This window comes from Hibiscus syriacus, unplaced genomic scaffold, assembly GCF_006381635.1.
Source record: "Hibiscus syriacus cultivar Baekdansim isolate YM2019G1 unplaced genomic scaffold, ASM638163v2 tig00116958_pilon, whole genome shotgun sequence".
Taxonomy (NCBI): domain Eukaryota; kingdom Viridiplantae; phylum Streptophyta; class Magnoliopsida; order Malvales; family Malvaceae; genus Hibiscus; species Hibiscus syriacus.
In genome coordinates, this window is record NW_024063484.1 from 848 (window position 1) to 72,936 (window position 72,089).

Genomic DNA, 72,089 nt, shown 5'->3' on the forward strand with positions numbered 1-72,089 from the left:
TAGAGATTAATCTCTTATCCGACAATTGCATAAAAAGAAAGAACACGGTAGACTAGTTTAAGAAGAAAAGAAAAGATTGATCCCTTATCCTAAAATAATTTCATAAAAAGGAAAATTCACGATGCCTTGTCTATCATTCAGTTTAATTAATGGATCACACATCGAACCAAGCAACATTTGTTCAACACAAACGTAAGCACAGATTGCAGGAACCCCATCTTTTGCTACATAGAATCAAATTCATGGAACCGGCGATGCAACCGAAGCAGTTTAGGCATAGGTTTGGTTGAAGCTAGCTTAGAATTTTTCACACAAATTGGCTTTCTCCTAGATGTCAATCCTCTAATTTACTTGAACAGTTGCATCAGAAACCAGTCCTTCTAACAAGCTCCTAATTCCCCACAAAAATACTAAGTTAACAAATTTGAACATATAAGATGAAAATCAAACATTTAATAAAAATACTCTTATAGTTTCATTGAAAATACCTTCACAGATGAAAAGATTCAATGCAATGAGATAACACATTCACACATATCTACCACAAAAGGAAAAAAAAGGCTATCTACAACATAAATAAACAGCACCACAGAAGGCAGTAATAGTGTTTAGTTTCAATTCATAAAGCTCATGCAAAGGCATCCCATGGGCAAAAGATTAATAAAATGGGAAAAAGATATAAAGTAGGGGGAAAATACATATTTCAGAATAGGCAAGAAAGAAGCAAAGTAAGTGCAAAACCATGTGAAATTGAGGGGAAAATATAAAATATACCCGAGGGAGAAAAAAGCCTGATCTATGGAGACCCACATACCTCTTGCACTCTAAATCCATGGAAAATATAGCTAATCCCTTTTGTAACTTTTTTTAGAATTATTATTAAAAACCCAGAAAAGGAAAGTAACTATTTTTTTGAGTTTTGTTCTGCTGTGAGAGAAAAGAGATGTTTTATCTTAGTTTGCAACTGCATGCCAATGACACTAATCACACAGATTATCTCTTTTCATTCCTAAACCAACGTCAACTGCCTTCCATATTCAAAGAGGTTAAACAAACTTGCCTTATTTCACTTGCCATTAACTTTTGGAGAGTTAAACCAACTCACTTTTGCCGCTACTCATAAAAAAGAAAGAAAGAGGGGTATTCGGGATAAATTTACAGGGAATGTTACATACTGATATATTATTAAGTCTTAATATAAAAATATTTATTTAAATTAAATATTTTTCTTAAATTATTGTCTATTTTTTTTTTGTCAATCTAATTACATCACTTTATAACTATTGTCATTTTAGGTATCCGTCCTTAAAAATTATATTAATTGACAAATATCACATTTTGGTAATTTAAAAAATTTATTTAAAATAAAAACTATAATTATAATTTTAAAAAAAAACTCAATATTTTTCAAATTTTAAAAATATCACAACTTAAAAGAACTCTAAATACAGTCCCTATACCCACGCCGACCATCGTCCTTTGTTGTCGTCGTTACGGTCAACGAAACTTACTCTCGACCACACCTCAAGCCGATGACCAACCACCGACGAATCCCAATCACGATTTAAATATACAAACCCTAAATCCAATGACATTCATTCTAGAATTTTACGTGATTTTTCTAATCGAAAGTTGATTTAACCATTTTCTTTAATTATATGGAATGATTACATGATAGTATGTGTTCAAAATCTTTCTAAGTCATTGACAATGCATACACATCTTACAAATATAATTACTCGAACCCAATACCTCTAAAGGGAACAATACTCTCTTCTACTACCGAATTAACTTCAAGACTTCAATCCCTATTTTTGATTCAGCCATTGTTGAATTAATTATTTTAAACGAGAATTGAGAATTTAGATCATCAACTATTTTTGATTCAGCCCTTTTACAATTACATCGTGGATTTAGTTATCAACAGCTTAAAGTTTATAGAAAATGAATTAATAAAATTCAACGGTTTAATTATTTATATATAAAATATTAAAAAATTATCAACTCAAGTATGTGTATAGAAAGGACTACTCTAACTTCTTATTTTAAGTCTGTTTTGGAAAATAAAAAGAAAGGAAAATATGATAAAATTTTATTGAATTGTTCAAATAAGTGAATTGGAGTGTCTTGACTGAAATATTACAGCAAATCAGGGACGTTTATATATGAACATAACTTACAGAAATTTACACTTAATAACAACCCAAAAAACAAGTCTTTGCAGCTTTAAGACACAAAATAAACATTCTTAGTGAAATCACGAGAAAACGAGGAATAAGCCATTCCCCTTAAATTAGAAAACTCACCAGAAACTCAAGTTAGGAAATTAATGTCCGAGTCAGTGTGGCCATTTGCCTTGGGTGGAATTGACTCACTCATCTCTTGTGCTTTCAAGGATTCATCTTTGAATTTCAATGGACCATTGCCATTCTGGACGTTGTTTTGATTCTTTTGTTTGCTGAACCAAAAGTGGCGGCGATAATGTCTTCTCTTAGACTACCCAAACTGTGACGATTTTTGTGATAAGCACCTTTTACCTTTCACCCTGACTTGAAGTGACTGGACCACTACAACTCTTCCTCCGACCTAGCTTCGGAGACTTGCACGAGTTGGTGGCATCTGGCGTGCACACAAAACACATATCAAAATTTAAGCAAAAATGCTGAGTATGTATTTCATTGACAATGAATTATACACTTATTGTTGCTGATATCTACTTAAATAGTGAATTAACTGTTTGGCCAGGTTAATTATGGATAAAGATCAATGAAAATCGTACTATACCTTTTTCAGCTCAATTTGGTGGTGGTCCCTCATGGTAGAAGCTTGGCATTGGACTTGCCTTGAATGCCAAACTCTTCCTGAATTGCTTGATGGCTGCCTCCATCTCTTCCTTGAAAGTTTTCAAAAAAATTTCAAGTAAGACGCAAGGGGGAAATAATAATTTAGGAACTTAATCATCTGCCTCGGACAGTAAACTAAAAAGTAGACATGAGAGATAGAGACAGAGAGAGATGTAGGTAGCATGGTGAGCTGTTGCACCTTAGTCCGGGCTTCACTTTGGGTTTTTTCGGCCTCCAGAGCTTGGTGTTTCTCCTCCAGTTTCGAATAGAACTACAAGAAACAACAAAGTGAGACAAGGATTTGTGTTTCGATTTTGCAGATGCTAATTTGAAGGCAGATGCAATATCATGTCCAAGTCACAGCAATACCCCTTCCTCTTCTCCGCACGCTCAGAACATCGAAATGTAGAGCTGATGCAACAGTTGACTTCGGCTTAGCAGTCCGGGAAGACTCCAAAGTGCTTTGTATAGTCAAGGGATAACATCTGTGATTTCTGGACATAGATGAATCCATGTTTGCCATGGGCTTGCAGTGCCATCAAATCTAATGCATTTTTTACAAATTTTTGACAATAACGTTTCCATTTAACCATGTTTAGTGTTCATAATTTGACAACTTTTTTGCTAATTGAGCAATTTTTTTCTCAATTACAACAGCAGAACGTGTGGACATTTTGGAAGATAATATCAACATTCCCGATACCAAATTTTCAAACAGAAGTACCCTACATATAGAACATATGAATTTGAACAGAAAGACAGCATGTCAAAGATAACAACAAACAAGTGTAGAAAAAGCATAAGTGAGCTTAAAATACAAGTAAAAGAGGATATGGAATTAACAGAATAAGATTCATCATCATCAGGATGCTTCTTGTTATTAGGTTGCAGAGGTTTCCTCAAGACCGATTGTGGCTGCTGGCAAACATAGACACTTCATGAGCAACTATGAGGGAGAGAAAACAAAGGAAAGTATTTCTATGCTCGTAGTTGATCAATCAATGATTCACTGCTGAGTTTATTATTCCCTTTTGTAAACATCTCCATTTCTGAATTTATACTTTAAAAAAGTGCAGGCTATTAATTGCGGCACGATGCTTCCTTCAGGTTTTCATTAAGAGCATGCACAAATGTTAAATGAATTAAAGATCCAGAGGAAGAAAATTTTGCAGATTACCAATCAATATAGTTTTCATCAATTTATACAGATTCTAACACATAACTTGACCAAGGCCTGTGCCTCAAGTATATTACTTGCACTCCCATGGATCGGGGACTTTAAAGAAAGCGATATCTTTAATGAGGAAGGTTACCTGATTCTGTTTTCTTGGGTCTGGATGAAGTGCACCAGTTGTGTTAGAAGATTTGTTCAAACCAGTCCCAGTGCAAGCTTCAGCTGATGCCAGACGAGTTCCAGATGAAGCACGCTTTTCAGTTGCAAGGGCAAAGGATGCGGAACAGTGTGCTTTGTTCGGATATTTGCAGCATGTTTTTGATTCATGCTTGGAAACTCTTGATTTTTTATACTTTGCTTTGCCAGTGTCAAGATTGGAGCTTAACATGCTTTGCTCTTCCTTAGTGTTCTCAATGTGACTTAGTTCAGATTTCAGCACTGAATTTTCAGTAGTGCATTCCTTCACCTCATATTCTTTTGCTTCAGAGCCTTCTTCTGTACCTTGGAGATCAGGATCCCCGTTCACATATGACTGCATGGCATCGTGATGACTATGAATGCTTCATCATTTGAATCAAGTGAAATCCATTTGACTGCACTATTATAGAATCTGATTGCTTGTCCATGCAGATATCAGTAACTTCTACTCCCATTGAACTGCACATTTCAATTGCAACATCCAAAATGCCATCAAACCTCATATTGATGCTTATTTACAGAAAACCATAAACAAGTTTAATCACCATTAGATTGATGGAAATCATGCTATTTCAGAGCAATCATCATCTTTAGATGCAATGGCATAATAAAGTTTTATCTCAATCACCCCAATGAAGATAGAACAGAAGGAATAATATAGATTCTATAGACCCCAAATATAGAAGTTATAGAGTAATTTCTTCATTGCAATTCAAATGGTACATAAAGAGAATATCAGATATGATCAAGTGAAAAGTCAACGCTTGCAGTTAGAGAAAGACTTCAAGAAAGTATCTCTCTTCCTCAGCACTAATAAAGCCCTGCACTTTGACAGGATTGCTCTTTAATAGGCTTATTAATTGATTCTTAGGTATGCTCCATACCTACATTATCCACGCTAATAGTTAGTGTTAGATAAGGGTATGTGTCTAATATGCACAATCATTTATATGATATTTTTCTATATACTTGAAGGATTATACTCCCATAACAATGTTGGATATGCATTGGACACAGTATAGAGAAAATGAAATATCCATGTAACATAGCTCCATACAAGACCAAGGCTTTTCCTCTCCCGTAAACTAACCTCAATTATCATCAGGAATGAAACTAATCACTAAAAGGGAATCAAAGAACTGATACTGTGAAAGATGAATAGTTCTTTCGAGGCGAAAGAGGAGCAAATACCAAAGACATTCACACTAAACCAAAAAATAAACCTTGACAATTGACATGAAAATACTTTTGCATAAAAAGAAATTGGCTTCACCGACCAGGAAAGACATCTTGATTTCTTTATGGAAAAAATCAACTGACATTGTTCATGCAGCGACCCTTCACAGGCTACACCGTACAGACTTTGTAAAAATTATAGGAAAAAGGAATCATTTGCATCTATTAAAAGGGATTGCTTTGTCCATAATTCTCATAAAAGTCCAATAAGTCAATTCAATCATAATCACAACAGAGCATAAAGCAACAATCATAAGTCAAAAGCCACACCAAAGCAAAGGAAAAAGAATGGAGAACTTTGTTTTGATAGAACAAAAGATATTCCTATCATTTGAATTTAGAATCAAAGGAAATTGATAAAACCTGGACTGATTCCAAAATCAATTCTATTCACACCAAGATTGTAACATGTAATCATAGATGTCCCTAATGAAAACCGGTAATGCTATCTACTTAAAAACACAGATATGCACTTTCGAGGCTTAGGAATCTCATTCAACCCTCCAAAAAGGACAGAAAAAATGATAATTGTACCAGCAATGGTTACTAACTCTCCATTTGGTTCCTGGAAAATCAAAAGCAAAAGAGAACCTAAAATGCTATACATAAACAAACCTGAGTTTCTTAAAACAATCCAATACTTCAACTCAACTAAACTGGCATTAAATTTTCATTATTTTCACATCACAGCAATATCCCTCGAAACCACTCAAAAAAGGAAAAGTGTCATCCGATTTGTGTGAATATTGTAAAACAAAAAACAAAATCTATAACCCCAAACAAAACCAAAGCAAAAAACACCCTTTTTCTGAATGCAGGAAAATAATGAATCTAAGTTCAGATCAAACAATGAAAAAAAACATTCAAACACAGATTTGGAAATTTTTTTTTTTTAAACGGAAATTTTTAACGTGTATTTAATCCAAGAAGAAGAAGGGATCACAAGTTTTGAAATGGGAGAGGGGGATGAGTGGTAAATTACTCACGCTTTTGGTCCGGTTTGATGAACAACAAAAATCTCTTTGATTCGCCTTATTGAGCTGTTCCCGCTGTGTCTGTGCTCCTTTTGGTCATGTGTTTGAGAATGTTTCTGTTTATTATATATGTACCTGCTTCGTCGGTGTTAACGTTGTCACTTAACGTTGTTTATCTGATTCTTTTAGGGTAAACTACGAGTTTAGTAGCTAAACTATACATTTTGGTCTATTTCAGCACCTAAACCTTCAAGTTTTTCAAAATCATACCTTACGTTTATTTTATTTCATTTTAGGTTCCGCGTTAAAAACTTAATGCGTTTAGTTCCTAAACTATCAGTTTTGGTATTTTTTAATAACTATACTTTTAGTTTTTTTTTCAAAACTTAATGTTAAGTTTTTTATGGGAGTACTAAAATGAAACAAAAACTAAACGTTATGCATGATTTTGAAAATATTAAAATTTTAGTATTAAAACAAATCAAAACTGATAGTTTAAATACTAAATGTATAATTTACCCTATTTTTAATGGCGGAAATTATAATAATAATAAGAAAGGTGAGTTGATGCTGGAATCATATAATCTTTTTTAAAAAATATTTCCCTAAATTTTGGCTTTCCTTTTGGCTTTCTCTTAATTTTGCTAATATTTTTTATTAATTACATTTGACATTATCTCATACTTTAATCCCTATATTTCAAATAATTGACTGGGTCAAAATATTAATATCATATTTAAAGATGGACACGTAATTTGAATCTGAGGATTCGATCTAATTCAACTTGATAGGATTGAGATTTTAAATATATATATATATATTTAAGTTCGATTCAAGTTCAAGTTTAGGGTGAAAATTAACTGACTATACTTGATATGATAATAATAGTATAATTGACTTTTTATATATTTAGGGATAATTAATAATATCTCTCTTTTATATTTTTTAATTAGATCTCTATTTTATTTAATAAAAACTAAATTATATATGTATGGGTAGGGAGATGATTTTTATCCTACAAAAATCGAATCGGATTTTGAGTAGATAAAACTTTCTTAAACTCAAATCGAACCAGATGATGAGTAAAATCATAGTATACTCGAATCAAATTCAGATGGATGAAAAGTATATTTAAAAGAAAACTTTACAGATCAAATATTTTAATTATATATAATTTAAGTAGTACATGATATTTTATATTTTAACATTAAACATATTGAAAGGAATAATATAACATTTTGTACCTATATTTTAATATATATCTAATTTATTAAATGTACTTTTAAAATGTAATTTGGAATTTTTTTGACATACTATAATAAATATAATTTAATAAATATCTAATATGGTAATTATATATGTTTTGAAATATTTAATACAATATGTACATTATCATATCGTATTATTATAGTTTGGGTTAACATTATTTGTAAGTGCCATAAACGAACAATCATTTAGTGTATTATTACGGTATATAGATTAATATATTGGTAAGTATCAAATCAATCAATTAAAATTTTCAAATATTTTAATAATACATAATGATAATTGATATATTTTATAAAATACATATCATATTAGCCACTTTCAAAATATATACCATATTGATATTTTATCAAAGTGTATTTACCAATGTGGCATTATTCTTATTTAAAATAAATGGATCGGATTTTAGAGTATATGTAGTTATCATATTGGCAACTTAGATAACTAGATTAGGTTGTACGGTGGCGACATAGGCGATGTATACATACGACAAAACTTACTATGAAGTTCTACATTCTTTGTATTACCAACATTATACGTATGTAAATCTACATTAAAAAAGGGAGAAAATATCTTTAATTTATGTAATTCGAAGACTTGGCAGTTGACAAGAAGTGTAAAGATGAATCTAAGGTTGATAGAATTTTAAAAATATATATATATATATATATATATATAATATATATATATATATATTAATATAACTTAATTTAAATTAGATGGAGACTATTGGGCAATTAGTTTTAAGATTCAGTTTAATTAAATGTATAGGAATGAAGCTTGGAATACCATTGATTATCATTGATATAACAACTTGAAGAATTGTTCTTTATATTTATCTGCACTTTAACATCAAATTGACATTTGTTCCATTAAAAGACCCAATCATAAAAAGATAATTTAGCATGACGAGTGCCCTTAATCCAATTTTATGTTATATATTATTATCCCCTCTTACTAAATTTGTCATAAAAATATTTTAAAAAATTAAATTTATAAAATATATATTTCAAAACGACTTGATTAAAGGTTTTTAAAAAATATTTTTTCATATTTTTATCGATAAATTTTAAATAATAATAAGACAAAATTTAAAAAAATTGATTAAAACAAATCAATAATAAACCGTTTAAGTGGGACAGAGGAAGTATTATTATTTCCACAATACCATGAGGTCTTTTAAAATATTGTCTAACTTTAAAATTTTTAGAGTGAACTATATGTTTTATCACTTTTGTTTCATTTTGATCACCTAACTATTATCTTCTAAAATCATATATATCGTTACGTTTTGGTTTTATTTTGGTCATACATCGTTAACAAATCAACAGAGTTGCTGACATGATATTAAAAAAAACAATGATGATGTAGCATTATCTTATGATGACACATCAATATCACCATTAATTTTTTAACGGTGAGTAACCAAAATGAAACCAAAACATAACATTAGGTATGATGTTGAAACAAAAAATAGTTGGATGATCAAAATGGAACAAAAGTAATAATAGGGGTACTAAACGTTTAGTTTACCCAAAATTTTATTCTCATCTTTTAAAAATAAAACCTAAACAAAAACTTTGGGAACATTTAGTGTGATAATTGAGCAAGTGAAATGGAGGTTTGATAGTTGTAGTTAACCATGCACCAAAAAGGGAAATCATGTAGAATTTGGTGCGAGTATTATTAAGCTTCCGTCGACTAAAGATTGATGACAAAATGATACAAATTTGAGACAATATATTTCCTAGAGAGTGACCTCTCACTAACACACCATCCCAAGGGGTTATAATATTGGGGGATTAGTTGGTGAGTTTAGTTGCTACATAAACACAATGGAGTTGTCATATCTGTCCAAAAGATGTTCGTATCTTAACCAAAAAGTTAAGAAAGAGAAGAAGGTTTATAATAATTGATGAGCCCACCCATCCCATCTTTGATTATTCCTTTTGAACCCCTTTTGATAAAGCCCTAACACCTTCTCTATTAAACTTGATTTGATACCTACCCCTTTATTTGCTTTGAATTTTCCAATTTCACCCCCATACGCCATACCCTACTAGTTTGAATTTCCCAATTTTGTATGAATGAACACAAAAGAAATTTTAGGGGATACAATAAGTAAAATAAATAATTACCTGAAGAAAATTCGAATTTCATTATGCGCATTAACCCACCATGGGATCTTAGTGGATTCACCACTGCTCTCGACTCTTGTTAATCTTAATCGAGGGCGGATCCAGGCTATGGATAGGATGGATAAATATTTATCCTGAGATATAATTTTTAATGATAATTATATGTTATATTAATTGTACTCATTCTAAGATTATATATATATATCCATACTAAAAAAATTGTTTGAATATGTAACTTAATAATGGTTTTTAAATTTTGGGAGTTTCACATTAAAGTTTTGGTGAACAAACTTTGGGTGTGGAGCATAGTTCCGCACAGATGCATTTGGTAGACTAAATGGTTGTTTTGTTTGTTGCACACAGCCAGTGGCTGATGTACTCCATGTTCAAGACTAGCATGTGCTGATCTTAAAATTTAATATTTTTTTTAAATATTTATTTATTTTAAAATTTTATTTATACTAATTCTATACAAAAATTTTAAGTTATTAATATATATATATATATATATATGCACACCCTAAAAATATCCACACTACATGCAACATTTGTTTTCCTGAGATTCTAGGTATGTTGTGGTCGGTTAACACTAGTGCGGAGGATTAGGAATCTTTTTAGGAAAGAGGATTGGGATTTGCAATTTTCTTTTATGATTAACTATATAACAGCCATGCTCCATTAGCTTAGCCTTTCTAGGCGTTCTTTCGATTAAAAAAATTTATTTGCATCACATGTCCTCAAAATATGATCCTCATTTTAAATTGGACTCTAAACTTTTAAGTGTTTCAATTTCATACCTAAACTATGATTACAGTTCTAAATTAGTCCTCAAATTTTTTAACATTTTGACTCCATCCTCAAACTATGACCTTCATCATAAATTAGTCCTCAAACTTTCTAAACATTCCAATTTCATCCCAAATTATACACATATAATAATTACATCTCTTGTTAATAAAATCGTTGGGCCTTCGACCTCAATTTTGGTTTTCGAAGACCTGAACAATTTTTGGTGGTCCAATCAGCCTAAACTGATTGGTGGCGACTCCCATCAATTGTTAGAAGTCTTAGTATTTTTATTTTGTTATAAGAAATGGTGTCGACATTTATATATTTTGTTATGATTATATTGTCAATAATTTAAAAGAAATAAAATTTTAGTGAAAATTAGACAAGAAATATTTTTAAAATGTTTCATGTGGCATTCATGACTCGTATTCGATAACAAATACGGGAATAAGGTGTTACACCCCAACCACCGTCTCCACAACAATCCCTCTTTTTCTCTCTTTTGAGCACTGGGAAAACCCCCCATAGGGGCAAAAAACCACCTCCAAAATTGGAGGGTCACGCATGTTTCTGTTTATTTTGTATTGTCCTACTGCATCGTTTTCAAACAAGGGTTCCATTAAAAGAACGAAAGCAAAATTTTATCTAAATGTCAACTTTAACTATTCTCAACTAAGTTGGGAAAAGTTTTTTTGCCATAGAAAAGATAAACTAAAATACACATTTTTGTTACTTTTAGCCTAGGCAAGGCTCGTAAACAAAATAAATTAAATGGTTTACAACAATTGTATATTTCAACAACACAAAAATCAAGTCTCACATAAATGACTAATCACCTCTTTTTGACAATGAAGCAGTTTTTAGCAAAAACTGAGGGCATTGTATGCCTCCAAGTTATTTATTCCCTTTTTTGTGCATTGATATTTAGGTGGTGTTTGTTTTTACAGAGGTAAAAGGTCTGCAGTCAACGGACCACATTTGCAGGCATCTGTAACAGAAGATGTGGACCAAAAGTCTGCAGTCTGCAAGAAGAAGACTGTTTGTTTTTTAATATCTGCAGACTGCTAAAATAAACTGAAATATAAATAAACTGATTTTTTTAAACTATACTCAAATAACCATTTTTGCTATTAATTTTTAAAAAAATATAAAATGTCATTAAATTTAATGAATTATTACAAAATAATCACTATAATGTTGTAATAAATTATAAAAGTTCGATAATATAATAATTATTTTAGAGTATTTAGATAAATTTATTAATAATTTTATAATCTTTTAATAAATTTAATAATTATTTAATAATTTTTTAAACTTTATTGACGAAAATGATCATTGGTATACAACTCAACAATATCTAATATATTTTATTATTTAAAAAAATATATTAAAAAAATATTATATGAATTTTATTATTATAAATTATTACATCTACGGACTATTAGATTTTGGTTTTAATAATATATATCATTTTAAAAATTATTATTAAATCAATCGATAATGAAATCAATTTGATTTTAATTCAATATGTTTGTTTCGGCTTAAGTAATTGTTAAAAAAATTATATTTTAATTCTCAATTATTATCGATTCAAAAATATATCAATACTCGATTTTATAATATCATTTAAATCATCTTAATTTATTCGAGTGGTACAATCCGATTCTAGTAACATCAAAAAAAATATATATAATATACTCCATATAATATACATCAATTAGTATTTTTCTATTTATAAAAAATATATTATTTGTTTTTTATTTATTTATTTTGTATAAAGGGACTTTCGTACTTTACCAGAATTAAATGATAAGAATCAGATTTTTCAATAGTGTGAATATTTTTTTATTAAAATATTTATTTTGTTTTTTAATGCTAATAATTGTATGTCCCCGTGATTTTCTAAGTTTTCATATAAAAAAAAGTTTACTAAGTTTAATTGCATAATATTTTTTACTAAGTTTAAAATATTTTTTCAAATAAAGTATATTAGATATCGTTGAGTTATGTACAAATTATCATTTTCGTCAATAAAGTTTAAAAAATTATAAAAAATACTTATTAAATTTATTAAAAGATTATAAAATTATTAATAAATTTATCTAAATACTATAAAATAATTATTATATTATCGATCTTTTATAATTTATTATAACATTATAGTGACTATTTTGTAATAATTCATTAAATTTAATGATATTTTATAATTTTTAAAAAATTAATAGCAAAAATGGTTCTTTGAAGAGGTTAGAAGAGATTTGAAGACATAAGTCCACGTCTGCGCCAAGAAGAGGACACACAGACGTTAGAAGAGCTTATGTCTTCTAAAAAACAAATGGTCTGCGAAGCCCAATGTCTGCGTGACGCAGATATAAGAGCTTTGAAGACCTTAAACAGTGAAAACAAACACCACCTTAATCATAGGGATTTAGATACTAGGAGAACATGTAGTCATATTTTTAAAAGTATTTTCTTTCTCTTTTCTGAAAACGTCACTTTAGATCTTATTATAACATGTGTGAAGTAAACACCGTCTTCCCTTAGGGAAATGGAAGGTAATGTTTTACTAACACTTGTATCTACTTGTAAATCCACAGTGACTAAACTTTTGGAAGTATTAGCTGCTTTTTTCATTAAACCATAACTAGTGTTTGACTTTTTGCATTTAGTAGTAACTCCATGAATGGATGTGGAGCTCAAAGCATTTGCATGGAACCCTAGGGAGTTATTTTGGTTCCTTAGGGTTCTTCTCTTCTAACATGCCAACCATGGTTAGGACTTAGGTATTTCTCATCACCTTCTTCACCGCAATATCGCTATTCTTTCCTTTTCCCTCTATCTCATCTATGTTGAACTAGTTATTCTTTATATGGTAAGCGTATGGATTTGGATTGTAACTGGCATGGGGATATTCTTCTCCATTCATGACCATGATGCGTGGTTTGAGAATGGATTTGCCACTTTCAAGCTTGTTATCATTTCAGACTATTAAGTCTATGTTGCTATAATGCTTTGCCCTTGATGTCCTAAACTTAAATAAAGAGAATCCGAAAGAACGAGCTTGGATTACTAGAAGCAAAGGTATGAGACTTGGAAATTTTGTGTTTTGGGAGCAAACCTGAAGCGAGGAGTAGACGAAGGGTTTGAGTAATGATTTTAGGTGGGTAGATGTAAACGTACACAGAGCAAAGTGCAAGTTTGCGTTGTGGAAGAGTGAGTGTGGTGGAGAATAACGACTATGGTCGCTGAAGCCGAAATGAAAGAGGATGGATGTGAGATTGGCGAGCAACAAATAGGCGATGGAGAATGGAGACAAATGAGTGGAAAACAAGCAATTGGGCTGTGAAATATGCCATGTTATCACATAGTTAAGAAGAAAACGGTAGGGTGATTGAAAATTTTAATAAATAAAGTTAAGTTATTAAATTTAGTCCAATGAGTAAAATAAGAGTGATAAGAAAATTCAATATTAAATTAGTAATTTATCAAAAATAATAAACCTATGCATTTCAAATACATATTCGAATTAATATTATTCATTATTAGGTTAAGTGTGATATTAAGAGAAGATAGGGGCAATTATAGATGAGGTGAGTCCAAAGGCGAGCTTTGGTGAGCTGTGAAACAATGAAAATAATTAGGTGTGGAGAAAGAAGAAATGGAGAGCAAATAGTGGAGTAAAGGGAGGGTGCATTTTAAGACAGTTGGTAGAGCGTAAGTCTCTTAATCTTGTGGTTGTGGGATCGAGTCTCACGGTGGGAAATTCATAATTCTGATGCTCTCAACCTGGCGTTGGGAGCAGCCTACTACCTTACCTCCCCCTCACCCTATTACATATGGGAATAGGGGTCAACTAATTTTTTATCGTAGGAGTCATGTTCCATGGTAAAAATACATATGATTGATCAGTTTTATTGGTCCATCGTCCTTAGATTATAAGTACCAACGGCTATGATTGCTGACCATCACCTCTTAATCTTATCATCATCCATCCCTTGAAACTACTAGTCAATTTAGAGGTGGCAATTTGATAGAGTTTTTTTAGTGAAGGAATTATTTTCACCAATACAACTATTTTCGATAAGGATTTATTTTTATGCATTGATAATTTACAAATTTGTATATTATTAATTTATATAAATTAATACATTGTGTCAGATTTGAGTTTTATTTTATAATAAAATATATAAATTTATAAATTAAATCGAATTAAAGGTGATTGAAGATCAATTAGGAGTCCTTATTAATTACACATTAGAAAGTGAATTGCTTAGACATCTAATTGTTTAAATCTTGAGTTTCAAACCGAATCTCAAATGTTATGAATTGGTTGAATATTGGTTTTGGTAGCTCGAATTTTAAAATCCAATTTTAGGATGATACTTTACTTGCTAATGTTTTTATTCTCATTCGAGAGAGAGAGAAAAATTGAAACATAAAACCAATTCTCAATTACCCAAAAATAATAAAACCCAAATATAATCATTAAATATCCAAATCTTAAAAATCCAAATACAAGATCAAACTAAAATCCAATTGAATCTTTAGTCCAAACTGAATCATCTAACCATTTACCTTTTTTATTAAATCCAGTTGGCCTAACATCAAGCCCGCTGCAGATCTAGCAGGCTAACCTTGAACCAAAACAAAACTCGGACCTCAAACCTTATTTTGTCTAACATTAAAATTAGGGTTTGAGAAACTTAAGTTGGCTTTTGGTTGGATGGAATTGGGGGAATTGGAATTCAATTCCACAACTTTCCCATGTTTGGTTCAAGTTTTCCAAGGGAATTGGAATCCCTCATGGCTTCAACTTTCCATCAAATGAGGGAAAGTGAATTCCATCCAAGAATAGATGGAATTTAATTCCCTTGTTGGAGGGAATTGAAATTTGACCATACTACCCTAATCAATCTTTTGGTAATTTATTCATATATTGAATAAAAATATTTTTTTTATTATTTCGGGTCGGATTTCTAATTCATATATTCGGGTCGGGTCGGGTGAAACTTTATTTTGGTCGGGTCGGGTCGTTTTTTAAGTGTGATATTCGGGTTTGGTCGAGTTCGAGTTTAGGGTGAAAATACCGACCCGAAAATAAATATAATTTTACCTTATATGTTTAGGAATAATTACAATAATACCCCTCTATATATTTTTTTCAATTAACTGTTTTTATGAAATAAAAATAATTTTTTATTATTTCGGGTCGGGTCAGATTTCTAATTTATATATTCGGGTCGGGTCGGGTTCGGGTTTAGGGTGAAAAAAATCGGACCGACCCGAAAAAATATATAATTCTACCTTATATATTTAGGAATAATTACAATAATACCCTCTATATATAATTTTTTCCAATTAAGTCAATGTTTTTATTAAATAAAAATAATTTTATTATTATTTTGTGTCGTGTCGGATCGGGTTTATAATTCATATATTGAATAAAAATAGTTTTTGGTATATTTTTTGATAACTAATTAACATACTCCGATTGGAATGTATCGAAATTTTGCTCTATCTTTTGGTAACTTATTAACATATTTTGATTGCGATGATTTTAACTTATGATGTTTATTAGCATGATTTTTATAATTTATTGAAATGAATAATCAATCAATAAAATGAAAATTTAACACTTTTTAATTTTTTATAATACATTACTACATGTAAGTTGTAAAACAAACTAAAATAAAACCAAAAAAATAAGAAGGGCAATTCTGTCATTTTATATTACTGGAATTAAATTCATTTGACATGTCTGCGAACCAAACAGAATATGGAATTGGATTCCAATTCTATTTCATTCCAACCAAACAAAATATGGAATTGGATTCCAATTCCTGACAGTTTCCAATTCCTTCACAGATTCCAATTCTCTCATAAACATTCATGCGAACCAAACACCACCTAAGGGTACCTTTGGTTCACGGAATGTAAGATTACCAGTGAGAATAAAAGATTACCAGGGAATAGGATTACTGGGAATGTTGTATTTTGTGTTTGGTTGGTTTAGCAGGAATGTAAGATTACCATGTTTGGTTAAAGGAATAAAAGATTATTGAAATGTATATTTGACCAAATTGTCCTTATTATATATTTGTATAATATTACAAGTTAGAAAATATTTATACATTTTCTTTAAAACATTTAAATTCATAATATTTATATAATTTTTTTTACAAAATTAAAAATATAAAAAATGTTTAATGAAATGGTAAAATTTTATTTTAATCCCTGACCTTCATATAAAAATTTAATTATAGACTTTTTTTGTAAATCTAAAATAATTTAAGGATAAATTTATAATTTAATCTTCGTAAAATTTTTATTATTCAATGACAGAAGAATGATATTTTTGAAAAAAAATAAATATTTAAGGTCATTTTAGTCCAAAACGCCGGTAATGTTACAATACCTAAGGGAATGGAGGTAATGATATTCCCGGTAATATACCCCAAAAAATCTACTATTTGTAATAATACATTACCGGAAATGACATTTCTTGCCAAACCAAACGAGTGAATGTAGATTCCATTCCCAGGAGAATCTCACATTCCCCATCCAAACGCCTCCTAATAGTCAACTATCACCAAAGGCCTAAGTGTCCAGCGTCAAATCACTGTCAAGTTTTAAATTGCTATCGATTTTTCGATCGAGTCAATCAAATAATCTAATAATATCTTAAAAATTGAGAGGATTAATTATCCCATTAATACCCTAGCTACTCATGTTTATCGTCTACCTCCTCTGACACCACAATCGACCTCTTTCACTACCTCTGAGACACTCTCCTCCGATCTAAAGGAAAATTCTTGGCCTCCATAAAAGTGAAGGCCTCCTTCCACAATTAAAGAGGGATTTTTTCGATCACCTAGAAAAAATCAAGAGAGCAACCAACAAATAAAAAAAATTGAAACAAAAATCAAAGAAGAGAACAAGTGAAAAAAATAGAGAAAAACTCAAAGGGATTCTTGTAAACAGAAAAACAATTAAACCCTAGGGGACTGAAAGATTTTCTTTAGAAAGAAACTCTCTAATATTTGTAATTGTTGTGGATGACAAAATTTTTTAAGGGGTAATACAAAGCCCCTTTCTTTAGATCTATTTCATTTGATCATTTATTTTTTTTGTTGTTGCAAAAATCGAGTTTAGATCTAAATTTAAGAAGAGAAAAAAAAAGATAAAAAAATTGTTTTCATACCATTCTAAATCTGTATGGGCCCAAAATATCACATTAGGATCCTAATGTCGACTTAAAAGTTATTTTTTTGTTGAAAATTTTCTTGTTGCAAAAATTTCCAATAAAAAATAAATAGGTAAATAAAAGATTGCATAGCAAGTTTCCTTTTGCTTTTTCAAAAGCACCAGCGAAGAGAGCGGGAAGACGCCATAAAGGCCATCTGGAAACAAACAGAAATGAACTAAACTCTTTAACCACCAAAGCAATGGAAAGCAGCTCAACGGCAACGGAAACGGCGAGACACAGTTGTCTCAAGCTTGAAATCCCGAGCACCAATCCGCTCTTCGTAAAAGGCACGTGGTTTGATACACACTTCGATCTCTCCGTCACCGACGGCCTCCGCGCTTGGGTCTGCAACGGTACTTCTCCGCCTCTTTGACAAAGTTTCCCCCGATTTTGATACGAATATCTTCTATTTTTAGTTAAATGATTTTTGAATTTGTGGCAGCGACGGAGGAGGAAGTGCAGGAAAGAGCGGCTCAGTGGGACCAGCCGGTCGCTGAGTATATTGAATTAGCCGAACGGTATTTAGGGTTTCAACAGCCCTGTTCAGTCTACCGGTTCGTTGACGCCGGCGATGATCACAAAAGAGTTAGCGTTTCCTTTTCTATGAATTTGAAATTAGAAGAATTTGATTTGAATTTGTTTTTCCTTAGGAGTATACAATAATGTTACCAGGAGGTACAAGGAAAGAAAATTAGAAGGAAAATCACTGCTTATATATGAAACGTAATTCAATAGCTGTGAAACGCCAGCATTCCTTAATTGAGATAGTGTGTACCAATTCTAAAATTGTTGGGGGTAATATTCACTTCTGGTAACAGAGGTATAAAATGCAATAGTAACTGATAAATTTCAAACTCGTATGATGTGTTAATTTTATTCTCATCTTGTTGTTGCAGCTTTCATGGACTTTCGAGAAGGAAGGAACTAAGCTTGAATGGCGATGGAAATTCCAGCTGGCGCCTGATAGCCAAAAGATTACTGCAGGAATTCTGGATTTTCTTATGGATGCAAACATTAGTCTAAGTGTAGTATTTTTCCCTTTTTTCCATGTCTTATTTTCTTATCGCTTTTGCTTCCATTAGTTCAATCATAAGCTCTTCAGCTTTTTGTTGTTTGTTAATTAATTATTTAGTTTTATGTCTTAATGATACTGTTGGGAGATAATTAATTATTGAGAATTTTACAGGAAGAAGTGGTTAGGAAAACTCAATCTTTAAAGAAGCTAAAAGTGGAAGCTGAGAAATGTTTAGAACAAAGTCAGAGATTTACTAATGAGAAGATGGAATTTGAATCAGAAATCTATGCAAAGGTATGCTACTAAAATATTTAGCATGTTCATGTCAGCCCATCCACATAATCAAATGCAAAATCTTTGTGTTTTTAATTGTTTTAACAGAGTAAAATGATTAAGAGCAACCATTTCAATTAGTCCTCTGCATCCCTCTCCATGTTTAAGCCATTCTGTTATTTTGAAGGCAAGCTAATGAAATAAGGGAATTTTAAAGTGAATACAAAGATGGATGAGTATTTGTTAGGACGGAGCCTTCATCTTCTTGTTTTCTATTCAGTTTTTTTTCTTATGTTCTCTTTTTGGGAATGGTAATTTCTCGATGGAGCAATATAGTTGATAAATAACATTTGTTTGGTTCAGTTGTTACATTGTATATATTTCTTGTATTGGACTCTTCCTTTTCATATTTCAGCTCTTTTTTTCTTGATCTCTTGATGAATTCTAGAGTATATATCAAGCTGAACTGAATCTTGATTTGATTCTAATTTTTTTTCTTTGCTTATTGGATCTTATCTGACTTTGCTATTATGGGAAACCATACTAGCAAGAAGATATCTGAAAAACCATCACCTATAAATCTTAGCCAATTTTAGATCAGGGAGAGCTGCGTTTGTTTTTAGTAAAAACAGTGTATTATGTTTGTTACAAGTTAAAACTGTGTTTTGTGTGTAAAACTTCAAAGAAAAATCTTAACCATTGATAATTACTGCAAAGCTAGTGTTAAAATAAAGGTACTTTCAAATTTTGAAGAATGAACTGACCTCTCTGGTCATTTTAGTGAATTTGAGAGGAATGGGATCCTTATTTTAGAATGATGAGTTCGACTTGTGAACATCCACACTGCTCCAACAGTTTAGGGAGCCAAGCAACATGGCCAGACATATCTGATATATATGTTCTATTAGTCTTCCTTGGGCTGCCAGTTTTCTGTTGGTGTTATCATGTTGTCAATTTCCCTCAGGTTTCAAACATTTATGAGTACTTCCAGTTGATATGCCCGTTTGATGCTATTATCCGGTTAGGTGGTGAAGAAGAAATCTCTGAGTTTTTGCTTTAGAAGAGTAAGGATGAATATGTTACTGTATCAGAACATCCCATGTTATCTGCTAGAAAGTAGGCCGTTTGTCGGAAGTCTTCCCTAATTGACTCTTTTCTTTGGACTCTTTTAGTATCAAAATTGTATTCCTTACCACATCTACTTTGAACACATACAAGATTATTGTCAGTTTTTCATTTCATTCTTCCGACATTATGACTGAATTGGTTTTTCTCCTGTCTCCAGTTCCTTGGGGTGTTGAATTCAAAGAAGGCAAAACTCAGGGAGCATCGAGATCAGCTCTCGAAACAAGGAAAAGCTTCGGTGGATGAGGAAGAATCTACTGATAAAACAGAGAGCTATGATAGTGGAAGCGATGGTAAAGAAAGTGAAGAAGAAGCTGCAAAGAACATCACAAGCACATCAAAGGATATTCCGGCAGGCAGGGGTCGGGGTCAAAAGAGAGCTAAACGCAAGTAGTATCTAGTTGAATATATATATATATATATATATATATATATATATATATCATGTTCTAGCCCAATGGTGTGGCCCCTCCCTTTTTGTGTGTTTTGTTTGTTGGCCTCGAATTGGAATATCCGTAAACTCTTTAACATCTGTACCAAGATATGGACAGAATTAATGATGTAAAATTAGTCTTTCTAGTCTGAGTAATTTTGATACTTGATGGGTCTGAAAATTTCCTTCCAAATGTTAATTTTCGTTTGTTTGATTTTTTAAAATTGTTTATTGATTTGGTATTTTGTTGTCTCCTTGTCGGGTACATGGACTAATTAGTCATTATATGCTTCGTTTCAGAAATGAATAATTGAAAATTTAATTTAGTATACAAAATTAATTTAAAGAAGAAAAAGAATGCAACCAAGAGATCTAAATTATGAGCAACTTGGAAAGAAAGGAGCCTTTTCTCCTGATAAAAAAAAGAAGGATTATATTTATTGTTGACTTGGAAACTAAATTGGGTAAGAAATAGTAGGGCTCTTAAGTTTTTCAGATTTGAATTAGTTTCTATAATATTTGAATAAATTACACAATTATTGATGTGTTTCTATTTTAATCGCAAAACTAAGACAATTTTAATTCAGTTACCAATGTCGTAAAAAGGTTCGTCCTTCAATGGTCAACAAAATTAGTGCTTCTGAAAATAGACCTGAAAACTTTCATCTTCAGCTCTTGTCCACAGTTTTTCCAAGGAACCACGGTGCATGGTTGTCACTTGAATGCCAACCGCTACTTATAAACAACAATAACCCAAGCTTCAATGCCTGCAATAATCGTTTTGGTTTAGCATTATTTATTAATTTTTCCTTTTAACTTTTGGGTAAAGTACAAAAGCGACCACTAAACTATATTGATATGATCCCTTCAGTCACTAAAGTTTCAAAAGTTATAAAATAGTCATTAAATTTTATCAGAATAATCATTAAACTTAACAAACTACAATAAACTGGTCCTTGAACTTAACAAATTTTTTCACTATTTTATAATATGAAACGATCATTTTATTCCTCTAAACATTTGGTATGGATGATGTAGTACGGCACTTTCAAGGATTTCAAACAATCCAAGAAATACCCAGAGCCTCGTAGCGTCATAGTAATTGAAGACATAATCAGAAGAAAAGAGAGTGACCCTATTTCATGTACGTAGAAAGCGGGGTTTTGGGCTCAGGAATAAATTCTCCATGAAAAATCTTAATCTAAGAATAAATATTCTGAAGGTTCTAAAATAAAATTTTAAAGGATTTTTTTTTGCATATGTAATTACACATGGTCGAATTTTCAATTTAGTCGAGTTGTTTTGTCCAGTCAAAAGGTTCCCAGTTGCGAGCAAAATTGGCGACAGCCTGCTTCTGATCCTCCACAGATTGGTGCCTCCGACGCCGGTACATGTCCTCCTCTGCCAATTGTAGCATACCTCTTATAACATTGAGGCCAAGGCTACTCTTGAACTGGCTTTCATCATCAATAACATGAACAAACCCTTTGTTTAGACCAAATTCAACATGGAAGTATGGGAAATTTTTTGGGATTGAACCGCGCAATCCCTTCTCACTCGTGAATATCAGCTTCTTTGTATTGTGCTGGCTCCACTCATCTTCGGCTTCATCAATTGCCTGAGAAAGTTGTCTTCGAATCACACAGAAAACGAATGCATTTGAACTATATATTATAACATGAAAATGAATAACTTATTGCTACTCAGCTAACTAAATCTTTAACCAAATTCATATGTCACAAACAACAGAAGGCGCTATCTCCACCACCGGTGTTACAAATTGTAATGTGAACTATTTTGGACACAAATGTCAATAGATATAATGAATAGAGAACCTTACCTTTTTAAAATACACTGGAGCCTGCTTTGCAATTTCCCGTGGCACAGGAATGCATTCGATCATACAATGTTGACGCTGTTGTGCCAATCCCATCACAGTTTCCAAGAAAACCATCTCCTTATCTTGCTTGGCAAACATCATAATTAAGCATTTCTTGAAGTTGCGAATTTCATCCCACACATTATTTTCGATTGTTCTCGTGGCCGACTCATGCTGTCAAGGGAAAAAGAGTTTGCATTCTGAATAAGGATACACCAAACAGTATAGCCCACATAAAATCAATGCATCATGATGCTTCACATATCAAAATCAATACTATTTAGGTTAGGTGGCATGAAATGCAAATGGAAAGACCCTATTAATAATACTAAAATCCTTTAAAGCCATGAACTGCAGTTAAAAAGATCACATTTTATAACAAGTCTGATGTAGTTAACGTTTAAGCACTAAAGCAAAGAGATCGATGAAGACACCATAGACAGAGTACCTGCATTGGTAAGATGCAGCAGTGACCTGGCACAACAGGCTGCCACTGAGGCAGCATCAAGTATGTGAAATTCGCTATAGCAACAACAAGATGCTTTGGTCTGTTGGGGTTCTCAAAGCAGAACAGACAGCGCTCTTGCTGAGTCAATATACGCCTAGCCAAATGATTGTTTCCAGAGACCTTCTGATTGCTTGCCCCGCCCTTCTTTCGGGATTTCCTGCTTGGACCATCTTCATAGTCATATTCATCATCTGCCTGACCAGATAAACTAAATTGTTTGTTCTGCATTATTCTTCGGGCTAGATGCCTATCAGAATCATCATCATCCTTCCCTTTCCTAACCGATTCATCATGAACTACAAATCTAGATAAAATAAAAAAATTATTATCCGAAGAGAAATTATTTGTAAGATGCAAAGGGAAAAAATGTAAAAGGATATTGAAATGGAAGTTAGAATGCAACGTTACAGAAGGGAATTCGTTTTTTTACTTTATTAAAAAAGTCACTGAAAAGAAAGACTAAACACTTTGCAATTTACTACGTTTGAAATACTGAATGATAGTCTCTTAGGGAGCTATAAGCTCACTACATTAAGCTCATTTGAAACAGAAGTTTCAGAATTGGGAATACCAATGAAATATAAAGATGAAAAATTACCTGCGTATGTTGTCAACATTCTGCTGCTTAGTGGCATGATCTCCAGTGCTCTGCTTAGCCTTCAAGTTCTCAACTTCCAGCTAATAAAAAAAACAAACCACCAAAACAAATTACATTAACCATAGAAAAACTTAAGCCCCATACTTAAAACTTTAAATAGGAGAGAAAAGCAATGTTCCAAGTTATTTAATGCATAAGGTGTATATGGAAACAACTAAAACTTACGACTTTTTAGTTCTGTAAAGTTAAACAGGGTTCTAATACCTAGACAACAGATTGTAGTACACCTCAACAAAAGGCTTTAACTAACTATACTTTCAAGATCCAGAAAACATTTGACCGTTATAATCTCAACATGTGAGGATTTGCCTCAGATTATCTTTCTATTAAATAATGCAATAACAAAACTTTGATATATATCAGTAAGCATTGGATCAATAAACTCCTCAATTAAATCAATGTACTGTACGAAAGCAAGAAGTTGTCTTACCAGAAGTTTCTCAGCTTCTTCATGCTTTCCCTTCAACTGAAGCTGCAAAGCCTTAGCTGCCAATTGATTTATGCTCAAAGTTTCCTTTGAAATTGAAGTAGCTTCACTACGTTCGTTAGTCTCTGATGCTATAACTTTGGAAACCACATTTCCATCATCATTTGCATGTGAACCAGATGCAATAGCATCATTCCCCTGCTTATGAAGAAATTCTTGCATGAAATTTCCATCATCGGTAAACTTATTTGCAGTTGATGTAGCAACAGCACTTTTAGCAGGACTATTTTGGTGTTTTCGTTTTCCCCAAGATAATGAATCACGGACTTTTGGGGCCCTCATCTCAGAATGTCGAAGAGATACATCCCGCAGATAGTCTCGAGTAGTGTTCTGGCAATCAAAACCATAGGAAAGATTAGAACATCTAATGTTGCTTGATTACTGGAGTGCAAGCATTACTTTTTGTTCATTTAAACTAACATATTGTGAACCGAGCTAGGTGTCATTGCAAGTACCCTTTTAGAATTTCTTTCACTCGGATTGTCTGCAACATTTTTCTTCTCATCATCTGGGCCCTGCTTTCTATTTCTTATAGCATGCAGATGGGCTCGAGGTGCAGCAGCTCTACGAGATGCTCCATACTCCGCCAATATATCAAGAGAACCCCAACGTTCTAGCACAACCTGTATAGTTTTGACAGTAAAGGCTAATTGAATCATGCTTTCTACTGTAAAAAGAACAGCACCCTTCCATGATACAATTTTCCCTGAAGATTAGTAAAGACTGCAGAAACATTACCTCCTCAATGCTTCGTCCTTCTCGAGCGGCTTGCTCTTCTGCACGCTTCAAAGCTTTAAGTCTCCAACTAGCACCTCCATCCCCCACAACTGAAGAAGATAAAAGCTTGTCAGCAGCAGCTCTCTTTTCATCGGCTTCCTCTGGATAACCAGTTCCATTATCTTTCAGATATGGATTCAACTCTCTAGGATGCATCGTCTTTATCTGGTAAAAGTATTTGTACTATTGTCACCTAAAAATTCATACACTCATAAAATACAAAGGCAGAAACTAAAGAATGCATAACCCATGCATCTATGAATCATGATATACAATCAAACTTGCTTCGAACACTCCTAAGTGGAACATAACTAAAGCAATTTTCAGTAATATACAAGAGAATGAAGCTTATCAAATCCTCATATAAAGAGTAGGAATCTTTTCCCAAACACGAAAGGAACTTAAAAACTGATAAGATATTCTTTTGCTTTAAAGTAAAAAAAATTATATCTCCGGCAGCAAGCATTTGTCAAAAAAAATAAAAGGGGAAAAGAGACATTATAATAATAGCACAAGTGTTGTACCTCCTCAGTAGGAGGCTCCTCAGGTTGTTCAACAGGCTCTGAAGGTTTCTTATCAGGCTTACATGCAGGTTTAAGCATCCATTCTAATCCAATTTCTTTCCTTTCAATCTCATTCTCTCTCAAAGAAGAATATTCTCTACCATCATCTGCAAATCAAAAGCAATAATAATAATAATAATAATAATAATTGATAAATGTCCCAAATGAACTATAATCAATCATTCAAAACAAAAAATTGTCTTCCCCTACCCTTTTTCTTTCCAACTCCTGAATTTCGTCTTTGATTCTCATCTTCAGATGAATATTCCTCAGATGCCGGAGAATATCGTTTCTTCTTCCGTCTTGACCATTTCTTAGATCTACCGCTTAGTTCATCCCCTGAACTATCATTTTTACCTCTCTTATCCTTTCTCCTCTTCATATGCCTCTTTTATCCGAATCAGAACTCCCTTCGCTCTCGCTTTTGCCCGAATACTCGTCAGATGAATACCACTTCTTATTTCTTCTAGACCCTTTTCCTATTCTCTCAAGATCATCGTCAGAAGAATCACTATACACAGAACTTTTATTTTTCCTTTTATGTTTCTCCTTTTTACTACCATACTTTTTCATCTTCCTCCTAGTGCCAAATATAGAGAAACAAAAAATCAACTGAGCAAACTTTAATAATAAAAATAGCTAAAGAAAAAGAAATTGAAGATTATACCTTATCAATCTGATCACGAGGTACAATCCTAACCCCAGAAAGCATTTTCCTACAGAGTTAAGGAAAATTTTAATTGAATGAACTTTTATGACATCATATTGCTAGAAAATTAGACAAGTGTAATTAAAAGAAAAATCAAACAAACTCACCGTAGCAACGTGGAGGAAGAGGGCGCCGGTGGTTAGGGTTTGGACAGGGAGGTTGCAGCGGTTAATTTGGAGTTTGTCTTGTGTTTTGAAGGGGGGTTTATATTCGTAGGATTTGGAGGATTCTAGCCAAGTGAAAGGTAGTTCATATGTTGGAAGAGAATGGCGGTTAAGACGGCGTAGAGTGGTTGTTGTCTTGTTTCTCGCGGTGGATGTCCTACGCTAAGATGGCGCTTCAATTTTATATTTGATGGAGTTTCTGCATTTATATATAGATCGATTTTTCTTACGCCCGAATAATAATAGACCATTAATAGGCAAATTTATTAAAATAATACTATTTTTCATTTATTTAAATATAATACGAAAATTTTAACTGTAAAAAAACTTAATAGAGAAATAAGTTATCAAATTATATTTTTTTTCAAAGTAGAACTTAAACTTTTTTTATTAGTTCGTATGCTTAACCTTATTGACGTTACCACTTTAGGTATCTCGTCTGTAGTCGTCGTTAAAAAGCCTTATCAAATGACATGTGTCATGTTCATATAATTTTAAAAAATTTTATTTAAAATAAAAAATAAAATTATATTTTAAAAACCCAAAATTTTTGAAATGTTTTTTAAAAAAGCCTTAAAATTTTAAAAACTTTAATTTCAATCCCTACACCCATGTTAGTCGTTGTCATTTGTCGCCATCAAACCTTCACCCGACGACCAATAACCTCATGAAAATCCACAGAAATAGGAGCCAATCGACGCAGCCCTAGACAAACTCGATGCTACAAATCGCGATCTTGATGACAAAAATGACGTCATCTAACTAGAAAGATGACAAGAACGACATATATAATTAATATTTTAATTTATTTGATTATATTTGGAATACTAAAATTGAACCATTGGAACTAAGGCCTAAATGAGATTAATGGACAAAATAATCCCTTAACCTCCTCCTTCGATTTCAAAACTTGGAAAATTGAAAGGACATTAGTTGGTCATATCAACCCACAAAGAATTATGCATACAAATCAGATCAGTTCTGAACAAAACAAACAACAGATTCTAATAAGCAAGAAAACAACACCCTTATAGTCTCAATTGTTTTCATCATGCCCCTCAGTGCCTTCCAATCCGGCCTGTGACGACTCACCGGAGCCAAGCTCGGACTTGTCGTCATCGTCGAAGTTCTCTGCACTATCCATCAACAACGACATCATAAGCCTAAGGAGCTTATGATCATCAGATGTTGAACAATCTTGACCGTCGGCTTGAACAATCTTGCTTGCCCTAAACCTTTCTTCAACACTAGGCAATCCATGCAACAAATGCTCCACAAGAAACTCAGAAGTATCTTTGCAACCCTCAAAGAATGGATGTTTCAAAAGCTCATCCGCCGAGGGTCGCTTTGAAGGATCTTTATCGAGACAGGAAGTAACCATATCCTCAAAAGCCTCTGAAAACGTCTTGGTCGAGACAAGAGCAGTTATACCGAAACACCATATATCGGTTTCAAAACTGGAAACTTCATGTGATTTGATCATCTCCGGCGCCTCCCAGTTCAGAAATGGAGCTTTCGGCATGTAAACCGTGGCCGAAGCTCCGAAGTCGGCAAGCTTAACGCATCCGTTAGAGTCCAACAAGATATTACCAGCCTTCACATCTCCGTGTATATGCCCTCCTTTGTGAAGATACGACAACGCATTGAGGGTTTCCTTGAGAATAATGCCATGTATTGCTCTGGTATGCCATCAGGGAAAGAAGATGAGAGGATGGAATGTAAAGAACCGGTGGACATGTAGGGCATAACCACCCAGAGATGGTGGTCGACGGTGAAGGAACAATGAGCACGGAGCATGTTGGGGTGCGAAACAAGCGACATTGTGCGTCCAAGATTGTCGAAATCGTTGGTGCACTTGTCACGATCAATGGCTTTAATGGCAACAATAGTTGAATCCATGGGAACACAAACGGCTTTGTAAACTACAGCACTGACACCAACAGCGATTTCATCGGTGATCTTGTAAGAGCTTGAATCTATTGGGAACTGATCCATGGGATTATCTTCTTGTTCATACGTCGCCATGAATACCTTCTCAGTTTATTTGAGAAATTGTTTGAGATTGGGTTTTCTTGAAGTCTAAAGATGAGTGAAGAGAGATAAAAACGGTTTTAGGCAGTTCCTTCGAGGTTTCTGGAAGGAAAGAAGCTACTTCTGATCTATATATAAGATTATGTGCAATATACTCTTTTGGATGTAACTACTTTGCTTTTAAAGAAATTGTATCATTAAACATTATAAATCTTTGGCTTGAGCACTCCTAAAATAAATTTTGTTTTTGAAATAGTGACGTTTCTTTAATTTATATAATATTAAAATTGAATAAAGTAAAAAAAAAAAAATCCGCCCCCCTCACCACAACCAACACAACTTGTAAAATCTGCCACATGCCGCCGAATTCGCTCCTCATTTGTTAAGATCCGTCACTGGCAGATTAGTCATAATAACAAATGCACCTGAGGCAACCTTCGATACTTGGAGATTAAACTCTACATATGCGTTGTTGGTTCAGTGCCAATGTTCTCTCATTTTTTTATACGCACTCTACAACATAAACCTCCTGTTAAAATCCCATAACAAGCCCAGTGTGTCCGGACCATCCAACCGCAAAGGAGTCTTGACAGTCGCAAAAGACGACAAAACAATATCGAGGATAGAGTGCTTAAATTGCTCCCAATCCCATTCACCATTGGCATTAACCATGGAACTGACCGCCACCTACGATCCTCCACCACCCCATCGAGATTACGTATGTCCCACAAGAGACCAACATTACTCAGCCAACGGTCTCGCCAAAAGTCTAACGTGGCACCGCTCCCTAAATTCCATACCAAACCCTCTTGAACCTCCTCCCAAATCAACGTGAAACCCTTCCAAAGCCTATAGCATTCCCCTCCTTGATATATTAGCCGGGGTAGGATCAATTATTCCATACTTAGCACGCACCACTGTGTCCCAGTGGTCTCGATTCAATATTAGTCAAAAAGCTAATTTCATAAGAGACGTGATGTGATCCAGTCTAGCAAATAACTTATCAAATTTTTGCTTTCACCTTTTAAGATGTTAAGGGTAAAAGTAGAGTGAATTCTTCTTAATTCTATCTTATATTATATCATATATGCATTATATTCATTTATGAGCACACATAAGCATCTTAGTATAAGTTCAAATATACATGTCATAGCATATTACATATTAATCTATCATGATGTATTTACATTTATTATATGCTATGAATTGCATATTATATATATATATATATATATAACATAACATATAGTTTCACATCTTTATTTATTGCTTATATTATATGTTGCATATTAGGTTGAATATTCTTTCTTATGTTATACATTTCATATATATATATATGATGCATGTTGCTTAGGTTAGGTGTGCATTCCTATATATATATATATATATATATATTATGTTCTTTACTTTATGGGTAAATTACAAATTTCATCATTAAATTTTACTCTCTCCCCTATTTTTCTCACTGAACTTAAAAGTTTTCTATTTCACTGAACTTAATACATTGAAATTTTTTGTCACTGCAACGTTAAATAGTTAATAACGTTAAAACAACGTCGTTTTAAAAAAAATCACCAAAACAACATCATTTTGCATTTATATAACAATTCATTTATAAAGCCATTCATGAGAAAAACATCTGAGTGACAAAAAACCCAATATATTAAGTTCAATGATAAAATTGAAAAGATCTAAAATACAATGAATGAAATATGAGAGAAAATAAAGTTCAATTACTAAATTAGTAATTTACCCTTACTTTATATTATATAGTTGTTTATGTTGATTAAAAGGTGCCTTACCATTCCAACTGCTAGAAGATAAATAAAAGGTGCAAATTTCAAACCAAAGGTCATGCTTCTTTATGCTACCAACGGCTATAAGGGAGAAGAGTCATCTCTTCATTCCAACGGCTAGCAAGGGAAATGATACATCTCTTCACTCCAACGATTACATGATGTAACGAAGGATTGTGCACTTTAATGAGAAGAGTTATGTTGCTTCACCAAATGATACCTTTCTAAGAGTCATTTTGCTTCACCAAATGATGTTTTTCCGAGAGTCATGATGCTTCAGCAAAGGATGCCTTCAAGAGTCATGTCTTTTCACAAAACGGTGCCCTCAAAAGTCATGTCTCCTCACTCCAAAAGGCCCTCTAAAGGTCATGCCTCTTTATTCCAAAAAGATGCCTTCAAAAGTCACGTCTTTTCACCAAAAAGTGTTTCCAGAAGTTATGCTTTTTCACTCCAAAAAGGTGCAGGTAAAAGAGACACATTTTCATCTCAAAGGTGTTTCTAAAGGTCACGATGTTTAATCACACCTTTTCATGAAAAGAAACCAATTCAAGGGACATGATTCTCCATATATGTCCCTTCATAAAGATGGTATTTCATGAAAGGTACAAGCAAAACAAGACCCTTTTCAACAAGAGAAATGAGCAACAAAACATGAAGGAAGATGATTCATCACTAAACACATGAAGGAAGATGATTCATCACTTAGCACCATGTTGGTTCAAAGATGCTCCTTTCTTTTCACCTATGGTCGACCATTTATTCACCCTTTAAGGGTGCCTTTTCAACATTCTTGTTTGAACTTCTTGACTTATCAAGCATTGCTTGTGGTCAACCCCTATTTCTCGATATTATTGATTACTGATTTTCTAATTAGAGTGTCATAGTCCTTAGATTAAAGATCTTATAAGGTTTGAATTAATACTCTTTTATAGTATTGGTTCTACTTTGATCTTAAATCTTCCTTAACATCACCATCATCTATACCCATCTTAATCATCCTTTTAATCATCATTCCTTCACAATCTTCCTAAACAAGTCCTATATGGCCCAAACATATATCCAAAGCATACTATCCTTTACTTCTTTCTTTCATATAATCCTTATCACCCTACACGCCTACCTTACTTAAAACCTAGCCTATTTTTTCATTTCATATCAAAACAAGTGTTACGAGGCTTCGACTTACTTGCATTCAAGATCGGGACAACAATTAGAAACATCTTGGACAACATTCTTCCAAGAGTCCTTCTATTATATTGTAATAAGAGGTTTTTGGTTGAATCAAGTGTCTATCCTTTGTGAATTTAAGTTTTTTGTGCAAAACGAAAAAGAAAGAGAAAAAATTCCTCAACATCTAAAGAGAGGATTCAATACAGAAAAAAAATATTTTAGAAAAGAAAAGAATACAATAAGGGTTTAATGAAGTGCAAAGCAAACAACCAGGCTTAAAGAAGAAATCAGGTTTGATTGGCTCGAACAAGTGAGTTGTTTCGTGCAAGTTAACCCCTTTTCTATTCATCTATTTCTTCTAAGCATACCATATCAGCTATATTGTACCCTATCTTAACCTCGAGTTTACAGCCGACAAAGACAAGTTTGACAAGTTTTGAGTGAGTTCTATTCAAAGACTTGGACAAGAGAATCGAGCGGTAAAAGATAAAGAGAATTGAGAGATTAGAAGGGGGTGAAAGTGAAATTCGTGTGTGCTAAGCACGAGTAGAGTGACTTCTTTAATTTTCCTTGGAGAGTTTCGCGAGGATTTTGTAAGTGCGCAATAAGGTTTCTAATTTTATTATTTGTCATCACCAATCATGTCACAAAATTTTATAATATGCTTCCAGAATTGGACAAAGACCAAGGAGAAATGGCATTCAGGACATCATCCAAGAAAAAAACAAGATTACTGGTGCCTATCAAAATTCGTTTAGAAAGACTCGAATGTATCAAAAACCTCATTTGACCCAATGGTTAAGCTTCGTCCTGTTCAAACCGGTAGACGTGAGTACTAGTCCTAGACTTTGCAAGTTATGTTGACACATGTTACCCTTTTATTAGATAAATAAAATTAATAAAATTACTGAAAAAATATTAAAATATTATCATGTCACATCTGTACAATTAGATAAAAAAAAAGTCTAAATATTTCATTGACTAGTTTTGAACCTATAAATTTAAAACTACCTCAGTGATTTAAAGGAATATTGTCATTCCTTGAGATCGTATGTTTAAGGAACTATATTTGTAGAATATATGCATTGTTTATGATTAAAAAATATCTTAATTAAATAATATATTCTGATCATCCCATAATAATAAAAAACACAATATAAACCTATGTACCATATTATTACACCTAATATGATATTATCTGATGAAATCACTTGTTTAAAACATTCAAGGAAAGAAATACGTTAAACAGGAACAAAGAACTACTTAAAAGAAATATAAAATAAGATTAATAAAAACTAGAAAAAGAAGGCAGCCGTAAGAACACCCTTTACAAAATGTTTTCCTTTGGGGGGGAAAAATACAAACTCACTCCAAATCTTAGACCCCATCCAATTTTCCTCGAATCAATTATTATATCAGAGAAGCAACATTCAAAATTGTAGACAAACTCCACTGTTTACCTATTTTCAGTGCCCATTCGAAGGTCGGAATACGGTGGTCATTGATGCCACATGCCATATTCGGATACTCTGGGCTGTAGTATGGGTAACTTTCACCATCTCCATTTCTCATGCCAAGTAAAGACTGATCGGCGGATGCCATTTGCCACCGGGATGGGACCAGTCCATCAAACACCGGGATCGGCGGATGCCATATTTGGAGAATACTCGTTTTCTTCATTAGGTTTAATTTTTTTTAATGAAACTTATAACCTAGGTTTAGGATTATATATTTTAATCTTTAATAAAATCTTATTTCCGATAAAAAAAAAAGAGCACTGTAAACTGTCCGTACTGGTTGCATATTCTACCAATCCTAACCATGATATTTGAATACCGAATCAAATTAAACTTTAATATATATACGTACATACAATTTAATTTTTTAGTTTAAGTTGTATATTAAGAGTGTGTTTGAATATTACATTGTCATTGTATAAAAATTAATAAAATCACCATCTTATTATTTATAATCTCATGTAATTATTTGAAATTCTAATTACGTATACATATTTGAAAATTCTAATGCAATTATATCCTAATTCATATTATTGTCCTGTTTGGTTATATAAATTATAAATACACAATTGTATAAGTTTAAATTACATATAATATTATTATTAATTGATAATTAATCCTAAAAGTATTTTATAAATATTTTTTTAAATAAAAACTGCTAGTATTATTAAAAAAAAGTAAAAATGTTCAAAATTACAATAAGAGTTTACAACTATCATCGTGAACTGAATACATAATTTGGATATTTTCCTATAATATTGAAACTAGACACTTTAATTCATATAAGGATCATTCATGGAAAAAGGTTAAACACCCTGTGATTGATTAAAAGAGAAAGATCAGTGAAGTACTCGCATCATAATGCCTAGGTACACAACTTTAGGTATGCATTTGTAAACACCTGCAAGAAATCTCCGAGCAGAACATTGTATTGGGGCTCGTCTGGACTATAATTGAAGAAGTCATAGAGAAGCGGAGTGCTAACCAGCAAGTAGACAAACTATGGAAAAAGATATGACCATTAAAGGAGACATGAAAACAGAATCAGAAGAAACTGCAAAGTGAAGTTTCGAAATCCTTCTTAACTTTGAATGTAATCAAAATAAAAACTGAAAAGAGATGAAATTCTAACCAGGAACAATGCTCCCAATCCATGACCAAGTACAAATAAAATAGCACCAAGTCCTTTCAAAACGATGGCAGTTGCAACTAATTGTCTAACCTGTGTAAAAAGGTCTCCATATCAGAAATGAAAGTAAACTTGGAGCAAATCAAACAAACATAAACTTAATATAACAAAATAATAATAAAGTTTGTTACATCATATGCAAAATGATTCTTACTTCGATATCTGGAAAATTTACATGGAATCCAGATGATATATGATTCAAAGTAATAAGGACGATAACAAAAATAAGTTGAAAGTTGAAAATGTTATCAATCGTGGTAAGAAATTTGGTTACGCCTATAATTGTTAGCGTTCGATAAGAAAGTAAGTTGAGATCGGGTTTATTATAAGTTGCTTTAATAAATCTGGATTCGACCAAAAATGTTATCAATGTTTAATAAATGGGTTTATCAAAATAAAGACGATAATAAAATAAGTTGGAAACTGGAAATATTATCAATCGTGATAAGAAATATGGTTGAGCCCATGATTGTTAGTGTTCAATAAAAAAAAGTAAGTTGAGATTGGGCTTGTTATAAGTTGCTTTAACAAATTTTGTTTCTACCAAAAATGTTACTAGAGTTTAGCAATGAGTTCATCAAAATAAGGATGGTAACAAAATAAGCTAAAAGCTGAATATATTGTTAATCGTAGTAAGAAATTCGATTGCGCCCATGAATGTTAGCAGTCAATAAGAAACTAGGTTGAGATTAGATTTGTTATAAATTTTTGTAACAAATTCGCTTTCGACTCATAATGTAACCAAAGTTTATCAAATTGATTTAGGAAAATAATAGGACGATAACAAAATAAGCTCATAGGTGAAAATCCGGTTTTGGGAGATTAAGTAAGAAAATTATGAGATTTTTGTGTTTAAGTATTCTAGATCGACTAGAATTTCACAATTATATTTATGAGGTTTGTTGAGTTAATCGATCGATGGAATTGGCCAAGAGGGGGGTGAATTGGCAATTAAAATTTTGGTGGAAGCTTTTGCAGAAAATTGAAAGTAATTGCATAGCGATTTATAGTGGTTCAACTTTCTCAACAAAGTCTACATCCAATACCTTAGCTATCCACACTAAGGATTTTCCAACAAATTCACTAATTTGTTCTTTCTTTTGAGGCCAAAGAGATAACCTTACAACTCCCTCAAGAATTATACCCCAATTCTTGAGAACACTCTTTCTCAAAGAGAATATTACAAATTTCGCAAACTTACAAGAAAACCTCACAATGTAAGATGTTTGCACAATTCTAGAACAAAGAAAGAACACTCAAGAATAAATATAATTGAGCACAATAAGTGTTCTTAAAAGCAAAATGAATATTGAATGAAAAATAGGCTTGAAATGCTCAAACTTGAGGTTTGATGATTTCTCTTTGATTCTCTCTTGATTCTAGTTGCTTGATGTTTCTTGTTGTTGATCAATGGCTTCTAAGCTTGTTTAAATACACCTTGAATCACTTCTGAACGTTGGGGATCATTAATGAAGTTATTGGCGCCGTTTAAGTGTGAAAACAATTAATATTTCTGCTTGGAGCGTGGGGGGAATCGGTACCCCCTCCTGGGGAATCGGTTCCCTAAGTGTAAAATTCAAATATTCGACCGTTGAACAGTGGGGGGAATCGATACCCCCTGAGGCGAATCGGTTCCCTCCGAGCATACTGGAATTTCTCAGAGCAAAACCATTCAGGAGGAATCGGTACCCCTTGGGGGGGAATCGGTTCCCTCTGGACAAACTGTAATTTTTGGCTTTGAAACGGTTCGAAATACTTTGTAAAATTGTTTTGAAATTATTTTAAGATTAAAACTTAATTTTACACTTTAGTAAGGATTTAAAATAAACTTTGAAATACTTTGAGAAATATTTTGATATTCGATTTAATATATCGAATATGCTTAGAAAAATCATTTTCAAAATTAAAATTCTTTTAATTTAATTTGTTATATCGAAACATCAAAATGTTTTCAACAATATCCCCCTTTTTGATATAACAAAACATTTTAAGATTTTCTAATTTCAAAATGAATTTTGATTTTGAAAAATATTACTCCCCTTACTTTAACACTTTCTCCCCCTTTTTGTTAAATAAAAAAGACCCTATAAAAACATTTTAAACAAGAATTTTGAAAAACGTAAGCCAATTGATTTATTAATATAAAGCTTAAGCTGCTAAGATCACAATCAAAAGAGAGGTTAGCCATTAGTTTCATAATCAATATTCATAAACATGTAATAGATAATTGGCCATATATGTCTAAAGATGCAAAATAAACACGAAATCTAAATCAAATGTATTAAACATAAGTTCGAACAACCAAAAATAAACAATCCAAAAGCATTCAAAATGTTTTAAGAATAATGCAAATATCCAAGTTCAATCCAAACAAGCAAAGCAAATCAAAGTTCAAGCATCCGTAGGAGGATCGGGATGAGGGAAATGAGCTCGCATAGCTGTCATTTCATGAGTGAGTGTATTAATACGAGCGTTGGTTGCTTCATTGTTTGCACGCATCTTTTGGAGAATTTCCAATTGTTGAGCTCCCATTGTGGATAAATGAGACTCTATAGAAGTAAAGCGCGAATCTATGGTAGCATATCAGAAATCGAACGTCTCCATAAAAGATTGAAAATATGGAGGCATTGGATCCGTTTGTTATGCTTGCTCCTCGGGCTGCTCAGGCTCATCTTCGGCTTCATCGATATCTCGCATTAATTGTTCAAGATCAGGATCGTCGTCAGCTGCCGGTGGAGCTTGTGAAGAACTAGCTTCCGGAGTATGCTCAGTGCTTCGAACCCATTCACCAGTTTGCTTATCCTTAATCCATCCCGATCTCGTTAAGGAAAGGATATTGATTTGTTTCTTTAGGGGAAAAGAGGCATCTAGACCAACTCTAAGCCCGACTTTAGAAAATAGATTACTCAGAATGCAACCGTAAACTAGAAAAGAACAAAGTTTCTTATTTGGAACTTGGTTTACGGTTTCAACAATTTCAGCAAAAATAATCTCAGGAAGATTTATTTTAATATTGTTTTGGAAACAATGTAACCACCAAAGATCTAAAGCACGAAGAGTAGAGTAACGACCTCCGGATGGTCGAAACCACCAAGTGATCATTAGATGAAGAAAACGGTCATGAAGATCTAAGACACTCGCATTATCCCTTCTTTTATAACGAGAACCTAAAATTTGTTTTTCATTAGATAAACCATCATTATCTAATCCTAATGCATTAGCAATGTAAGCTGAATCAAGATGAAAGTATTGTCCTAGAAGATAAGAACGAGTTGCTATTGTTTTGGTTTCAGCTTGATTTTTAATACAAACAGCATTAGAATAAAAGATACGAACAAGTTGATGAAAGACTTGAGGTTCAAGGTTACAAAGTTTATCAAATTTCCACTCTCGCAGGAGAGGGAGATATCTAAAATTGATATCAATCATAGCCTGAAGAGATGGGATACGTTCTTCCCTAATTTTGTAAGAGTCAAAATATTGATAATACAAAAAACGATGATTTCTAAGACCATGATGATTGAAGCACGAGTTTTGGATAGTCAATTTTGGATCAATGGGATTAGGATTAAGAATTGGAGAGATAGGTGGAGGATTTGAAGGTGGGTTGGATTGACGGTTTGAGCAACTAGATGATAACCTAGCATGTTTAGGATTGGACATGGTTTAGGAAATCGGAATAGAATGGATAACCGCAATTTAGAAAACACATGTATGCAATTCAATCAATCCCAAAACTCAATTGAGTTCTCAATATTTCAAGGTTAAAATAAAATCCTAATGGGCAAAGTTTTGAAAAACTATTGAAAATAATGTTTGATAAACCATAGTATGTATAGTTTACATGTAAATAACATAACTACATAAAAAAGCATAAATTTTAAAATTAATTAATGATTTTCGTTTTTTTATTTCGAAAATTCAAAAATTAATAGAAAATTTGTGAGATTTTGATGAAATTAGTTGTAAAATTTTAGTTTCTAAACACTAATAATCAATGCCCGATCATTATTTCTATCTAGAACTAATTGAAACTAGTCCTATATTCAAAATCAATAAAATTGAGAGTTTAGAAAAATTTACCTTGAAAGATGAGATTGAGTGGATTTTGATGTTGTTTGCACGATTTTAATGATGCTAGCAGGTTTAGGAGATGATATTTGAAGAGAATTCCGATTAAAAATCTTGTTTTGAGGCAAAGTGGAGATTTGAGAGATGAAGAGAGTGATAGGCGGCAAAGGAAGAAAAATATAGAGTTTGAGCAAAATATAAGGGTTCTGCCCGATAAAACCAGAACCCTCATGGGGTATCAATTCCCCTAGGGGGAATCGTTCCCCTTCAAGGGGGGTATCGATTCCCTCTGCACCAAAAATGCTAAAATCCGATTTTAAACACACAAAATGCTAAATTAATTTTCTCTAGTGGTATTGGCAACTCATATATTGAAAATTAATCATGTTAAAACAATCAAATTAATCTTTAAACTATATTTGAACATAAAGTTAATTTTCATCAAGAATCATAAACTCCCCCTAACTAATAGCAATGAATGCAATCAAAAATTACTATTATAAGCATTTTTCATTTAGTCTTAAAAGTGCTAAAATTATTTTAAACACTAAGTGAAGATAGGTTGTTCAAACCTAATTCTCTCCTAAGTGTCCAAAATCTTTCCTTGTCTAAAGGCTTTGTAAAGATATCCGCTAATTGATGCAAAGTATCAACAAATTCTAGAACTACATCTTCCTTAGTGACATGGTCTCTAATGAAGTGATTTCTTATTTCAATGTGCTTAGTTCTAGAGTATTGGATGGGATTTTTAGTGAGACAAATAGAACTAGTATTGTCACACTTAATAGGAGTAGTACCTACTTCAATTCCATAATCAAAAAGTTATTGTTTCATCCATAAAACTTGTGCACAACAACTACCGGCTGAAATGTATTCCGCTTCAGTGGTAGATAATGCAACACAATTTTGTTTCTTTGAAAACCAAGAAATCAACATATTTCCAAGGAATTGGCAAGTACCGGAGGTGCTTTTTCTATCTAATTTGCATTCTCCATAATCCGCATCAGAAAAGGCATGCAAGCTAAAGCTAGAGTCTCTAGGATACCAAAGTCCTAAACTATGAGTGTCCTTAAGGTATCTAAAGATTCTCTTAACAGCTAGTAAATGTGATTCCTTAGGGCATGATTGAAATCTAGCACATAAGCAAACACTAAACATAATGTATGGTCTACTTGCAGTTAGATAAAGTAAAGATCCAATCATTGACCTATATAATTTAACATCTACACATTTACCTCCTTCATCTAAGTCAAGCTTTGTTGAAGAGCTCATTGGAGTGTCATGAGGCTTGCCATTTTCCAGTCCAAATTTCTTGAGCATATCTTTGACGTACTTAGCTTGATTGATGAAGATGCCATCTTTTCTTTGCTTGATTTGGAGTCCCAAGAAAAATAAGAGTTCCCCCATCATGCTCATTTCGAATTCACTTTGCATTAGCTTAGAAAATTCTTGGCAAAGAACATCATTAGTAGAAGCAAATATTATATCATCAACATAAATTTGAACTACTAATAAATCTTTACCTTTATGCTTTAAAAACAATGTAGTGTCAACCTTCCCTTTTGAAAAACCTTTTTCAATTAAAAAATTTAACAATCTTTCATACCAAGCTCTAGGAGCTTGTTTTAAACCATAAAGTGCTTTTGTCAATTTAAGAACATGATCCGGGAATTTTGAATCTTCAAAACTTGGAGGTTGTTCCACATACACTTATTTTTTTATAAAACCATTTAAAATGCACTTTTAACATCCATTTGATATAATTTAAATTCGTGAAAACATGCAAATGCTAATAACATTCTAATTGCTTCCATCCTAGCTACGGGAGCGTATGTTTCATCATAGTCTATGCCCTCTTCTTGAGTATACCCTTGAGCAACAAGTCTAGCATTGTTTCTCACTATATTACCACTCTCATCAAGCTTATTCCTAAATACCCATCTAGTACCTACAGTAGATATATTACTAGGCCTTTCAACTAATGTTCATACTTTACTTCTCTCAAATTGATTTAACTCTTCTTGCATAGCCATAATCCAATGTTCATCATTTAATGCTTCTTTAATATTCTTAGGCTCTATGCATGAAATAAATGCAACATAATTACAAATATTTCTAAGAGAAGATCGAGTTGTTACCCCTTTGGATGGATCACCTATAATCTCACAATCCTTGACATAATTGTACTCTCTTGGATAAGATACTTCCCTTTCTTCAATGGTTGGATTCTCGAGAGGATCATGAGTTTTCTCATCTTTCGTTTCTTCATTTGATGATGATTCTCCAACGTCTTGTCTAACGTCATTTGTATTTATAATACCTACATCATCATTAACACAAGAATTCTTCCTCGGAAGGAGATTATCATCGAAAATAACATGTATAGACTTTTATACAACTAAAGTTCTTTTATTAAATACTCAATAAGCTTTAGAATTTAAGGAATAACCAAGAAAAATTCCTTCATCACATTTAGCATCAAATTTGCCAATGTTTTCTTTACCATTGTTTAAAACAAACCATTTACATCCAAAAGGATGAAAATAACTAATGTTAGGCTTTTTATTTTTGAAATTTTCATATGGAGTTTTCTTTAAAATTGGCCTAATCATTACTTGATTTACAATATAAAAAGCGGTATTTGTGGCTTCCGCCCAAAAATATTTTGGCAAATTATTTTCACAAAGCATGGTTCTAGCCATTTCTTCTAAAGTTTGATTTTTCCTCTCAACAACTCCATTTTATTGAGGGGTTCTAGGTGCTGAAAAATTATGGCTAATACCATTAAAATTACAAAACTCATTAAATCCAAGATTTTCAAATTTAGTGCCATGATCACTTCTAACACTAGTGATAGAGTAACCTTTTTCGTTTTGGATTACTTTTGAAAATGTGATGAAATTTTCTAATGCTTCATCTTTAGTACTTAAGAATAGAACCCAAGTATATATAGAATAGTCATCTACCAAGACAAATGCATATTGTTTTCCAACCAAGCTAGTAGTCCTAGTTGGCCCAAAAAGAACTATATGGATCAATTGTAATACTCTACTAGTTGACACATCATTAATAGATTTAAAAGAAACTCTCTTTTGTTTTCCTTTAGCACAAGCATCACAGATTTTATCATTATCAAATTTTAGTTTAGGCAGCCCTCGAACCAATTCTCCTTGAACTAACCGTTGCAAAACACTCATGCTAGCATGTCCTAGTCTTCTATGCCATAACCAACTATCATGCTCATCCTTAGCAACTATGCACAAATTAGTCATATTAATAGAATCTAAATGCACCATGTATATGTTTCCTATTCTATGACCAACAAGCATAACCCGATTAGATGCAATGTCAATGACTTTACAACCATTAATTTCAAACATGACATTGAATCCCTTATCGTATAATTGACTAATACTCAATAGATTATGCTTTAATCCATTCACATATAACACTTTTTTAATTTGTATGGAAGAGGTATTACCTATAGTACCAATACCTTCAATGTGACATTTTGAATTATCACCAAAAGTCAATTCTCCTCCATTTTTGGCGTTAAGCTTTATGAACCGGCTTTTGTCTCCGGTCATGTGTCTCGAGCATCCACTATCAAGGTACCATGAATTTGGATTTGTTTCCCATGCCTTGTAGCAATGCTCCTTTTCCTACAAACATAGATTAATTTCTAATTTTTGGTACCCAAATTCTTTTGGGTCCATATTCATTAGTTTCTAAAATCCTTGTCCCATTTGGTATCCATTTATGAAGAACATCCTTATCTTTAGTAGTAATGAATTCTTTAGGAACCCATATACTCCTAATAATTTTACCATTCAAGGTTCGTTGAGGACTTCTATGATTGTAGCTTCTAAAACTTTTCTTAACAAAGTTGGATTTTGAATTCTCACCATTTTCAAAACTTTTTATTCCAACCTCATTAAAAGAAGTTTTAAGATCATCAATCTTCTTTTGATGATAATCATGAACTTTTGAAAGTAAGTTATGCAAATCAGTATTTTTCTTTTCAAAATCATTAATTTTGATTTGCAATTCTTTGATCTTACTTTCAAGCTCATTGTTGGTCTTGGATATAAGACTATTTTCGTTTTTCAATTTTGAAATATCATTTTTGTATTTTGAAAATAGAGTCTTATAATCTGAAGCCAACCCATTATAATCCTCTAATAACTCATCATAAGATAATTCATCCAAATCGAATGAGTTAGAGGTTACCTTATAATCTTCCCCGATAGCCATCAAGCACAAGTTTGCAACTTCTTGTTCCTCTTCATCAGAACCTTCTTTATCGCTCCATGTAGCTACATGAGCCTTGTGCTTCTTTTTGGATTGACCCTTTTTCTTCAATTGTGGGCAATCATATTTGACATGCCCCAGCTTTTTGTATTCATAGCAAATGATCGGGTCTTTCTCATTCGATTCAGTTTTGAAGCCTTCATGACGTTTGAATTTTCTTCCTCGGTTGGGCATCATCAACTTTCTCACTCTCATCTTTTTGTGGATTTGAGAGTAACTCCAATGTTTTTCTTCTTCTCATTCTCCTTTGGTGTCTCGTCAATCTTATCGAGGTCCACTTCATCTTCAAGCATCATTTCATGAGTGAGAAGGGAACCGATTAATTCTTCAAGAGTTAAGGACGTTAGGTCCTTAGACTCGATGATTGCCGTCTTCTTTGATTGCCACGATTTTAAAAGGAAGTAGACTAACTTCCTCACAAGCTTTTCATTTGAAATGATCTCTCCATATGATTTGAGACCATTGACAATCGTTGAAAATCTATCCTTCATAGCTTTGATATCTTTATTTGGTTTCATCATGAAATTTTCATAGCTATGCGTTAGAATACTAATTTTAGATTTCTTTACCTCATTTGTACCTTCATGAGTGACTTGAAGTTTGTCCCATATTTCTTTGGCGGTTGTACAAGATGAAATTCTTCCGTATTTATCTGGTCCAAGAGCACAAAATATGATATGGATGGCTTTGGAGTTGAGCTGGAACATTCTTGTCTCTCCTTCACTCCACAATCTTGGATGAGTGATAGGCTTGATGTATCCTTCTTATACGGCATTCCATGCTCCCATGTCACTTGCTTGAATGAAGTACATCATCCTATTTTTCCAATAGGCATAGTTAGCCCCATTGAAGAAAGGAGGCTTGTTGACGGGCATCGAATCGAGACCAGAGTCGAAGTTTGATGTAGAGGCCATTGATGACTTTGATTATCGATGTAACTCTTCCCGAATCGACTCAAGAGGCAATTAAACCTTCAAATGAGTTAGGCTCTGATGTCAATTGTTGAGTTAATCGATCGATGAAATCGGCCAAGAGGGGTTGAATTGGCAATTAAAATTTTGGTGGAAGCTTTTGCAGAAAATTGAAAGTAATTGCACAACGATTTACAGTGGTTCGATTTTCTCAACAAAGTCTACATCCACTACCTTAGCTATTCACACTAAGTATTTTCCAACAAATTCACTAATTTATTCTTTCTTTTGAGGCCAAAGAGATAACCTTACAACTCCCTCAAGAATTATACCCCAATTCTTGATAACACACTTTCTCAAAAAGAAGATTACAAATTTCGCAAACTTACAAGAAAACCTCACAAGGTAAGATGTTTGCACAATTCTAGAACAAAGAAAGAACACTCAATAATAAATATAATTGAGCACAATAAGTGTTCTTGAAAGCAAAATGAATATTGAATGAAAAATAGGCTTGAAATGCTCAAACTTGAGGTTTGATGCTTTCTCTTTGATTCTCTCTTGATTCTAGTTGCTTGATGTTTCTTGTTGTTGATCAATGGCTTCTAAGCTTGTTTAAATACACCTTGAATCACTTCTGAACATTGGGGATCATTAATGAAGTTATTAGAGTCGTTTAAGTGTGAAAACAATTAATATTTCTGCTTGGAACGTAGGGGGAATCGGTTCCCTAAGTGTAAAATTCAAATATTCGACCGTTGAACAGTGGGGGGAATCGATACCCCCTGAGGGGAATCGGTTCCCTCCGAGCATACTGGAATTTCTCGGAGCAAAACCATTCATGGGGGAATCGGTTTCCTCTGGACAAACTGTAATTTTTTGCTTTGAAACGGTTCGAAATACTTTGTAAAATTGTTTTGAAATTATTTTAAGATTAAAACTTAATTTTACACTTTAGTAAGGATTTAAAATGAGCTTTGAAATACTTCGAGTAATATTTTGATATTTGATTTAATATATCGAATATGCTTAGAAAAATCATTTTCAAAATTAAAATTCTTTTAATTTAATTTGTTATATCGAAACATCAAAATGTTTTCAACAATGTTGTAACCTAAAATGTTAAATGCGGTTCAATACTTATTTTATGACAAGTATCAATACTTGTAACTAAGTATTGATACTTAGTTACAACCTAAAGTGTTATCCACTCCAACTTAAAATTTTATATCTTAGGTAACATTTTCGATTGTAACGTAAAATGTTAAATGTAGTTCAATAGTTATTTCATGACAAGTATCAATACTTGTTACTAAATATCGATACTTAGTTACAACCTAAAATATTATACAGTCTAATCTTAAAATGTTATATATTTGGTAATATTTTCGATTGTAACTTAAAATGTTAAATGTGGTTTGATACTTATTTTACGAAATGTATCAATACTTGAAACTGAGTTCGATACTTAGTTATAATCTAAAATATTACTCCCTCCGTCCTACTTAAATTGTCCTTTATTGACTTTTTTGTCAATTTTTTTTCTAAATTGACTCGTTATTATTTTAAATTCATTATTAATATACCACCATGGGTTGTTCAAGTATTAATACTTACAGACAAGTATCAATACTTATTTCACAACAAATATCAATACTTGTAATTAAGTATTGATACTTATATATTATGATTTTCTTGATTATATTAAATTTTTTTACTTTATAATGGTTCAAAATTAAAATATTATAAATAATGTCACATTTTCAGTCGTGCTTAATACAAATTGTTATGTTTTTTCTTACATTTTTGATTGTATCTATTTTCATATTTTTTTAGTATTAAATTAAGTTATTTTTCTTAAATTATTAATAAACTAAAAGGGAAAGAGTTATTGAAGATATTGAGGTGAGATAAATCCGAATAAAATGAATCAAGACCGATTCTTCACGACACATTTACTATTTTAATTCTTTTTACTTTTGGGTTTGGAGTTATAGATTAATTACGCCTTTCTCACTTTAAGGGGGTGTTTAGATCATGGAATTGAGGATTCCTGGTGGGAATTTTTTTTCCAGATTGTAATACCCACGTTTGGATGGGAAAGATTCCCGATAGGGGAATAATAAAATATTCCTCAAATTAAAATTTTTACTCCTTTTATCGGGAATGCTAATTACATGCTTTGCTTATGTATTTTTTGTTTTCCTTCAACTTAGACTAAAATACCTTTGAAACAAAAGATTTATTTCAAAAATACCATTATTTTTATTTCAAAAGCTATAGTATGTTGTTTTCACAAATTTATTTAAAAATTTTATTTTCACAAATTATCACAACTTTTTAAATATTAATTAAGATTGAAAGAATATATGGTATATTTACTCTTTTAATCTACCCATTTATCTTTTAAATTTTGTAAAAAATATATAAATTTTATGAATTGAAATTTAATAAAAATATATAAATTGAAAATAATACAATAATATATTTTATATGAATTTTTATATAAAGATTTTCATTTGAATATTTGGAATTCAACTTGTCAAAAAAATATCATAAGGACAATTTAGTAAAATATGCATTCCAATAATTTTTTATTCCTTTAACCAAACACTGTAATCATACATTATTGTCAAACAAACCAAACACAATAATGTAACATTCTCAATAATGTGTAAAGTAATGTAACATTCCGGTAATCTTATTCTCGGAAATAATGTTAAATTTCATGAACCAAACGCCCCCTAAGTATAAATGTAGATATGAGTATCATATTCAACTCATCAAGTAATTTAAGTAGTTAAAAAGAATATTATTTTCTCTTGAAGTTTTTAATTCAAGCAGTTATATCAACAAGATATGTGTTGTTAATAATTAAAAAAATTAAAATTAAAATTAAAATGATCATTCAAATAAACATTAAGAACTAATTTTTACATTATAAGCTTTTTTCCGCAAGGGTTCATTTTTTTCATTAAATTTTAAAAATAACATTAATACATTTACATTATTGTTTTAGAATGCTTTGGTTATTGGGTGTTAAATATAGTTAACTTAACAACGTGACATGTTAGTAAATTTTTTTATTTAAATTATAAGTTTTAGACAAAATATTAATTTAAAGATAAAATATCAATTTAATATTTAAAATTTAAATAAAATATCATTTAACCTATGAATTCGATTAGAGTCCCCGTCATCCTCCATCGATGGTTACTGCCACTGGCCGTTGTCAACAATCATTAGACCTAGAATTTTCAATTCATTTTCTTTTATCTTTTAAAAACAAATTTAATATCTATTTTATTGAAATATTTTGATTTAACATAGAGGATACCGTCCAAGTATTAGTATTTTCAGATGTATCATAGCAGACAACATCAATAACCTCGCATACCTCAGCTGTATTTAATCACAGAGGTTGTTGTTCACTAATGCGCACAAAAATATTTGATTAGAAAAAAATATACATAGAATTAGGACATGTGGTTTTTATCCAATTTCAGATTGATTGGAAATATTTGTAAAGATCATATTTTAGCATTTCTTGCACACCCTCAACAGTTCATATTCACACAAGATTTGGATTAAAACAACTTGATTCCGTTTAAGTAAGAGTTTAGGTTTAAGTCTTTGTGTACGTAAAAGATTCTTGTTAGGAGACTCATCTATCAAAATTAAATGTGTGACGTAAGTCGGTCAAAATTAATCAAGACAAAATTTTAAAACCAAGAAGACAAAAACAACAACAACCACAATAATAAAAAAACTCGTACTTATTAAAATAAAAAATATTTAAATATTAATAATCAAAACGAAAAACCTTAAAACACGTGTAATATTGAAAGAGATGCGATGTGCATTAATTATGTGTGATGTTCGATTTATTTGAGTTGTTATCTGAACGTGCCAGGGCAGTCGCCTTAAAAAGTAATAAGCCAACTTCTAAATTATTGAATAAAAAAGTGAGGCATGGCGTCATGATAAGAAACGTGTGAAGCAACTCCTCATTTTCAAATTCATTTCTTCACATTATTTTTTATAGGCTAAACTTTATATGTAGTCATTAATTTGTTGTTTCTTTTTATTTTGGTCATCAAATTAAAGTTTTTAGTAAAAATGTTATTGATATTATATTTTTTATTTTCATTATTAATCGTTAAATATTTAGCAGCAACACTGACATAATTTTTTTTATCTTTTGAATTTTCACATCATTGTGTATCTCTTAATTAGGACATGTGTCATTATCTAATTAGTTCAAATAAAAGTAATACAAAAATAATATCTGAGTTCTAATTCGGAAAAAATGACGTGAACAGTAAATTTATTTCAACTTTCTGTTAAATATTTAACATCGATGATTAAAATAGAAAAAATAATTTTAGTGATGTTTTGATTAATAAATTAATTTGATGACCAAAATAAGAAACAAAAAATAGATTTGTGACTACTGATGTAATTTACCCTTTCTTTGATTATTATTTGTTGAAGAGAGGGTTTCTTTGACAAATCTCTACTGCTTTTATCAAACTTCTTTTTCCCTTCGTTTTTCTTCTTTTAAAATCCCATTAAATTTGCATGTGCTGTGGCAGCTCAAATTACGTTCTCATTGTTCACCGGAAAAAATGGACCAATCATAAAGGGTGTATTGATTGAGTCGAATTGAATAAAAACTTTTTGAGTTATCTGAGTTGATGAATCTTATTTTATAATTTAAATTTTATTATAATTCTTTTAGTCAAGTTTATCATATTCGAGTCGAGTTGAGTTGTTCGAGTCTCTATTTAAATTTAATTGTAGCTGTTTTTAATGTTATGATATTAATTGATTTCAACTTAAACGATTTTCTACAATCATATACAATTTACATATATATTTCTTCATATCTGCTCAAATTATCCTAGTCTTATTTTATAAATCAACTCAAATTTAAAATTTGTTAGTCGAGACTATAAAATTACAAATCTAAATCAATTTGAATCAAATATTTTAATATCAATCTAATAAAAAATTTAAATTTTCAATTCGAATCAATTTTACATGCACCTAACCAATCATCCCTAGTTTCCAGATACGTATCAAATGACAACTTCAAGATGAAAACATTAATTATTCTTTCCTGTAAAAAAACGTATTAATTAGTACAAATCAAACAAATTTAGTGATTAAAAAAGTTATTGTTATTATTAGAGGTCTTAAGTTCAAGCACATCATTTGTAAAGATATTTAAACATTCATTGTTAAATGATTAAAAATCTTTCAAATAAATGTTACCTTGTAATTAACTTAAACTAATAAAAAAACCACATTAATTATTCACAACTATACCAAATTAAACATTTTTAATTCAGTCAAACCATACCTTTTGTCCTCTTATATATTCAAATAAAAAATTTAATCAAATACTTTAATTCAAAATAATTTAATTGTTTTATTCTTATAATATCAATAGTTAGGTTATATAATAATAAAAAGATAAAATATGTTATTTAGTCACCTAACTATCACTTTAATTCCGTTTTAGTCACTCAACTTTTTTTTAAATCATATCTAATGTTACATTTTGATTAAGTTTTGACCACTCATCATTCAAAGATTAATGATGACGATGATGCTTTATCATAAAATAATATCACATCATCATTAAACAAAATAAAAAAATTTACGTCAGCAGTTATGTTTATTTTCAAATGGAGGGTGACCCCAAATAAAACAAAAAAGTGACATTAGGTATGATTTTGAAAAAATAATTGAATGACCAAAACGAGATCAAAGTGATAGTTGGATTATTAAATGCATAGTTTACTTTAATAAATAAAAATTAACACAACCCTTTCTATTAAAAAAAGATAAACTACACATTTAATACCTAAAATATTACTTTTAGTTTCAAAATTATCCCTAACATTTAGTTCAAGTTTTAATTTAATATCAAAATTATGCTTAACGTTTAGTTTATGTTAAAAATTATGTCAGTATTTTAATTAAAATAGATATCAGTGTATAATGGTTGAACTGTCTAATTAATGACACTACAACAATAAAATATTAAATTATGTAAAATTAAAATATAATAATAAGATCTTATAAATCATAATAAAAACACCAAAATATTTTACCAAAAAGAAAACACCAAAACAATAATTTGACCTTTCAACTTTAACGATCCAATTCACATTCAAATTTCCACAAGATGGACCGGCGGCAAAATGAAGTATTTTAAAAAGTTAAAAAACACTCATGGCAACGACCGTAAATTACACCAAACTACAAGGATATTTCCGTGGCCAATCTAAAATAATTAGATCAAACCAGAAAAAGGAACTCAACTCGCTTTCTACTAGCGTCCACGTCAAATCACTCGCCTTCCGAGTTAAAAATAAACGGATCTGATTGGTGAAATAGACGTGTCCCATTTCTAATTCCGCGAGTATAAAGTCAGTGTGCCTACTCGCACTCCAACGTTCTGTTTACTCACTGATCTCTCTTTCTTTATAATAATCGTCGGCTATAGCTTTTATAGATTCGTTTCTCTCTGATTTTTTTGTCTCGATTTATTTTTCTTTGATTGGTAGTTCTTTTCCTCTTGGATTTTCAATTCAAGAAAATGGCGTTAATTTCTTTCGTCGGAAGGGTTCTTTTCGCCTTAGTGTTCATCCTTTCTGCTTGGCAAGAGTAAGCCTCACTTCTGCTACTTTATTCTTTCTTCTGTTTAATGGAAACTGCTTGGTTCTTGAGAAAAAGAAGAAGAAGAAGAGGAATAATTTAGATCTGAATGCAGTTTAGGAGTTAGTTTATTTAAACATTAATTTACAATGATTTAATGTTCTCTCTCGTTTAAGAAAATTGATGATTAACTGTCGACAACAGATCTTGTTGCTTTAGCAAAGTTGCTAGCTTTGTGTGAAGATTTAGTTCATTGAGAGTACAAAATTTAAATTGTATTGCTGATCGGGCGTGTTAGAGATACTATATGTCATGTGTATGTCTGTTTGTGCGCGTGTGTTTGTAACGAAATCAATTTGCTTAACGAAATCCATGAAAATTGTTCACAGTTCTCTTGTAGGACTTTAAAGTTGAATTGTTGGTCTGTAGAATGATATTCCATAATTCTACTTACCTAAGTTGGTGTATTGCAAAGGCTATGGTGTAAATTTTTAGCATGATCATTGTGTTGGAGGAAATATTTTGTCAGCACATACATTTCTTCCCATAAACTTTACATTAGCTGAAACATATGTATTAAAGACCTGCAGATTTGGGTTTTGTCTTTTGCAATCACAACGGAGCCTTTTTCTACGCTTAATTCTGAACTACCACAAGTTCTGTCTTGCTTTTCTTTACTCTCATGTTATACGTTCATGTGTATAGGTTCAATGAATTTAGTGTTGATGGAGGGCAATCAGCTAGGGCACTCAAACCGAAATTCAATGTCTTCTCAAAAAGTTTGACATCTCATACGGGGTTGGAAGTGCCGGCATTTGATGTAAGAATTCCCTTATTTTGCCACAGAGAGAGATAAGCGTATCTGGTTTTTCTTATGTCATAACTCTTGGGTTGTTATTTACAGATTAAGTATCTAGTTGCTGCTGCTGTAGCCTTCAAGGGTGTTGGGGGTCTCCTTTTTATCTTTGGAAGCACTATTGGAGCTTATCTTCTGGTTTGTTTTCTGGCCTTGTGCGTTATTGTGCATTAGTAGTTCAATTATGAACCAGGTCAACTGATAAAAGCTTTATTCTTTTCTTGTAGGCTCTGCAGCAGGTCATTGTTACTCCTATATTGTATGACTTCTACAACTATGACACAGAAAAGAAAGAATTCAGCCAACTCTTTTCAAAGTTCTCACAGGTTAGTTGGTGACGGTATTCATTTTTCATAAAGGAGTAAGGGTTGATTGCTGTCTCCACTTCTCCCTTCCAATTCTAGTGATGAAAATTTTGATGTTTCTAACTAAATACCCTTCACTTAGAACTTGGCTCTGCTTGGGGCATTACTCTTCTTCATTGGGATGAAGAACTCATTGCCCAGGAGACAACTCAAGAAAAAGGCTCCGAAAACCAAAACAGTTTGAAGGAGGAACATCTGGTAGGCCAAGGGTGTATTCGATTTCACTGTCTACGTTGGTCAATCCTGATCTATTTTTCGTATGCTTTGTTATTCAAAATTAGGGAAAGAAAGAGGGCATGTTACTTTGATACTGTCAACTTCTAAGTTAAGTTCACGTTGATTCATTGAGTTTGGGAAAGAATTTTAATATTTTGGTTTCTATTCTAATGCTTTATTTTGCCCATTTTACATGGGATTTTTAATTATGAAATCATGGTGCATGTTATTTTATCCCCAGAAGAGTTTTTTACTGCCGGTATATAAATTATAGATCATTTACGCAGTTGTAGGTTTTAGCTAAATTGATTCATATATGATACAATTTTTTTAATTAAATCCACTAGTCTTATTAAAAAGTGAAAATATCCAAAATTACAATGTTATTTTACAACTATTATTGCAAATTAAATACATAATTTGGATATTTTTTTTATAATATTGAAACTAGCTGTTTTAGACCATATAAAAACCATACATAGAAAAAAATTAAAAATCTACCTAAAAGACTCAAACAAAAAATAAATATGGATAAATTTGACTTCATCAGTAAATAAATCACAAAAATGGGTTAAGTTATTAAAAGATCATCGCAAATTAGAGTTAAATATTGTGAGAAATTATTTATAAATGTAAAATATGTATCTAAATTTAATTTTAGGGACCGTAGCAAGGAAAATCAACAATATTATAAATAAGTGACATCTTAATCAGTTGTGGCATCGTCAAATCCAATCTTGAGAAAACATAAAATAAAAGGAACGACCAAATGTCTGAGGAAGAAGATGAAAAACGTATCACAAAAGTAGAATTAATCTTATTAAAAAAATATAAAAAGAAACAAAGAAAAAAGAAATCGACTGTCGACCATCAATATTAAAATAGATATTGTCGCCGACTAAATACAATTAGAGAAAAAACTATTTTGATTTATAGAAAACAATACAAACTTTAAAGGAAAAAAACAGAGAGAAGAGACTAAGGTAATATATTTGATATATTTAAACCTTTTGCACTTGTATATTTTTGGCACGTTACAAGCTATAACTTTTTTTTCCCCTTTTAGGTTACGTGTGTTTGGTTGGCCGTTTGAACCAAACAATTTGAAGTGGTAATATTATGACGAGAGTGATGCCAAGTATAAAGAGTTTTGGGTTAACTTAGGAATACTTGCTTTTCAGATTAAAGCAGCTTTAAGTTAAGGGTACACACAAATGTTCCTTATGTTATAGGTGCTGTTTCCTTAAATTGTTTGATTAATAAAATTTATAAAATAGTCTTTAAATTATTAAAAATTATAAAATAATCACTTGACTATTTATTATATTACAAACTTATTATTTTTCTTTTAAAAAGATTAAGGGTAAACTTAACTCCAAATGAGATTTAACTACTTGAAGTCGTTGAAAACCATGACACGTGTAATGAGATGACATAAATTTATGTTATTCAACTCATCCCTAACATATACTATAAACTAAAAAAAAAACATATGAAAAAGTGAAACTTTTGAAAAGGAAAAGATTGTAAAAACTCCATAGCCATCAGCTTGACCATCCAGATACATTGCACAGAAAACTAAGTTATTGTTCAGCAACTGCCAACAGCCATGTGTTTAATTTTAAGACCCAAAATGTGTACTTTCTTCTCTTTTCATCCTTATAAAATGCTATTTCCAGTTTTCCACTCACCCCACCCATGCAAAAGGTTTTCAGTACATGTTAACGGGTTTTAGTTTTGGCCATGGAGGATAGTTGTAAAGGCAAGGAGCGCGGAGGAGGAGAGACAACTCGATATCGAGGAGTACGACGGCGGCCTTGGGGCAAGTTAGCGGCGGAGATTCGAGACTCGAACAGGCACGGTGCTCGTGTTTGGTTGGGCACTTTTAACACGGCTGAGGATGCTGCTCGAGCTTATGATAGAGCGGCCTATGCCATGAGGGGTCACTTAGCAATTCTTAACTTCCCGGAGGAGTATCCCATGGGTTCTACTTATGCTTATTATGCTTCGTCCGACGTCGCTTCTTCTTCTTCTTCGTTATCGTCAAAACAAGTTCTCGAAATAGAGTATTTTGATGATAAATTGCTTGAACAACTTCTCGAAAACGAAGAGACAAACATCAAGAAAATGTGAAAGACATCAATTACCTGGGAATGTATTATCACTATCCATATTATAAATAATACTATGTAATTTACAAATGTGGTTCTGTTATTTCAACAAGCGCCACTATTTAGAACCACTTTGCAGCTATTTTATTGAAGAAACGCTGATAATATACGCAGAATCATTGTTTCACTATAACTATTAGTTTTGTCTTTTCAACATTTGATTTAATATTATAAATTAAATGTAGGACATGGCATTATTCGCAATGGATACAAAGTAGAGCGAGAATCCATACCATGCATGAAAGTAGGGATTGTACTTTTCCCTTGTGCTGTCTCTTTGGGGTACGTGGATTATAGGCCTTGTCTAATAGGTAAAACTTTGTGATGGAATCATTTGGTGATTCCTTACACATGGGGCTAAGCTTGGTCGTAATTACACCACGTGTAAGCATCACCATTTGTGTCAAATCTTAGTAGATTTGCTTTTTTATGCAAGCCAAAGGTGAAAGCTTAATCTTTTGGGGGCATTTTATGGGTAAAGTGAGCATTTCACTGTGGCTAAGACTCTAATTAGAGAATAAAGATCCTTCAGCTAGGATTATAGGGTATAAATATGCCCGAATCAAGCACTTTCAACAGTTTCTTTTGTAATCTGTCAACAATAAGATTCTAAAAGCACAATAAACATTTTCAGAGATCAGCTGCTCTTGCTGGAAATAGTAAGACAAATAGACAATGCAATCTGAAAAGTATATTATTTGGAGATAAAATGAATAGTTCCTTACATGTGTATACCTCCATTTACTTTTACCACGAATCTTTTATCTATACTATCAAGAATACGTGTTATATATAAGCTAAGTTCTGATATGAATATGCATACATACATATTTTCATAGATTTAAATAATTAAGTTTCATTGAAGTCATATAGTGGTCTTAGTAGTTAAAGAAAGTTTTGTTTTTCTTAAAAATCTTGGGTTCAAGCAGTTACATCTACGAATGAATATGTAGAATGCAAACATAACATATGAATGGTTTAAAAGTTAATATTCTAACAATTGTAAAATTAAGAAAAAATTACACCATTAGTCACATAACTTTAAAAAGTTTTAATTTTGCCACTAAAAATTTTAAACTTTTATTATTGGATTGTTAAATAATTAATGTCATGATGATGCGCTCGTCATCTTCCATACTTTATGTACACAAAAACCCATCAACTCTCCATATCGCTGCCATAAGTCAATTGTTGTTCATTGTCGGTTGTCATTTGTGACAAAATAAGTATCAAAACGTTCACATTTATCTCATTTTTCTTTTCCTCAAATTGTTTTCCTTTCATTAAAAAAATCATGAAAAATGATCTAAAGATTCGAACTTTAATGCTCTAATCTCCTATGTCAGTTGTCTGATGAGATTGTTTTAAGGTATGTTGTTTGCATTCTTAGAAAAGTACCTCTCATTCTTCGGATTTAAGAAAGTCCTAAACCCCAAAAATAGTTATTTTGCATTAATTTTGTGAGTTTTGAATAAGTTCTAGAAAAATTTAAATCGATAAAGTGACCGAGAATGATGAGACAAATATATTGATTTTTAAGATGACCACAAAAGACGTCAGAGAATATTTCTGATGGTGATTAGAAATAAGAAAAACCTTAAGTGTTGATCAAAAATATATTGAGATTAAAAAGAAAAAAAAAGTCATGTCAACACTAAAATATCACACCATTTAACTGTTAATGATGTATTAATTCAGTAACTAAAAAATAATTTAAAATTTTGATGACAATTATTTTTATAATTTAGTGATCAAAACGTAACAGACCTTAAGATTTAATAATTAATGCTATAATTTAACCTAAAATTATATACCATAGACATCGCTTCCATAACTAATATAAATCCTTTATCTTTTTGCTATAAAATTAAATTGCAATGTTATTTAGGAAACATGATTAATTTCAGCAAAAGCAAGAATAAAACTGTAGTCAAGAAGGGATTTTAAATTGAACCCGTCGAGTGGCTTCAATGACAAAAGAAGATGTTGTTTTCTTTAAATGTTCTAAGTTCGAGCAGTTGCATCTTTAGTATGTACGTCGTCAATGACTAAATAAGATTATTAATATATACTACATTGTAATCACCGCATACAATTTAAAAATAAATAAATAAAATTTTAAACATATACTATCCGTTAATAACCACGTACTATTAAAAATAAGAAAGGATATTAAATTTCTTATGTAAAAACTTGAGCATGATTTCATACCCCTCAGCAAACTTCATGCAATAACAGCTAACAAGCAATTAAGAAGGGGAATTAATGTAGGAACCCATAATTACTTGAGCAATTAAGCCAAAATAGCTTGAGAGCATCTAGTGATATTGTAAAAGCAACTGCATTTGCTCTAACTTCAATGTTTGCATTGTTCAAACATAACAATAATAAATAAATCCATAGCTACCGAATACAATAGATCTTCAACTATTAAATTGTAATTTCGACGTTTTAATCTTCATTTTCTTTTTCATGTTCAACTGGTTAGTATTAACTTGCCTCTTTCAAGAAGTGACAGAAGTGGGATGAAAACATCTGTGATTTATCATACTCATAAACATAATCAAGGGGGAAGGAACTCGTACTTGTAAGCTTAGTAGTTTACTTGAAGCTGGGGGAAATGAAAAAGAACTCAAAGCAAAACCAAAGTGCAGTGAACATTATTAAGAGCTTTCAATCTTTCCATTTTTTCTTCTTACTCTTCTCCTCTTCAGTTTCAAGTAGCTCCTCCAACACCTTGTCATCCAAATACTCGAACTCGAAAACCTGCTTCTGTTGTCCTCCGGACGACGAACTTCCTCCGTCAAAGCTCTTATTGACACCAACAGATGATGAAGGAGGAGGAGGATGTTGATATGGATATGGAGAGGATGATCCCCCCATGAGAAGAGGATAGTACTCGTGGGGGAAGTTCAAGATAGCCATATGACCTCGCAGATTGAATGCGGCTCGATCGTAGGCTCGAGCCGCCTCCTCTGCTGTATCAAATGTCCCTAGCCATAACCGTGAACCTTGCCTCGAAGGGTCTCGAATCTCAGATGCAAATTTTCCCCATGGCCTTCTTCTCACACCCCTATATTTTACTTCTTTTGCTTCCTCTTGCGTACTTCTATTTGAATCGTCCATCACACTTTCCCTAATTCACGTTTACCCTAAAAATGGAATTTTAGGTTTCAAATATGATAGTGAACCACTTGTAATTTGTAAGTTCCATTAATTGGTAAAGTTATTTATAGTAGAGAAAATGATCTCATCCGTGATTCCATAAATGAAACAAGCAACGACAAATATGCTTTCTGTAAGACATATTTTAATATAAATAAATGGTGAATTTTTTATGCAGCCAAATCGGATCTCACACACGTAAACCTAAAGAATCTGGTTTGACCACGAAGCTTCTTAGCTATAATGTCTGATTACACAAGTTCAAATTGTATTTGAATTTTTTTGCCAGTTTCGGTGATTATAAAGTTATAGTTATTCAGAATTTTCCTAACATATGATATTATATATACATTCTGCAGACGTAATTATTTAAATTCGAATTATTTAGGGGTCTAAACAACATTCTGTTTATCAATGAATTCACTTAATAAATTCTATAGTTAGATAAATTTTAGTTCAGTTATTTTTTTTAATATCTATATTATCAATATTAAGATTTATTCTTCCATTATTTCTTCCTACACCCATCCTCGATTATTTATTTAGTAAAATTAGAAGCATTTTTAAAATGTGATTTGGATTCTTAAACATTTTGGCACGAATAAAATATATATATCCCTATCAACTTGACCTTCCCTGTTGTTTTTATGACTTTGAAGATAGATTTGTAAGACAATTCTCGATCCCCATATCGAATAAGAATTGATGATAGATCTCTTGCACTACAAAACTTTCATCAAGAATATATTATACTTAACAAAGTACGTGGTGCGATAGAGAATATTATTCTAATTTTAGTTTGTATTAATTATCAAACCTGATTTTGAATAATTTTCCTTGTAATATTTTTATAAAATATAGAACGATTAAAGTTTTTCCCCCCAGAATGCATACTTTTATTAATAAGATGTATAACGTCCATTATCCAGGACAATCAAAACATAATTAACATGGACAACGTCCATGACCCAATACAGACAGAACAGACGGTCCCAATAGACCACAAAACAATCGAAGCTTCTTTTGAAGCGAACGATACGTTCAGATTCCAAATTTTTGGGAAATTTTTTCCTCTTCTAATATATTGTTTTGCTATTATACTTTGCAAAAGAAGCTTCGATTTTATTTCATAACAACTTAAAACCATCAACCTTACCCATGACTCCAGTCGCGTCCATTTTGCTTGTGAACCCAAAAGTTTCCCATTTTTGGTCCTCTTTTCTGGATGAAAGCGTCAACATGGCGTCCAAGCGCCATCCAAAGTCCTTTTCGATGCAGTTTTGTTGAGAGATTATGCGCATAAAATGTCATCGAACTACTCGCCTCCATCAAAATACTTATAACATCTAATAATTAGATTTTGGTTTTTTTTATGAGAGTTTTGAGTTTCATCTTCGTGTTCTCAAAATCTCCATAAAGAGGATTGAGCAAGGGTCGCTTTCACGTGTTAAAGTGTGTTTTTAATCTATAATTGAGTTTTTGTCTTTCTTATAAGAGTTTGATTAGTTTAGAGTCGAATAAATTTTAATTTTTCAAATTAATTTGAGTTTGAGTTATTTAAATTTGATTATTTTTGGTCGATTCATTATGTGTTCAGATCATTTTGAATTCTAATTAGTTTGAGTTTTGATCTTTTAACTCCTTTGGGAGCGTTTAAGAAGCTCAGGCTCTTAAGAGATTGAAAAGAAATGTGGATTCTTTTCATAATAAGAGATCTAATTTGGTATTTTCTTTGAAATAAGTTAATTTGATAATTATGATTCATATCAATTTATGTTATTTCATAGTTCAATTGATGACAACTTCTTCTTTTTTACCAAATGCATCGTAAGTTTAAAAGTTCAAATTTCCTTTTAATTTGTTAGCCTCACCAAGCGCATGCGCGCATATATATATATATATATATATATATATATATATATATATATGAGATGTTATTATATAATATAAAGCTCTTTAGTTTTACATATATAAGAACCGTTTGATAAGTGAAAATAGACAGTTGAAATTAATAGCAGGAAAGGAAAAAATATTCATTGAAAAACCGAATTAATCTCAATCATCTTTTTTCACTCATTCAACGATTTTAAATCTATATAAAATTAAAATAATTTTACACTAATTGTTTGAGAGCATCCTAACGTGTGTATATATATATATTCATGTTAAATTAACAATTTTGATAAGTGTTAATAAGGATGGAAGCACCTTTGATTTCCTACTGACTATCATGACCGAAGCTTTTCCATTGCTCAGCTCAAACTTTGAGTCTCGCTGAAAAGTCTCTCTTTACTTCCTCTTTAAATATATATATTTATAAAAAAAAAAAGTGAACATCAAGCACTATTATCGTCATAAAAGTTGGCCTCCTATAGCAATAATTATTCCCCCCTGCATCATATTTTGTAATTCCATTTAAATCTTTCTATATTCTCTATCTTCAATTTTGTTCCCTTTTTCTTTCAACTAATAATTAAAATATATAATCTTCAAAAAATAATAATTAAAACATAGTCTCACTTCTAGCAATTTCAAATCAAGTAGGGTATTCTACAACTACAAAGCGAGAAAATATTTGGCATATGACCAGTGAATCGATATTGGATCAAAATAAAAATATAAAAAGTTTGGAGTACTAATGTTAAAATAATAATAATAATTAATTACATGTAATGCAAAAATTATGATAACTATATATTTAATATATAAAAATAATAATTGTTTCCCATTTTTTTCACTAAGTCGTTGTATCCCTTTAACCCGACCTAAAAGAAATAGGTAGAATCTAGAGAGTCATGTTGAAATTTATCCCTCACAGAATTCGTGTTTGATTTAAAACTTAAAAAAAATTAACATTAAGATTATAGAAACATTCCTCAAATTAAATGTTCAATATATTTTTTTCAAAAAAAAAAAGTCTAAAAAAATATCTGACATAAATAATGAATATTCAAAAACATGTATAAATTGTTTCAAAAATAATTAAAATGTCCTAAGTCCCAAATTACATAAATCATAATAATACTTCTCAAATAAAAATACGTATAAAATCCAAAAGAAGGAATTCGAATAAAATTTTATAATAAATGTAATAATTTATTCTGAAAACAATGTAACTTTCCAAGTACCGGATCGCCTAATTACGAGTATCTGAAAAAGAAACTATGAGGGTGTAAACTATGAAGTTTTGTGTGTCTCTAAAGTGCAAACAAACATACAAGGTTCATATCACAAAATAATATGAGAGTCTGATTCAAAATATTTTATGGCAAGTAATATATTCAAATGTCAATGCACCCATACACCTTATACCGTCCGAAGAGTAGATTCCCGAGAACTGCTCAAATTACTAACACCATCTGAAGTGAAGTTTACCACAAATGTAACACCCCAATTTAGGGGCTAAATTTAAGAAAAATATAAATTGGTGGATTTAATTTGGTATTTTGAAAGAAATAAGGGATTAAATTGTAAAATTTTAAAGTTGGCAGACCGTTTTATGAAGTGCAGGAAGTTCAGTGGCTAAATTCTTGGTTTAACCATTTTTAAATATGAGATGTTATAAACCTCAATCCCCGTATGTTTTCTGGAAATTTTTCCAGTTTTCCCTCTCCCTCAACCCAACTTTGAACTCCGATCTACTCGCCGTCCGACCTCCAAACGACGAGCCGAAACAACCATCGTGTTCGTTGTCAACCGAGGAACAAAACCCCTCAAACCTTTCGTCGTGAATCATCGCCGTTCGTCGTGAATTTCAGTCGGAAGTATCGTCGGTAATAACTCGGTTTTAGTTGGTTTTTCATCGATTAACAACGATCGGGTCATCCGTTTACGACACCTCCCGCACCATCGTGTTCCTTGTGCCGTTCCGAGTCCACTGGTGTTCTCCTTTTTCTCCGGCGGCGGCGGCGCGTTGGGAGGTGAACCGGTCAAACTTCCCGATTTGTTGAAATCGAGCTCTCCGCCGTTCAAAATTGTGAACCGAGCTTTGTAAGTATCTCGAAATCGCTCAAAATAATTTTTAGAAATTTTTCTGGGATTTTATCACTGTTCACGAGCCCCCACGCGCCGCCACTGCGCGTGGGGAAGGAAAAAGTGACCGGTTTGACCGGTTTTGGAACTGTTTTGACCGGTTTGACCGGTCACAACCCGACCCGACCCGTTTACCCGACCCGTTGACCCGACCCGACCCGTTGACCCGACCCGTTGACCCGTTGACCGTTGACCGGAGTTGACCACTGTTGACCAAAACTTTGACTGGCTTTGATCGGGCATTAAACGACCTTTGACTTCGACCGAGTATACCTATTCTGACATTTTTCGACGTTCCAAATCCGATTCCGCTATCCGTTTTTCAAAATTCGAACCCGAAGGCCTTGAAATTTTCAGTCAAACCCGTTGACTCTGATTTTGACCGAAAATTCCAAATTTCCGAAAAGTCATATTTTATGCTTTCGACGTCCTGAATCCGAATCCGAAGTCCGTTTCGCCAAATTCGAACTCGGTAAGCCATCTTCCACTAATTTATCACCCGATTCGATCCGTTTATCGTAATTAAGCTCCGTTTCTGATATAATTTATGTTGATATGTATCTGAGGAATTATTGGAAGTGAATTGAAGATCAAAGGCGTTCGAATGGAATTTTTATGGTCGATCAGTATTGCACGGAAATCGAGGTAATACTTTACTACCTCTTTATGCTTTATAGGACATGTTGGTATTGGTAAATGCATGAATGGAAATGTTTGGTCTCATATGTGTAATTAATGATGTTCTACACTCGATCTGAATACGGTAAAAAGGTTCAATAATTGATTATGGTTCAGATGACTTTTATAAGAAATTAAGGGATTGCTAGAATTAAATTACAAGTTGTGCTTAGTGGTAAAGAAATCAACCTGGATCTGTAAATTATAATTTATTTCATCAAAGGTTAAATGTTAAAGGCATTTGGATGTGAATTTATGAAAATACTCCGGTAGGGTAAAATTACAAAAATACCCTTGTGTTATAAAAACAAGATTGGAATATGGAAGTTAGATAAGAGGATTTACAGACATATTGATCTGATAAAAATATGATGTGCATAAGAAATGATAGTTATACGTAGACATTATGGATAACCGGTTTTTAACCCAAAGAGGTTTATGCAAGATACTAGAAGTGTGTTAAGGGAATTATTTCAAGATCAGAGATTGTTCAAGAAAGCAATTAATCATAAGATCTCTAAATTATATTATTTTCGTTAAGAGCTAATATCGAACTTATCTGGTTAAGAAATTACGGAAATGCCCTTAAGAGATAGAATAGTCTGAGATGACGCTGACTGAGAAAATACTTAGAGGATTCGTACTTAACTCGATTAAGTACAGATTTAATTGTTAAGATCCCGACTTAGTGCAGGAAAATTTCTGATATTCCGTTTGTAAAGTCTGAGAAGACACTTGACCTGAAAATATTTGAATAATGATTAAATACTTGAAGAGTAATTTATCAGGGGTATTCTGCTGTCAGAATTGTTCGAAAGGACTGAAGTAAATGATAAGATTGAATTAAATAATAAGATCGGATGGAAGGAAAAGATTGAAATACCGTAGATCTGTAAAATGACCAAAATACCCCTGTAATGGAAATGACCCAAGATTATCACCAAGCTCAGGAATGATTGGATATCCTCGAGCTCTGAAATGAATGGAATAAAACTAAATACCAAAATTACCAAAATACCCTCATGACCTATACCAAGTAAATGCCTTGGATTAATTAAGGAATCCAAATAAACATAGGTATTGGCATACCTTTAAAAGTAATGGAAAACAACTTAAGTGAGTAGATCAACCCTAAATCTATGTCAATACCTAAATAGCATAGATATTATTGGAATGTGTGTTCGTCTTCTTAAGTTTGGCTCGATGATAATTTTGGAAGTATTCAACTCAACTCAACTCTAGATCGCATTCAGTACTATGAATTGGACGTTTGTTAGTCAAATCAACCATGAAGACCAATCGAATGGAATGGAAGTACAACATGTATCTAAAATTCAGTAACGTCTAAATTACTCTGAAAAACCCGAAGTAACTGGAATGAATTTGACTGCTAAATAAGCTAAGTAACCTCAATGATCGAGGATTAAGTAAGTGAATTGGATAAGTCTGGAAATTTTGATGAGTTTATAAGATGTACTGTCCTTATGGAACATGAACTACAAATCAAGCACGTCAGTATTTCATGATATCGTGGAAGCTTGGAAATGAAATAAAGATCATTGGAAGATCTATTCAGCGATGATTCTGAAGGTGATCTATGAACAAGAATTTGTGGTATTAAAAAGTAAATACCCTGGAAGGGAAATGAATTGACCAGTGGATATAAATTGTTAAGGTTCTGAATCTTCGTTATCAAGTTGTTCGATTATCCGATCAATTGACATGGATACAAAGGATTCTGAATACCCTTCTGATTATGTACAACTTCTGAAAACTGTCCGAATAAGATATGATCCTGATAATTCACATTCTGAATAACTGATGATTCTGTCAGTTAATGAACTCTTCCAATAGTGATTCTAAATTTCAATATTCTATCGTTAAACTAAAGATTTGTGTTTCTCTGCCCGATAAGATTATCCTGTATCTCTAAATAATATTTGGAAACTCTAGTGTGTTCCTTACTTATATGAATATTTTATCTGATTCTGATTTGAATTATGTTTTGACATCTGATCTGAAATCTGTTCTGATTCCTAACCTGGATTCTGTTCTGATATCTGATCTGAATTATGTTTTGATTTCTGATATCTCCGTTTACCGACGGAGAAATGTTTTATCTGGGGGTTTATTGTTGGAGGAAGATTATCTGCAGACTCCTCGGCTTTGTGCTCAGGGTCTAAATGGCATGTGCGGTTGGGTGTATGGTTCTGGGGAACCTACACATTTATGATGTGAACGGATGGGGGTATATATATATATATATATATATATATATATATATATATATATGTTTTAAAAGATCTGTATCTTTTTACTGAATTTTTCGGGAACACACTAGAGAACCTGTTCTGATCTCCTGAACCTAGAAATCCGAAATATTTCCATCTGAAATGAATACTATTTGTTACTACATGCGATATCAATGGACCTCAGCTCAACATAAAGATCTGTAAATATCTGAACCAATAAGGAAAATATGTTTATCTGTATCACGTTTTTCAGCATCATCTGGTAGTTCTGTATTACTGAGCTTTTCGAAGCTCACTCTATTACTCACCTTTTCAGGTTAAAAGAATTGTACCAGTGCATCTATCGACTTCAGTAAGGGAGTTCTTCCGGTGTTGTTACAGAGTATGGTACATGTGATTAGGGGCATGTAATTGTATTTTGATTTATATACGAGTCTGGAAATATGTTTTATTTTTAAATAGTGACAAATGATTTTATAAGTTTTACATGTTCTGATAAAATGATTTAAATTTTCCGCTATTTTTACAATGGGTCGCTCCGGTGGCCCTAATGTGACACCCCGGATCGGATTTGGTTAGGTCACTGGATTCGAAGTAAAATTCACTCTGTCGGGTGAAAAACACTGAACTTTCCCTATTAATCCAAACCCAGTATGTCATGACAATATGAGATACATAGATAAAAAATTTAATCCGATCCTAATGTAAAAATATTTACATAATTCTAAATACCCAACATATAATCTCAACATAATTAATTATTTCCGTATGCAATATATCAATAAGAGAAAATCGCCTCAGTGACCAAAAAAAAGTTATAATATACGATTTTAACCAACTTTTTTTGGATTTGCCAAAATGACCAACAAAATCGCAACGCGAAATAAAAATCGCAACGCGATCCCCAGAATCGCAAATCAGTTTCCAAAATCGCAACGCGATTCTTGAAAATCGCAATGCGATAGTACAAATTCGCATTGCGATTTTCCAAAATCGCAACGCGAATATGAAAATCGCAACGCGAACACATAAATCGCAACGCGTAACCGTAAATCGCAACGTGTATCCGTAAATCGCAACGCGTATGGGTAAATCGCAATGCGTATCCGTATATCGCAACGCGTATCCGTAAATCGCAACGATAATACATAAAATCGCAACGCGTATCCGTAAATCGCAACGCGATAATTTAAAGCGCCATTATAATCGCTACGCGTATTTTATTTTCAAATTACAAAAAGAATATTAAGACAAAATCCCGTAATCGCAACTCATAACCTAAAACCTAAAATCACAACTCAGTCCCATCTCCATCTCTCACTCTCTACGGCGAAGAAATCCGTCCCATCTCCGAAGATTTCCGTCCCCATCTCCGGCGAAATCCCTCACAACCATTCACGGTCAGAAATCCCTCACAATATTCAGAAATGGAAAATCAACCTCCGAGGGTTAGTTTTTTTAATTATTTTTATTTTGAAATGTTTGCATTATTGTAGGTTTTTCATATTGAAACTGATGATAAGTTTACTGGTCATTTCAATAATAGATTAACCATTTCACTTAGATTTCATTTCGCGTTACGATTCTGTCGTTGCGATTTTCATTTCGCGTTGCTATTCTCTCGTTCCGATTTTCAAGTTAGTATTTGTCTTTGTCTTTGTTCTGTCTTTTGGTTGAAGTAATGCAATCCATTCAAGTTTCAATTTGCAGAAGAGTCGCAACGAGATAAATGAAAATCGCAACGAGAGAATGACTGTCGCAACGAGAGAAATGAAAAGCGCAACGAGAGAATCGCAACGCGAAATGAAATCGCAACGAGAGAATCGCAACGCGAAACCAAAATCGCATTGCGATTTTCATTTCGCGTTGCGATTCTCTCGTTGCGATTTTCATTTCGCGTTGCGATTCTCTCGTTGCGATTGTCATCTCGCGTTGCGATTCTCTCGTTGCGATTTTCATTTCAACCAAAAGACAAAACGTGTTGCAAATTTTAGTTTCAAGAATAAACTACTACTTTTTATGTTTATTGTTTTTGGTATATCTTCACAGTGTAGTTTTTGGTATATCTAACTTGGTATGTTTATTGTTTTTGTAGAAATTTTTTTCGGCTCAATTGACCTTGAGAAATAAAGTCAGCCTGGCCACTACAATTGCAAAGAAGCTTTCACCTGCTCAAAGACAATTGTTTGAGGAAACCTGCTTCGGGCCATGGCTGAGAGTACAGCATCCGGGTGGAGATGCTAATTTGACCCATTTGTGGCTTCAGACCATGACATCAAATCTACCCGACAGTATACAACGTGGTGAGGAAGAGATATGGTTTCATTTTCCACCAGCGTATACTTGTTTTGGGCGGAAGGAGTTCTGCTTAATCACTGGTCTACGATTCGGACACGATGATGTAGGCCGGTACACTCGTCATATCGCCCGCCCATCATGGTTATCCCGGGTTTTTCCGGATGAGTCAATGGAGAAGCCGAACCTACATGTCGACGACCTGAAGAAATTGTTTAATAAGAAAGCTGGTTTCACTCGGATGGATGACGTCGATGTTGTCCGAGTATGCCTTCTACTACTTGTGTATGCCGGCTTTTTAGGCAGAGAGGCCAGACAACCTATTCATCGGGAGCTAATAATATTGGTAGAGGACCTGAATGCATGGAATCTGTTTCCGTGGGGTTCGTATATATGGAAAGCTACCTGGACTAAGTTGTCGTCTGCCTTGATGACCGCAAAAGTTTGCGGGGCGATGGGTCCAAATACACTTGTCAGGCTTTGTTTGGGCCTTTAAGGTAAGAATTTCTATATAATGTTTCTAAAATTATAATTAATTATTTAACAATTACTAATTTTGTTATTATATTGTTTGTAGATTTGGATATTCGAGGCTTTCCCCAGCATGCGTACATATGCAATAAAAACGTCAAATGATATTCCCAGGGCTATTTCCTGGAAGAGGAAAACTCTGTTGGATTGGGAAGACTTAATACCATATGCCACAATAAATAATGTAAGTTAACACAAATACTTTCATATAATATATAAACAAGTTATTAATAGTAGACGTTTAACTTTGTTTGAGTTTTTATATTTTAGGAGGCTAACATTCCATTACAAAGACTGACACCCACGGAGGAAGAGCTTGCCACTGATTGGTGGCAAGCTAGTCAGAATTTTTTTGATGGCACGGATGATGAGCAGCATCCACTTCCTCCAATTCGAGAGCCATCACCTCACCTAGAGCCATCACCCGATCGACCCGACTATACACCTCTAGAACGAGAGCCATCACCTATCCCGTCACATCATCGAGCCTCTTCTCCACCATCACCTCATGATAGGCGACCGGAAAAGATGCCACGACTCCTATCTCCCTGTTCTCCACCTCCACCTCAACGGGATGAGTCAAGGGAGTTACGTGATGAGGTCAATGCCTTGCGTGAGGAGATCGGTACTCTACGCGATAACGATGGTGCATGGCGTGTGGAGGTGTCAACTTTACGTGGTGAGGTTGCCGCTTACGTGAGATGATAGTATCGTTGCAGAATGAGGTTCATACTCTACGCAACGAGGTAAGTTTAAGATTTCCATATTTAACTTAATGATAAATTTACTCGTAATTTCACTTAGATTAGCCATTTCACTTAGATTGCTTAGTAAATTTATTCGGTTGCTGCCAATTCTGCTAAACTGTGTATTCTTTAACACTGTGAAATAGTATTTGTCTTTGTTTTGTCTTTTGGTTGAAGTAAATTTGTTCGGTTGCTGCCAATTCTGCTAAACTGTGTATTCTTTAACACTGTGAAATAGTATTTGTCTTTGTTTTGTCTTTTGGTTGAAAGTAAATTTGTTCGGTTGCTGCCAATTCTGCTAAACTGTGTATTCTATAACACTGTGAAATAGTATTTGTCTTTGTTTTGTCTTTTGGTTGAAAGTAAATTTGTTCGGTTGCTGCCAATTCTGCTAAACTGTGTATTCTTTAACACTGTGAAATAGTATTTGTCTTTGTTTTGTCTTTGGTTGAAAGTAAATTTATCCATTCAAGTTTCAATTTGCAGAAGAAGAAATAGTTTACTTTCGCAACACGAAACTTAAAATCGCAACGCGAAACCAAAATCGCAACGCGAAATGAAAATCGCAACGACAGAATCGCAACGCGAAACCAAAATCGCAACGACAAGATCGCAACGCGAAACCAAAATCGCATTGCGATTTTCATTTCGCGTTGCGATTCTTCGTTGCGATTTTGGTTTCGCGTTGCGATTCTTTCGTGCGATTTTCATTTCGCGTTGCGATTTTGGTTTCGCGTTGCGATTTTAAGTTTCGTGTTGCGAAAGTAAACTATTTCTTCTTCTGCAAATTGAAACTTGAATGGATAAATTTACTTTCAACCAAAAGACAAAACAAAGACAATACTAACTTCAGGGTATTAGTTTGAAACATATTTTTCTTTGTTATCTGATGCATTTTGTGAACTATGATAGAATAATGACTTGGGTGAATACAATGCAAGTTTGAAACATATTTGTCTTTGTTTTCACTGTTTAAATATCATGTCTGTTTATTTACTGATTTTTGTATTTAATTATTTAGCGGCCCGATAGAGTGGATGCTTTACGTCGGGTTATGCTTGCACGACGGAGTTCACGCATCAGACAGCGTGCACGTATTAGTCTCCGTACACCCCAATAGTGCGAAGACACCGCAAGAAGAAGCCCGACTCGCCTGTCATCCCTCAAGAGTCCACTCCTATCGTTGAAGAGGCCCCCCCTATCATTCCTCGAGAGTCCCCTCCCACCGTTCAAGAGGCCACTGTCATCATTGAAGAGGTCCCTCCCACCATTCAAGAGCCCGATTCACATGGCGTCATATGTAGCTTCTGAGAAACCCTCTGACGTGCCGGACATGATGGATTCAAGTTGGCTCTCGTATGAGTTACCGGCCAGTACCATACCGGTATCTGAAGAGGAGAGGGAACACTACCGGACACAATTTGGATAACACCCTTTGGGCTAAGACCGCAGTTGATTTTTATCTACATGAGCGGAGCAAGGGTGTTTTCACTGACATATGCAAGCTCACCGATGATATCTATTTGTTGCTTGAACGGCCTTGGTGGGCGTATTATTAGGGGTCGAAGACAATGGCTATTTCGATGGGGGGGTAAGTCTTATATTTTTCTTATATTTCAATTTGATTAATTTTTTTTAAATTTATGTAAGTCACTAATATTGTCTTTTTTTGTAAAACAGCATATCGATGCGTGGGTGACACGTCTTCTAATAATAAGAAAACTTAAGAAAAATAAAAATATACGATATACAATTATGCCGACGTCTTTTCACGCCGTTCACTTGAAGAATGCACGAGATGAATCATTTGATTTGGGCAATGGACAAGCTAAACTTTATCCTGCATGGTGGAGGTCGATAAGGTTAGTATTTATTTTAGATTGAGTTTAAAGGTTTTATGAAATAAGTGCGCAAATGAATGAATTATTACTTATGATTGCAGTGTTTTATCCCTGTTTTGGAACGTAAACATTGGATTCTCGTCGAGCTTCAGCTCCATCCCTTAAGACAATAGTGTGACAGCATGATAAATTACATATCATTGGCTGATTTAAGAGATGTTATTAAGGGATGGAGCTCTCATTTGGCTAAATTCTTGGATGCGATCAATTATTGGACTCGTTCTGGAAACAAGAAGCCAAAGAACTCAATATTACAGTTATTAGAGACGAGACCGCGCCACAACAACGAGCGGAGCCAGAGGAGATTGTGGTCCTCTCGTATGCTTGGCGTTGGAGCGTTTGACGACGGGAAGCATCAAGTTCTACCTCCCACCGATAGAGATAAAGCTGCAGTAGGCTTGTGGTTTCGGCATTATATGGCTAAATCGATATATACGAGACGCTGCCTACCTGCATCCACGTTATAAAAATGTCCATAAACAATTGGTAAGTTTATATACTTTTGGTTTGAAAATGTTTGGTTAAGTACCTAGAATTCAATAATTTGCTGTTTGAACAAATGTTTGGTTTCTGCAGGTTAATCTCAGAAGTGAACTGCGTGAAAATGATGTCGAGCTGCAAAAGTTGATTCAATAGTTTAATTGATTGTTTTTTGATTGTTTAATTGATTGTAAAAGTTGATTCAATAGTAGTGATCGGAAATAAGAATTATTGCTTATTTTTTGATTGTTTAATTGATTTGTAAAAGATGATTTGTAAAAGTTGATTTGTGTAATTGATGCGAATATAATTCTTATTTGTGCTTGTTTAATTGATTGAAATGTAATGGTTGATTTTGTTGATTTCAATCTGCATTATGTTGAAGGCAAAATTGACTATCGCAATGCGAAATGAAAATCGCAATGCGAAATGAAAATCGCAACGAGAGAATCGCAATGCGAAATGAAAATCGCAATGCGGAAATGAAAATCGCAATGGGAGAATCGCAATGCGATTTTAATTTCGCATTGCGATTATCTCGTTGCGATTTTCATTTCGCATTGCGATTTTCATTTCGCATTGCGATTCTCTCGTTGCGATTTTCATTTCGCATTGCGATTCTCTCGTTGCGATTTTCATTTCCGCATTGCGAAATGTAATGTTGATTTTGTTGATTTCAATCTGCATTATGTTGAAGGCAAAATTGACTATCGCAATGCGAAATGAAAATCGCAATGCGAAATGAAAATCGCAACGAGAGAATCGCAATGCGAAATGAAATCGCAATGCGGAAATGAAAATCGCAACGAGAGAATCGCAATGCGATTTTCATTTCGCATTGCGATTCTCTCGTTGCGATTGTAATTTCCGTGTTGCGATAGTCAAATGCATGCCTAATAGTGATAACAACTGAATAACAGAGTTGGTTAAGTCAAAATGGTTGGCCTGAGTCATTAATTCAACTGAAAATGTTAAAAGTTCACATAAAATCCACATAATACAACGTTTGCATTTAAAATCACCTAAGTTAACAGTCCCAAAGGTGAAGCCAATTGTGATTGGGATTTTAAAGATGGTTGCCTTTTGCTTGACACCATATGAGCTTTGGATTTTGATGAGGATCCTATTTTGGTAGAGGAAAATATGATTTTGATGGCACTGGTGATCCACATGTCAACCTTGTATGACCACTTTCCTTGCACCGACTACATGTCGATCTCTTCTTCTCTTCACCCTTAGACGGTATACGATCGTGACTTTTTGGTCGGCCAGGTAGCCTTCTGTCCATGGCTGGTGGCAAAACTGTTTGTAAGTCATCTGGTATGTCCCACTCAGAAGGATTGGAATAGGGTAGACAATCTCGGCATAAGTCTGTCGATAACTTCTGTAGTGTAGCAATCCATAACGTATGCGCTTGAATCATCTTGGTTTAAATGAAGAGCAACTTTTATAACATGGCCACACGGATAACCAGATGTTGCCATTTCATACAACTACACGTCTTTGCATTTAGATCGACTATCCCATTTAAGTTATTATCCAGTACTTGAAACAAAGTGTTTGAACATGGTTCAACTCTCCATGACGTTGACTTCACAACACGTTTCGTTATCTTTTTTTCAGTCCATGGTGTAACACGATGTTCCAATGTTCCTGTAAATTTAAATAAACAATACTTAGTAAAATATAAATATGATAAGTTACGAATTCAAAGAAATAATACCTGCATGGTTTCTTTTCTTGTAGTACCACTGTTGAATAGAGGCTCGAAAAAACTCCATTAACATAGTAATGGGTAATTTCCGGGAATGACGACTTAGAGCGTTGATTGATTCTGCACTATTAGACGTCATGAACCATATCTTGCTCCAAGTTGATGTACTCTTGACCATCTTTCAAACCCGACATCTTCTAGTGTTTGAGCACACTGAGGCAAAACACGTCTTAAACAATTTATATGCTTATTGAAATCCACTTCCCGATAAGCTTTTACAGCCTTCCAGTATGTCCATTTGTGCTTTTTTATACCAGCAGACCTTGATTTTAGATTTCTATACAAATGAACACCACAAAGTCCATGAAAAGCATCTGGGAAACACCTTCTAACAGCGTTGTCAATTGAGTTTGCCCTATCGGATATGATTGTCAGATTGCTAATAGGACCTATGCAATCCCTAAGATGCCCCATAAACCATGTCCATGAATCAGAGGTTTCAGATTTGCCAACCCCGTAAGCTATTGGCAATATCCCATTGTTAGCATCCATGGCTACTGCTAATAA

The 72,089-nt window shown here is 32.7% G+C and overlaps 3 protein-coding genes, 1 long non-coding RNA gene and 4 pseudogenes across 5 annotated transcripts; 3 read left to right on the forward strand and 5 right to left on the reverse strand.

The window, feature by feature from the left end:
- Positions 1 to 3,189: 3,189 nt before the first annotated feature.
- LOC120189487 lies at positions 3,190 to 6,513 on the reverse strand (annotated as a pseudogene).
- A 2,517-nt stretch (positions 6,514 to 9,030) lies between these two features.
- LOC120189647 lies at positions 9,031 to 26,458 on the reverse strand (annotated as a pseudogene).
- Positions 18,012 to 20,709, forward strand: LOC120189648 (DNA repair protein XRCC4-like). The gene is made up of 5 exons (XM_039192866.1): positions 18,012 to 18,217; positions 18,307 to 18,449; positions 18,761 to 18,889; positions 19,051 to 19,173; positions 20,438 to 20,709. Exons 1-5 carry the CDS (start codon positions 18,064 to 18,066, stop codon positions 20,669 to 20,671), a joined length of 783 nt encoding a protein of 260 aa, XP_039048797.1. The 5' UTR covers positions 18,012 to 18,063; the 3' UTR covers positions 20,672 to 20,709.
- Positions 26,459 to 27,491: 1,033 nt separating the features above from the next.
- Positions 27,492 to 28,480, reverse strand: LOC120189580 (annotated as a pseudogene).
- A 5,385-nt stretch (positions 28,481 to 33,865) lies between these two features.
- LOC120189505 lies at positions 33,866 to 34,351 on the reverse strand. Of its 2 annotated transcripts, none has more exons than XR_005522530.1 (3): positions 34,313 to 34,351; positions 34,102 to 34,205; positions 33,866 to 33,969 (listed from the first exon to the last, which is right to left on the reverse strand). It is a non-coding gene; the product is annotated as an uncharacterized LOC120189505 (long non-coding RNA). The 2 variants fall into 2 exon arrangements; XR_005522529.1 differs by having other exon boundaries at positions 34,102 to 34,191; positions 34,313 to 34,340.
- Positions 34,352 to 49,949: 15,598 nt separating this feature from the next.
- Positions 49,950 to 51,728, forward strand: LOC120189543. Its single transcript, XM_039192802.1, has 5 exons — positions 49,950 to 50,129; positions 50,826 to 50,940; positions 51,025 to 51,114; positions 51,204 to 51,302; positions 51,424 to 51,728. Exons 1-5 carry the CDS (start codon positions 50,062 to 50,064, stop codon positions 51,523 to 51,525), a joined length of 474 nt encoding a protein of 157 aa, XP_039048733.1. The 5' UTR covers positions 49,950 to 50,061; the 3' UTR covers positions 51,526 to 51,728.
- Positions 51,729 to 53,271: 1,543 nt separating this feature from the next.
- On the forward strand, positions 53,272 to 53,740 carry LOC120189581 (annotated as a pseudogene).
- A 2,545-nt stretch (positions 53,741 to 56,285) lies between these two features.
- Positions 56,286 to 56,854, reverse strand: LOC120189499 (ethylene-responsive transcription factor ERF098-like). The gene has a single exon (XM_039192771.1). It carries the CDS (start codon positions 56,852 to 56,854, stop codon positions 56,402 to 56,404), a length of 453 nt encoding a protein of 150 aa, XP_039048702.1. The 3' UTR covers positions 56,286 to 56,401.
- Positions 56,855 to 72,089: the final 15,235 nt, after the last annotated feature.

What these genes read in the sequence shown, in the direction of transcription:
- LOC120189648 (XM_039192866.1), top strand. Translation starts at nt 18,064, where the DNA reads ATGGAAAGCAGCTCAACGGCAACGGAAACGGCGAGACACAGTTGTCTC. An exon ending in CCGCGCTTGGGTCTGCAACG is followed by an intron (nt 18,218 to 18,306) that starts GTACTTCTCCGC and finishes AATTTGTGGCAG; the next exon opens with CGACGGAGGAGGAAGTGCAG. An exon ending in AATCAGAAATCTATGCAAAG is followed by an intron (nt 19,174 to 20,437) that starts GTATGCTACTAA and finishes TCCTGTCTCCAG; the next exon opens with TTCCTTGGGGTGTTGAATTC.
- LOC120189543 (XM_039192802.1), top strand. Translation starts at nt 50,062, where the DNA reads ATGGCGTTAATTTCTTTCGTCGGAAGGGTTCTTTTCGCCTTAGTGTTC. An exon ending in ATCCTTTCTGCTTGGCAAGA is followed by an intron (nt 50,130 to 50,825) that starts GTAAGCCTCACT and finishes TCATGTGTATAG; the next exon opens with GTTCAATGAATTTAGTGTTG. An exon ending in TCTTTTCAAAGTTCTCACAG is followed by an intron (nt 51,303 to 51,423) that starts GTTAGTTGGTGA and finishes CCCTTCACTTAG; the next exon opens with AACTTGGCTCTGCTTGGGGC.
- LOC120189499 (XM_039192771.1), bottom strand. Translation starts at nt 56,854, where the DNA reads ATGGACGATTCAAATAGAAGTACGCAAGAGGAAGCAAAAGAAGTAAAA.